Source organism: Triticum aestivum, chromosome 2A (assembly GCF_018294505.1).
Source record: "Triticum aestivum cultivar Chinese Spring chromosome 2A, IWGSC CS RefSeq v2.1, whole genome shotgun sequence".
NCBI lineage: Eukaryota > Viridiplantae > Streptophyta > Magnoliopsida > Poales > Poaceae > Triticum > Triticum aestivum.
In genome coordinates, this window is record NC_057797.1 from 389,468,134 (window position 1) to 389,540,222 (window position 72,089).

Genomic DNA, 72,089 nt, shown 5'->3' on the forward strand with positions numbered 1-72,089 from the left:
ACCAATTGGTATCATCGCCTGTGCTTACGCACAGCAAACTCATCAGCATTGGTCGTCCTCTGACGCCAACTGCTTAGGATGCATCGTGGGCTGATCACCCACAGAGACAAGACACTCCAAGCTCTCCCCAACCGCAAGCAACCCCATCAGTGCAAGAAGAGGATGACTTTGAGGCCCAGCCAACTCCATCTTTACAGGTCACCAGCGTTACGCAGGCTTCGCAAAGGACCAAGGCCCCAAGTCCCTCTTTCGAGCGTTCCAGAAGGAGAAGTGCACCACCAATATGTTGCACGTCAAGTGTTTCCATATGCCACTCCTACTGTGACTGTCTCTGAATCCGAAGCCAAAATGGTTGAAGATGTTCCGGCTGCATCAGCCGATGAAGAAGAAGCCCCAAGAGTTGCTACAACCCCGTCTCACCAAGATGTTGTTCTCGAGGAGAACATGACCGACCCTCCAGCTTCTGAAGTGGAGGTTGAGAATCCTGAGGCTGCCACCACTAACACCACTGAAGCCAATGACGTGGTCATGGCTGAAGACACTGTGGAGCCTGCACCTAACACTGTGCCAGAGGCCAATGAAGCCAATGCAATGATGCACCTGCAACAGATGTGCAGGCTGACGCCTCTGTTGATGCCACTGCTCCGGTTCCACCACCAAGGCCACACACTATCGAGCAAGCATTCAACTATGGCCAACTTATCACTGTCAAATGGCCTTTTCTGACTCCTCCGCCTGCTGCTGGTCCTCAGTTTGACTATCACGTTGAGCACAGGCCTCAGGTTCAGAAGCCAATGCCAAGGTTGCCCAGGTTTCCAGGTACTGCATCTGCACCCGGATCTTTTAATATCAATGGCTTCAAGGCACACAACACCTTCTTTGATAGCGCCAAGAACCCCTACACCAAGGCAAGAATATCTTCTGATCGATTCTGGAGCTCTCAGCAGCGTAGTTATTACTCATGCATTCTATACAATCAAGGTCGCATTTTCCTACATATGCGTCTTGACACTGAAGCCATAACTGGTTTGCCTTGTTTGGAAGAAGCTCTGAATTGCTTCAGAGAGTCTGGATTGTTGCTATTCGTCACTGACAAGGAGCACTGGAACGAAGAATTGCTGCTCCAATTCTATGCCACTCTTCATATTCGTGGCTACAACAAAGATCCGAAGACTTGGGTCCTTGAGTGGATGACAAGCAATGTTCATCATGAAGCCAAAGTCTTTTATATCATTGAGCTTACTGGCCTGCCCACTCCAGGAGATCTGTATGAACCTGGTTGTCAGCTTCACAGTGCTGCTATGGAAAGCATCTTCCACAAGGCTGAGCCCAATATGAGTCAGATGCTTAGCATGATGAAGCCTTTGCCTCCAGATGCTGAATATCCTAAGGAGTTCTTTGTTGAAGACCTTGAGTATCTGCCACGTACTATCTATCACATCATAAGGCGAACTCTTTGGCCCATCAAAGGACATTCTCCACATGCAAAGCTGGAAGGTGCAATGAAGACTTTGGTCTTCCATATTCTTCACGGCAAATGCTTCAATGCACAAGACTTCTTCATCCGCCAACTTGCTGCATCAGGATCTGATCTCTTTAGCTTGAAGTTTTACGCTCCATGGATTATGCGGCTGATCAAACTACACTCAGCTGTCACCTATCAGCCCTCTGCTCGCAATCATCGGATCTTTATGCCTGACGTCGATCTGTCTGTTGAAGCCATATATCCAGAGCCTATCAAGGAGCCCTTAGTCTTCAGAGTGCTGACCATCAAAGCTTCATGCAAAACATTGAAGGAGTTCAAGCTGTCGCTCGCGTCTATCCATTGGCTGGAATCACTCGCTTGCCTCACCGTGCGCAGACCGAAGCTACTGATAGCACCATTGCCCAAAGGCCTCGCAAGCGCTCTCGTGTTTTGAATGACCGAGAACTTCTTGTGGCACTGCATTAGAAACAAGATAGGCATCATGACTTGCTCAAACGACAGATGCAAAGTCTATTGATGGACGTCAATCGCATTCGCAATCTTGCCACCAAAAATGTTTTTGTCACTCATGAGACATGTCGTCGATCATGGAAGAGTTTGACCCTACTTAGTGCTGAAGCAGATCTTCAAGACGATGGCTTCACTAAAAAAAATTCAAGTTTGACTCCACTCCTCCACGGAATGTTGTCCTACATCGAACTCCATCCCTTGAAGACTCTGACTATTCTTCCTCCGCGGCAACTATGAATGCCAGAGTGATCGATGATGAAGACGATGCTACTTCACCGCCTCCTACTTCTGCACGCATCGACACTGCCCCGAGTTCGTCTGCACCGCCTAACAACATCGACGACCCTGCTGCTTCACCTACTCCTCATGGGAACGAGTAGATGCTCTATGTCCCTTTTTGGTCCTTACTGACAAAAGTCGAACTGAACGTGTGCTAAAACTCGGAGGTGTCGTAGTTTCGGTGCTTGATCGGTCGGGCCGTGAAGACGTACAACTACATCAACCGCGTTGTGCTAACGCTTCCGCTGTCGGTCTACAAGGGTACGTAGATCACACTCTCCCCTCTCGTTGCTATGCATCACCATGATCTTGCGTGTGCGTAGGATTTTTTTTGAAATTACTACGTTCCCCAACAGCATCTTGCTTTGGATGTCAGGGTTTGGTGCGATGTGCGTTTGGTATTAGGTCCGGATATTCGACACACCTTCATCAATGGGATAAGAGTAGAAATAGGTGTTGCCTAGATGGTGGCTTCAGGCTGACTGATGTATTACTTTGTATGGTGTCTGTGAATAATTAATAAAATGGTCGCATGCATCTCCAGATGCAGAGGCCGGGGGTCTATCCTCCTTTTCAAAAAATGGGTACAAACCTCCTTGGCCACCTGCTCCAACTGTGTACACACCGTCTTGAACAACGGTTGGTGCTTCATACGATGTAGCGTAGACCACGTACGAAGTGAATGCGTACAATGAAAAATAACCTGCAAAGGAGGAGAATTTATGCCATTAAAAACCAAATCATTTCTATATAGGCAAAGTGACCATAATAAGGCATACGCTTCCACCCTTAGTAGCGTTTTGAATCTATTTGGGATACCATCCAACCAATGATCAAAAGTATTGGCCACGGTTGTGGGCAGATATAAATTGGACGCTATTTGGATGACTGACCATGTAGAGTGTGCAAACTTGTACTGGAAAAATAGGTGTCAATTGTCTCATCATGAGCATAAAAGCTATACTTCTTACTTCCTAGCCGATTACACGCAAGGTTGTCTTTGGTTAGCACAACACCCCTCTAAAGATACCACATGAAAAATTGAACTTTTGTTAGGATCTTTGACTTCCAATTTTTCTTGTTATTCTCCATAGAGACCTCGGAATGTGTGAGAGCATGGTACATAGAGTCTATGGTGAAGTACTCAGATGTAGTGAGGTTCCAGCGAAACACATCTCGTCCTTGTGTCATGTTAATCAATTCTAATCGGGGTAGGAGATTTTGCATTGCATGAGACGAGGGCCAATCAAATCCCGCCGGAAGGTAATATTCGGCGGGGATGAACTAAGCACATGTGCCAGCGTATCATTCTCAGTAGGGTACAAGGCTGAATATTGTTCTGGGAGACTAGCGTTGCCTAGCCAGTTATCCTCCTAGAAACGAATCTCTGACCCGTCCTTTATCACGAAGGTTTCACAGCGGATGCACTGTAAATCCTTTTTCTTAATGTTTTAGTGTTGGTAAGGCTATAACTTTTAGTTGCACAAATAATGCCATAAATATTGCATGGATCTCTTTTTTTTCTATTGAGGTGCGGAGGGCATGTATTTTCCTGATGTGCACAATGCTTTATGACCATATATAGTTTAAAATAGCAGGCTATGTCAAATAGTGAAACCCTGCTCAAACAGCTACAGTGTAGCTATAGTCAGCTATTTAAAACTTTGTTTATGATACTTGTTGAGTGCTTTGTAATATCCATCAAGTATATGCAATATATGGTACGAGGGGTTCTTTATCTTCATCTTTACTTGCAGCATTAAAGTCTGTTCAAGTCTATGATGATTCAAGTGCCATTGTAGAACTTGATATCATTTGTGTGAGAGCTTGGCACTCAAAACTTAATCACGCTTGCACCATGCTGCTTAGACTAGCCATAATGGATAGTAATATAGAGTAGTAACATGCTCATGTTACTACTCTATGTTACTACCTCTATAGTGAGGAGTAACATATGTGTAGTGACATGCAATACTTCATTTATTAGGCTATAGACTCATTTTGGCTTAATATGTGTGATATTACTCATACTAGTAGTAGTAACTAGCTATGTTACTACATGTCTCTCTTTCTTCATTTATTGCTTGCCACATCATCTATTTTATCTAGATACATGTGATGTTACTACCTATATTACTCCCACTATGGATAGTCTTAGAACACTAATAATTAATTATGGGTATTTACTGATTTGCGGGTAGTGATATTTGTGTCCATTACACTATATATACACACATTGTTTGGTGCACGGCTTGGTTTGCTGCACGTAGGCTTCGGGAAGCCAAGGCACTAATATTGTACTCCCTCCGTAAACTAATATAAAAGTGTTTAGATCACTACTTTAGTGATGTAAATGTTTTTATATTAGTTTACAGAGGGAGTAGACAAGAAGAGCACCGCCAGCAGAATTCCAGCAAGAGTCGCTGCCCAGAGAAACAGCCCTGTCTTTCCTGTATGTATAAAATCAAGAAAGTAAGCAAAAGGTCAAATATAATGAATTTGGGATACAGTAGACATTTTACGATGCGCTTAAAAGAAACGCCACACAATGTAAACTTATTTGTTTGGAGGTGCCAGTCTACGCGTACCTCCGACATAAACGTCACCGCTTGGAGACCATTCTTCTGGTGTATATATAGGGCTGCAACGCAGTAAGAACCACATAAGATGTTTTTATTTTTTGAAAGAGATGTCTGAATTATGTTTTTACTGATAAAAACTGTAGGTTTGGGTTTGCGTGTACTTCGGCACACCCTTCTGAATACATCGACGGCTGAGATTACTCCATACCCCTTCATAATAAAGGACGTGATGGTTTTTTCTTTGAAGTTTCTTTTAGAAGTCTTTTCTTCAAAATGCGTCATCCGCTGAAAGAAGAGCGGCGGGAATCGAACCTGCATCTATGAGTCTATGTGGACGCTAAGCTAACCGCTGTGACAACCAATCTGCTACGTTATAGTTTCAGCGCGAATCATTAAGAAGCTAAAGATCGCGGCAAAATTTTAAACAAGAGTTCACAAAATTAAGATAAACCAAATTGTGCAATAGGGATCAAACCAGGGGCATCGCACCAGTCAACCATGACAGTAGCCACTATACCAACTGAGATTTCGTGTCCAAAATGGTAACCCAGTCTATATAAACCAAAAGCCACGACAATTTTTTTTAAAAAAATCAGACCTCATTTTCTAATTGGGAAAGGTAAATATTTTTAGAAACACGGCCATTTAAAAATTTGTGATATTTTAAAAAGAACTAGAACATTTTGCGAAAAGGTGAACACCTTTTGGGAATCATAAAAGGAACAAAACTAAAAATGATAACATTTTTTAGAATTGCAAACATTTTTTTGGGTGATTCGAACACAAATTTGTGTTTTAAAAAAACCTAAAACATTTTGTGAAAACGCGAGTTTTGGGACTCTCAAACATTTGATTTACAAAGGAAAAAAGCAATGAAAAGGAGAACATTTTTTGAAACACAGGAACTAAACTGAAAACACGAACATTTTTCAAAATTACAAACAATTGTTTCAAAGTGTGAACAATTTTATTGAAATTCCAAACATTTATTGAATTTGCTAACAACTGTGGAAATCAAGAATTTTTTTGGAATTTGGGAACAAATTTTGTAACCTCATCGTCCTGAACTCCTGATTACCGAAAAAGGCTTTCACCCCGCTTTATATATAAAGCACCGACCATAAGACAACTGGACCAAGTGATACAAACGCACGCCAACACCACACTTCATGCACACACACCTAAGGCAAGATGCAAAGGTGCCGAGCACCGCAACACCACCCCAACGACCCCAAGCAAACTACAGATACACAAGATGAACCGCTTGGAGTTGACGGAGACCAACACCAGGAGCTAGCCACCGTGTAGAGGTGTGTCGGCCACGAACGAAACATGAGTTCCAAGACGGTGCCTCTAAGAAGGGGACGACGCCGGAGTGTGCCACCATCCGATCATGAAAATCAAGTTTTCACCTGGAGTCCGAGAGAAATGGGAGCACTGCGACGGAGCCTTCAAGAAGAGGAACGGCATCCGTAGATGCCGCCACCGATGGTCGGTAAAACCAGACAAGTTATGTACCTCGGCGCTCACATCCTTCCGGCATACCCATGGTACATCGAACGCCAACATCCATGCCACCCACATGGCCATGGCTGCCCGCTCGCACCTGAGACGCACGTTCCGCGCACGAACACCGCGACTCCCGCCGCCCTTCATCTAGACAGCCCCAAGACTGAAAAGGCATCGTCCTGATTACACTACTTGCCATCCGACTACGCTGCCGGTCGTGATATTTAAAAGCAGAAAAGATATAAGGGTCAACTACTGTATCGATGGAAGAAAACCTGCACTCGTTTACCATGCCTACATGTATATGCATGCACACACGCCTGTTATCAAGAAACATGGTTTCTCAAACATGATAAAAATAAACTAATTTTCTAAATCTTTTTCAACGAGAACTTTATTCACTTTGTGAACAAATTTTGTGAAAAAAAAATAAAAATTGTGAAAAGGAGAAAAAGGAGAAATAATAAATAAAAATATAAATGACAACAAATTTTGCTAGCAGTTGGGCATGCCCAATGTTGTCCCCCATGCAAGCTTTGAACGAATTTGGTCTTGTGTTTTCGGGTTTTTTCACTAATTTAAAAAAAACATAAAATGTCAGAAACCAACATGCATGCTGGCCATGGTGATGCCAGGGTGTGGAAAAAATTGAGTGAGTCGGAGGTGAAAAAAGTGGTTCGAAACAATTGTACACCGTGTGTCTGCTTGCAAGCATAAAACCACCGAAAAAAGTTCCATGTGCTCATGATATTTTTAAAAATCTCACAAATTTGAAATAAAACTGCAGACTCAAAAAGTTCATGAATTTGAAATAAAATCTCAGACTAAAAAAACCATGAATTTGAAAAAAGGTCATGAGTTCGTAAATAGTTCATTTTTTAATAATCATAAATTTGAAAAAGTTAACGAATTTTAAAAGTTCTACGAATTAAGTATAGAAAGAAAAATGTTAAGAAATAAGGAAAAAAACAAAGAAAAACGGCCAAACTGAAAAAATAATCAGATGGGAAATGCGTGTTTTTTTATTAGCATTATACTTCAATAAGTAGGAGGAAAGAAGTTTTATGGCACAACAATTGAAGTATCGTAGTGGTTAGCTGCTTCACTATTAGAAGTGGTTGGTTTGGGTTCGAATCCCACATAGCTCAGCATGCACTGTTTGAAGTTTAATAAAATGGAGTGAAGTTTAATAAAATGAAGGAAAGAAATGACACTGTATTGACGCCTAGGCAGACATGTTGTTTGTGCAACACTCGCTCACTCACTCTCTTTGAGTTTAACTTGGTTTCTCCCACGGCTAATGCATGGTTTAAATACAGGAGAGCTGAGATTGGCGGACAGTGAGTGACAGGGATTCGACGGCCTATTTTCAGATTGGACGGTGGCTATAATGGTGTGTCATGGGTCCATAATCACGTGAACAACCCTTTTTTGTTGCTTGGCTGATTAGAAAGGGCGCACTTAATGCACAACTTCATCAACCGCGCTCGCCATGTTCCCCCAGGCTCTCGCATCGCTAGGGTGATTGGCGGTTTCCTAGGGTTGATCGTAGTCTGGATCCGCGATTCTGATTGCTGATCCAATCCTCTCCACCCCCAATCCTGCTAATCCCCCGCCTCATCGGGGCACCCGTGGTCTTCTCCTTCTCGCCGCTGTTCGGGGTGACTCAGGGGCGTTCCTGGCAACGCTACCCACCCTTGGCAACGGCGCGATTGGGGACTGCCGCCGCTCGCATGGAGGGGGTAAGTGCGGGGCTGGAGCATGATGCCCTTGGGGCTGATTTCTCTGCGTCGGGCGGAGGCTGCAACTCCCCTATCCGGGCGCTACCGAGCGATGGGAAGGCGGCGGCGGTTGCTGTTCCAACACCATCGACGGGTGGTTCGTGCTCTGCGGATCGCGTGGAAACTATGATGGAGCGTCTGCGTCTCACTGCGGTGGAGGCGCTCCCGGTGGTTCTGGATGACGAGGATGACGCCGATTTGGTGCACCCAGATTGCGCGCTGGTGGGGAAGGTGCTTTCCGCCAACACTCTCCATACTCAGACGATCTCGTCAGCGATGAGGCCGGCGTGGGGCAACCCAAAAGGTTTGTTGTTCCACCCTTCCGGGGACAATGTGTTTGTTGCTGAATTTGGCACCCAGGCAGATAGAGCTCGGGTGATCGAGGGCCCGCCGTGGATGGTGGGCAAACATGCTGTTCTTCTCAAAGTGTTTGATCAGAACACCCCACCCCTTCAGGTTCAGTTTGACAGCCTTGCCATCTGGGCTCGGATCATGAATTTGCCGCCAAGGTTGATGAAATCAAAGCTGGGAATGGAGTTTGCCAAGACAATTGGCCATGTCTCCAAAGTGGAGGCTGATTCTGATGGCCGGTGCTGGGGAGGCTATATGAGGGTCAGAGTGGAGATTGCGGTACAAGAACCGATTGTTCGGTATGTGACTGTGACCTCGGCAAGGCTCAAATCCACAGATACCTACTCGGTGATGTACGAGCGTCTTCCTTTTTACTGCTTCTCATGTGGGCGCCTGGGGCACTCTTCAATCTTATGTACAAGTCCTGGCATCAGAGATGACAATGGGAGCTCCCTTATGCTGCTAAGAAACTGTGTGTGGCCGATGTCACCTCCAGGAAATCGGGTGGATCATGATCTAGTAGTTCATCAACGTCAGCTGGGGGTGATGGCAGGGCAGGTGGTGCAAGGTTGTCTTCATCGATCCGTGCCAATCCTAAAGGCCAAGCTAACGTTGCAGAAGTGGATGGTGAGGTTTCCTCCCCTCCTAAGCGAGGGTCCAGGGGCCGCGGCCGTGGTCCTTCCTCCCGTGGTCGCGGGAGGGGAAGAGGTTCTGTTGATAAGGAGCTGTTTCCGGAATCAAATGAGAAAATGACAACTACGGGTCAGAAGAGGAAATCTGCCAAAGCACTTCCTTCATCCTCGACATCTGAGCCGAAGCAGGCGGATGCTAATGTGTTGGCCCTGGTAGTGGCTCCGGTGTCCAACGTGGCTTGTACTTCCGAAGTTCAGGTCACCGATGTGGAATCTAACAAGAAACAGCGTGTCTCAATCTCTCGATCGGCGGATCCAGCGGAGGCTGCAGGGAAGCCCCGCCAGACGCAATGAGTATTATTTGCTGGAACTGTCGAGGCTTGGGGTCGGACTCGACAGTTGGCGAGCTTCGGTGGCTTGTGAAGCTTTACCGCCCCTCCCTCATCTTTCTTTCGGAGACGAAGATGAGGGACTCTCGTGTGAGGAATTTTATGTGGTCTTTGGGGTTTACGGGCTGCTTTGCCGTGGGCAGTGAGGGTCTCAGCGGGGGCCTTATGCTTTTTTGGTCGTCAACTACTACTGTTGATGTGAAAGCGGCCAACAAACGGTGTATTGATGTTTGTGTGAGATTGGAGGATGGTGTACCCTGACGGGCGTCTTTCATCTATGGGGAACCAAGACGGCAGGACAAACACCAGTTCTGGGAGCTCCTAAGACGCTTGAAACCGGCCTGGGAGGGCCCATGGATTTGTTGCGGAGATTTCAACGAGGTCCTCTCTCAGGATGAACACTGTGGTCCTAGGGACCGTTCTGATTCTCAGATCGCTGCTTTTAGAGATTGCTTGATGGATTGTGGGCTTGCGGATCTGGGCTTCTTGGGACCCAAGTTTACATGGTCGAACAAGCTGGATCCCGACAGCCATGTCAAGTGCCATCTCGATAGGGCAATGGCGAATGGCGCCTTCTCCGGATTATTTGAAGACTGCAGTGTGGAAAATGTAATCGCTACAACTTCGGATCATTACCCCATCCTGATTAGGCTGGACCGTCCTTCTCTACAGCGGCAGGCCTCTCCAGTTCAGCATGGTTTCAGGTTTGAGGAGATGTGGCTTCGTGTGGCTGATTACAAGGAAACTCTAGAGAATGCCTGGTTTGCTGGTAGAAATGGCAACTTGTCGTTGCAATCAACATGGGATACTCTGAAGCACGTTGCGGGCTCTCTTCGTTCTTGGAGCAAGGAGGCTTTTGGCTGTATCCGCAAAAATATTGGGAGGTTGGAACGTCGGCTGGCCACCATTAGGGCTGCGCCTCCTTCTCCTTCCTCTCTCTCTCTTCGAGGAACGTTCTATTGAGGAACGGCTGTGTGAGCTGTTCGAAAGGGAGGAGATCATGGAGCGCCAACGCTCTAGGGTTGACTGGCTTAAGGCGGGTGATAGGAACACTGAGTTCTTCCACGCTCGGGCGATGGCAAGAAGGAGGACAAACAGAATTCACTCACTGACCCGCGAAGATGGTTCTGTGTGCAACACCCAAGGGGAGATCAAGGGAATGGTCCAGGTGTTTTATGACAAGCTCTTCACATTAGAACAGTGCCCTGCTGAGGACGAGGTTATTCAGGCTATCACTAACAAAGTCACTAACGAGATGAATGAGGAGCTGTGCAGGCCATATTCAAATGATGAAATCCGTGCTGCTTTGTTCCAAATGGGGCCCACTAAGGCCCCGGGCCCTGATGGTTTTCCTGCTCTCTTTTACCAAACCCATTGGAATTTCCTTGGCGAGGATATTTGTCAGGCTATTCGTGGCTTTTTGGAAGGGTGGCCCATTCCTGAAGGCTTCTGTGATTCGGTTATTGTGCTGATTCCGAAGACGACACGTCCGAAGCACCTGAAGAATTTCCGTCCTATTAGCCTGTGCAACGTGCTCTATAAGATCGCCTCCAAGGTTTTGGCAAATCGTCTGAAAGGGATCCTGCCCGTGGTGGTTTCAGATTGTCAGAGTGCTTTCGTTCCTGGGAGATTGATTACTGACAACACCTTGATTGCATATGAGTGCTTGCATACCATCCGACAACAGAGGGTGAAGAAGCCGTTCTTGTTGGGGAACGTAGCAGAAATTCAAAATTTTCCTACGTGTCACCAAGATCTATCTATGGAGAAACCAGCAACGAGGGGAAGGAGAGTGCATCTACATACCCTTGTAGATCGCTAAGCGGAAGCGTTCAAGAGAACGGGGTTGAAGGAGTCGTACTCGTCGTGATCCAAATCACCGGAGATCCTAGTGCCGAACGGACGGCACCTCCGCGTTCAACACACGTACAGCCCGGCGACGTCTCCCATGCCTTGATCCAGCAAGGAGAGAGGGAGAGGTTGAGGAAGACTCCATCCAGCAGCAGCACAACGGCGTGGTGGTGGTGGAGGAGCGTGGCAATCCTGCAGGGCTTCGCCAAGCACCTGCGGGAGAGGAGGAGGTGTCACGGGAGGGAGGGAGGCGCCAGGGCTTCTGGTATGGATGCCCTCCCTCCCCTCCACTATATATAGGGGCAAGGGAGAGGGGGGAGGCGCAGCCTTGCCCCTTCCTCCAAGGAAGGGGTGCGGCCAAGAGGGGGGAGGAGTCCATCCTCCCCAAGGCACCTCGGAGGTGCCTTCCCCTTTGAGGACTCTTCCCTCCCCAAGTTTCCTTGGCGCATGGGCCTCTTGGGGCTGGTGCCCTTGGCCCATATAGGCCAAGGCGCACCCCCTACAGCCCATGTGCCCCCCCGGGGCAGGTGGACCCCCCCGGTGGACCCCCGGACCCCTTTCGACACTCCCGGTACAATACCGATAAAGTGCAAAACTTTTCCGGCGACCAAAACAGGACTTCCCATATATAAATCTTTACTTCCGAACCATTCCGAAACTCCTCGTGACGTCCGGGATCTCATCCGGGACTCCAAACAACATTCGGTAACCACATACAAACTTCCTTTATAACCCTAGCGTCATTGAACCTTAAGTGTGTAGACCCTACGGGTTCGGGAGACATGTAGTCATAACCGAGACGTTCTCCGGTCAATAACCAACAGCGGGATCTGGATACCCATGTTGGCTCCCACATGTTCCACGATGATCTCATCGGATGAACCACGATGTCAAGGACTCAATCGATCCCGTATACAATTCCCTTTGTCTAACGGTATTGTACTTGCCCGAGTTTCGATCGTCGGTATACCGATACCTTGTTCAATCTCGTTACCGGCAAGTCTCTTTACTCGTTCCGTAACACATCATCCCGTGATCAACCCCTTGGTCACATTGTGCACATTTTGATGATGTCCTACCGAGTGGGCCCAGAGATACCTCTCCCTTTACATGGAGTGACAAATCCCAGTCTCGATTCATGCCAACCCAACAGACACTTTCGGAGATACCTGTAATGCACCTTTATAGCCACCCAGTTACGTTGTGACGTTTGGTACACCCAAAGCATTCCTACGGTATCCGGGAGTTGCACAATCTCATGGTCTAAGGAAAAGATACTTGACATTAGAAAAGCTTTAGCATACGAACTACACGATCTTTGTGCTAGGCTTAGGATTGGGTCTTGTCCATCACATCATTCTCCTAATGATGTGATCCCGTTATCAACGACATCCAATGTCCATAGCCAGGAAACCATGACTATCTGTTGATCACAACGAGCTAGTCAACTAGAGGCTCACTAGGGACATATTGTGGTCTATGTATTCACACGTGTATTACGATTTTCGGATAATACAGTTATAGCATGAATAAAAGACTATTATCATGAACAAAGAAATATAATAATAACACTTTTATTATTGCCTCTAGAGCATATTTCCAATAGTCTCCCACTTACACTAGAGTCAATAATCTAGTTCACATCACCATGTGATTAACACTGACAGGTCACATCACCATGTGACCAACATCCAAAGAGTTTACTAGTGTCATTAAACTAGTTCACATCATCATGTGATTAAGACTCAATGAGTTCTGGGGTTTGATCATGTTCTGCTTGTGAGAGAGGTTTTAGTCAACGGATCTGTAACATTCAGATCCGTATGTACTTTGCAAATTTCTAGGTCATATTGTAAATGCTACTTCCACGCTCCACTTGGAGCTATTCCAAATGGTTGCTCCACTATACGTATCCGGTTTGCTACTCAGAGTCATTCGGATAGGTGTTAAAGCTTGCATCAACGTAACCCTTTACGCCGAACTCTTTATCACCTCCATAATCGAGAAACATATCCTTATTCCTCTAAGGATAACTTTGACCGCTATCTGATGATCCACTCCTTGATCACATTTGTACTCTCTTGCCAGACATGTGGCAAGGCACACATCAGGTGCGGTACTTAGCATAGCATACTGTAGAGCCTACGTCTAAAGCATAGGGGACGACCTTCGTCCTTTCTCTTTTTTCTGCCGAGGTCGAGCTTTAAGTCTTAACTTCATACCTTACAACTCAGGCAAGAACTTCTTCTTTGACTGATCCATCTTGAACACCTTCAAGATCATGTCAAGGTATGTGCTCATTTGAAAGTATTATTAAGCATTTTGATCTATCCTTATAGATCTTGATGCTCAATGTTCAAGTAGCTTAATCCAGGTTTTCTATTTAAAAACACCTTTCAAATAACCCTATATGCTTTCTAGAAAATCATTTCTAATCATCAACATGTCAACAACATATACTCATCAGAAATTCCATAGTGCTCCCACTCACTTCTTTGGAAATACAAGTTTCTCTTGAACTTTGTATAAACCCAAAATCTTTGATCATCTCATCAAAGTGCACATTCCAACTCCGAGATGCTTACTCCAGTCCTTAGAAGGATTGCTGGAGCTAGCATACCTTTTAGCATCCTTAGGATCGACAAAACCTTTCTGATTGTATCACATACAACCTTTCCTTACGAAAGTTGGTAAGGAAACTCGTTTTGACATCCATCTGCCAGATTTCATAAATGCAGCTTATGCTAACATGATTCCGACGGACTTAAGCATTACTACGGATGAGAAAATCTCATCGTAGTCAACTCCTTGAACTTGTGAAAAACTCTTCGCCACAAGTCGAGCTTCATAGATGGTGACATTACCATCCACGTCCGTCTTCTTCTTAAAAGATCCATTTATCTCAATGGCTTGCCGATCATTGGGCAAGTCCACCAAAGTCCATGCTTTGTTCTGATACATGGATCCTATCTCGGATTTCATGTCTTCTAAACATTTGTCGGAATATGGGCCCACCATTGCTTCTACATAGCTCGTAGGTTCATTGTTGTCTAGCAACATGACCTTCAAGACAGGATTACCGTACCACTCTGAAGTGGTACGCATCCTTGTCACCCTACGAGGTACGGTAGTGACTTGATCCAAAACTTCATGATCACTATCATAAGCTTCTACTTCAATTGGTGTAGGTGCCACAGGAACAACTTCCTATGCCCTGCTACACACTAGTTGAAGTGACAGTTCAATAACCTCATCAAGTCTCCACCATCCTCCCACTCAACTCTTTCGAGAGAAACCTTTCCTCGAGAAAGGACCCGATTCAAGAAACAATCCATATTGCTTTCGGATCTGAATTAGGAGGTATACCCAACTGTTTTGGGTGTCCTATGAAGATGCATTTTATCCGCTTTGGGTTCGAGCTTATCAACCTGAAACTTTTTCACATAAGCGTCGCAGCCCCAAACCTTTAAGAAATGACAGCATAGGTTTCTCTAAACCGGTGTCATCTCAACGGAATTACGTGGTACCCTATTAAAGTGAGTGCGGGTGTCTCTAATGCCTAACCCATGAACGATAGTGGTAATTCGATAAGAGACATCATGGTACCCACCATATCCAATAGGGTGCAACTATGATGTTCGGACACACCATCACACTATGGTGTTCCAGGCGGTATTAATTGTAAAACAATTTCCACAATGTCTTAATTGCGTGCCAAAACTCGTAACTCAGATATTCATCTCTATGATCATATCATAGACATTTTATCCTCTTGTCACAATGATCTTCTACTTCACTCTGAAATTACTTGAACCATTCAATAATTCAGACTTGTGTTTCATCAAGAAAATATTCTCAACATCTACCCGAATCATCTGTGAAGTAAGAACATAACGATATTCACTGCATGCCTCAACACTCATTGGACTGCACACATCAAAATGTATTACTTCCAACAAGTTGCTTTCTGGTTCCATTTTACTGAAACCTAGGCTTTCAGTCATCTTGCCCATGTGGTATGATTTGCATGTCTCAAGTGATTCAAAATCAAGTGAGTCCAAACAGTCCATTTGCATGGAGTTTCTTCATGCATATACACCAATAGACATGGTTCGCATGTCTCAAACTTTTCAAAAATGAGTGAGTCCAAAGATCCATCAACATGGAGCTTCTTCATGCGTTTTACACCAATATGACTTACATGGCAGTGCCACAACTACGTGGTACTATCATTACTATCTTATATCTTTTGGCATGAAAATGTGTATCACTACGATCGAGATTCAATAAACCATTCCTTTAGTTGCAAGACCATTGAAGGTATTATTCAAATAAATAGAGTAACCATTATTCTCCTTAAATGAATAACCGTATTGCGATAGACATAATCCAATCATGTCTATGCTCAACGCAAACACCAAATGACAATTATTCAGGTTTAATACTAATCTTGATGGTAGAGGGAGCGTGCGATGTTTGATCACATCAAACTTGGAAACACTTCCAACACATACCGTCAGCTCACCTTTAGCTAGTCTCCGTTTATTCCGTAGCTCTTTTATTTCGAGTTACTAACACTTAGCAACCGAACTGGTATCTTATACCCTGGTGCTACTAGGAGTACTAGTAAAGTACACATTAACATAATGTATATCCAATATACTTCTATCGACCTTGCCAGCCTTCTCATCTACCAAGTATCTAGGGTAATTCCGCTCTAGTGACTATTCCCCTTATCACAGAAGCACTTAGTCTCGGGTTTGGGTTCAACCTTGGGTTTCTTCACTGGAGCAGCAGCTGATTTGTTGTTTCATGAAGTATCCCTTCTTGCCCTCGCCCTTCTTGAAACTAGTGGTTTCACCAACCATCAACAATTGATGCTCCTTCTTGATTTCTACTTTCGCGATGTCAAACAACGCGAATACCTCAATGATCATCATCTCTATCCTTGATATGTTATAGTTCATCACGAAGCTCTAGCAGCTTGGTGGCAATGACTTTGGAGAAACATCACTATCTCATCTGGAAGATCAACTCCCACTCGATTCAAGTGATTGTTGTACTCAGACAATCTGAGTACAAGCTCAACGATTGAGCTTTTCTCCCTTAGTTTGCAGGCTAAGAGACTCGTCGGAGGTCTTACACCTCTTGACGTGGGCACGAGCCTGAAATCCCAATTTCAGCCCTCGAAACAACTCATATGTTTCGCGACGTTCCAAAATCATCTTCGGTGCCTCAACTCTAAACCGTTTATCATTACTGAACTATCACGTAGTTATCAAAAACGTGTATGTACGATGTTCGCAACATCCACAAACGACGTTTGGGGTTCAGCACACTGAGCAGTGCATTAAGGACATAAGCTTTCTACTGTCCGCATAATTGCTACTATCAACTTTCAACTATATTTTCTCTAGGAACATATCTAAACAGTGGAACTAAAGCGCGAGCTTACGACATAATTTGCAAAGGTCTTTTGACTATGTTCAGGATAATTAAGTTCATCTTATGAACTCCCACTCAGATAGACATCCCTCTGGTCATCTAAGTGATTACATGATCCGAGTCAACTAGGCCGTGTCCGATCATCACGTGAGACAGACTAGTCATCATCGGTGAACATCTTCATGTTGATCGTATCTACTATACGACTCATGCTCGACCTTTCGGTCTCCGTGTTCCAAGGCCATGTCTGTACATGCTAGGCTCGTCAAGTTAACCCTAAGTGTATTGCATGTGTAAATCTGTCTTACACCCATTGTATGTGAACGTAAGGATCTATCACACCCGATCATCACGTGGTGCTTCGAAACGACGAACTGTAGCAACGGTGCACAGTTAGGGGAGAACACTTCTTGAAATTGGTGTAAGGGATCATCTTATTTACTACTGTCGTTCTAAGTAAACAAGATGCATAAACATAATAAACATCACATGCAATCAAATAGTGACATGATATGGCCAATATCATTTTGCTCCTTTTGATCTCCATCTTCGGGGCTCCATGATCATCATCGTCACCGGCATGACACCATGATCTCCATCATCATGATCTCCATCATCGTGTCTTCATGAAGTTGTCTCGCCAACTATTACTTCTACTACTATGGCTACCGGTTAGCAATAAAGTAAAGTAATTACATGGCGTTGTTCAATGACACGCAGGTCATACAATAAATTTAAGACAACTCCTATGGCTCCTGCCGGTTGTCATACTCATCGACATGCAAGTCGTGAATCCTATTACAAGAACATGATCAATCTCATACATCACATATATTCATCACATTCTTCTTGGCCATATCACATCACATAGCATACCCTTCAAAAACAAGTTAGACGTCCTCTAATTGTTGTTTGCATGTTTTACGTGGCTGCTATGGGTTTCTAGCAAGAACGTTTCTTACCTACGCAAAACCACAACGTGATATGCCAATTGCTATTTACCCTTCATAAGGACCCTTTTCATCGAATCTGTTCCGACTAAAGTGGGAGAGACTGGCACCCGCTAGCCACCTTATGCACCGAGTGCATGTCAGTCGGTGGAACATGTCTCACGTAAGAGTACGTGTAAGGTCGGTCCGGGCCGCTTCATCCCACAATACTGTCGAAATAAGATTGGACTAGTAACGGTAAACATATTGTACAAAATCAACGCCCACAACTACTTTGTGTTCTACTCGTGCAAAGAATCTACGCAATAGACCTAGCTCATGATGCCACTATTGGGGAACGTAGCAGAAATTCAAAATTTTCCTACGTGTCACCAAGATCTATCTATGGAGAAACCAGCAACGAGGGGAAGGAGAGTGCATCTACATACCCTTGTAGATCGCTAAGCGGAAGCGTTCAAGAGAATGGGGTTGAAGGAGTCGTACTCGTCGTGATCCAAATCACCGGAGATCCTAGTGCCGAACGGATGGCACCTCCGCGTTCAACACACGTACAGCCCGGTGACGTCTCCCATGCCTTGATCCAGCAAGGAAAGAGGGAGAGGTTGAGGAAGACTCCATCCAGCAGCAGCACAACGGCGTGGTGGTGGTGGAGGAGCGTGGCAATCCTGCAGGGCTTCGCCAAGCACCTGCGGGAGAGGAGGAGGTGTCACGGGAGGGAGGGAGGCGCCAGGGCTTCTGGTATGGATGCCCTCCCTCCCTCCACTATATATAGGGGCAAGGGAGAGGGGGGAGGCGCAGCCTTTCCCCTTCCTCCAAGGAAGGGGTGCGGCCAAGAGGGGGGAGGAGTCCATCCTCCCCAAGGCACCTCGGAGGTGCCTTCCCCTTTGAGGACTCTTCCCTCCCCAAGTTTCCTTGGCGCATGGGCCTCTTGGGGCTGGTGCCCTTGGCCCATATAGGCCAAGGCGCACCCCCTACAGCCCATGTGCCCCCCCGGGGCAGGTGGACCCCCCCGGTGTACCCCCGGACCCCTTTCGGCACTCCCGGTACAATACCGATAAAGTGCGAAACTTTTCCGGCGACCAAAACAGGACTTCCCATATATAAATCTTTACCTCCGGACCATTCCGAAACTCCTCGTGACGTCCGGGATCTCATCCGGGACTCCGAACAACATTCGGTAACCACATACAAACTTCCTTTATAACCCTAGCGTCATCGAACCTTAAGTGTGTAGACCCTACGGGTTCGGGAGACATGTAGTCATGACCGAGACGTTCTCCGGTCAATAACCAACAGCGGGATCTGGATACCCATGTTGGCTCCCACATGTTCCACGATGATCTCATCGGATGAACCACGATGTCAAGGACTCAATCGATCCCGTATACAATTCCCTTTATCTAACGGTATTGTACTTGCCCGAGATTCGATCGTCGGTATACCGATACCTTGTTCAATCTCGTTACCGGCAAGTCTCTTTACTTGTTCCATAACACATCATCCCGTGATCAACCCCTTGGTCACATTGTGCACATTCTGATGATGTCCTACCGAGTGGGCCCAGAGATACCTCTCCCTTTACACGGAGTGACAAATCCCAGTCTCGATTCATGCCAACCCAACAGACACTTTCGGAGATACCTGTAATGCACCTTTATAGCCACCCAGTTACGTTGTGACGTTTGGTACACCCAAAGCATTCCTACGGTATCCGGGAGTTGCACAATCTCATGGTCTAAGGAAAAGATACTTGACATTAGAAAAGCTTTAGCATACGAACTACACGATCTTTGTGCTAGGCTTAGGATTGGGTCTTGTCCATCACATCATTCTCCTAATGATGTGATCCCGTTATCAACGACATCCAATGTCCATAGCCAGGAAACCATGACTATCTGTTGATCACAACGAGCTAGTCAACTAGAGGCTCACTAGGGACATATTGTGGTCTATGTATTCACACGTGTATTACGATTTCCGGATAATACAGTTATTGCATGAATAAAAGACTATTATCATGAACAAAGAAATATAATAATAACACTTTTATTATTGCCTCTAGGGCATATTTCCAACAGTTCTTTGCGTTGAAGGTTGACATGATGAAGGCTTACGATCGGGTTGAATGGAGCTAGCTCCACCGATGTTTAAGCAAGTTGGGTTTTGCTCCTGCTTGGATTGAGGCAGTGATGAGATGTGTGACCAATGTTCGATACGCGGTCAGGGTAAATGGGGAGCTCACTGATCCTGTGGTTCCATCCCGAGGTATTCGACAAGGGGATCCAAACGGTCCATACCTATTCCTCTTATGCACAGAAGGATTGTCCTGTCTGCTTTTTCAAAGGGAGAGTTGTGGTGCGCTACATGGGATTCGTAATGGTCGTCAAGGCCCACCTATCTCACACCTCCTATTTGCAGACGATAGCATCTTCTTTGCTAAGAGCGATTCTCAGAGTGTGGATTCATTGGAGGCAGTCCTCAGTTTATACTGCGCTGGGTCGGGCCAATTGATCAATAAGGAGAAATCATCGGTTTTCTTTGGGAGGCACTGCCCGGTTAATGTTAAGAGCAAAGTTAAATCGCAGTTGGGCATCAACAACGAGGCTTTTCAGGATTCCTACCTTGGTATGCCCACCGAGGTTGGGAGATCGCCGACGTGCACTTTCAAGTTCCTACCTGACAGAGCTTGGCAAAACATTCACGGCTGGTCTGATCGGCCTATGTCTAGAGCAGCAACTGAAACTTTGCTAAAGTCAAAAACACAAGCTATTCCGACCTTCATCGCCAGTTGTTTTCGGCTTCCAGTAGCTACGTGTGAAAAGTTCCACCAGATTGTGGCCGATCAATGGTGGGGACGAGAAGATGGGAAAAAGAAAATTCACTGGCGTTCATGGGATTGGCTCTCGACACCTAAGTCCCTTGGGGGCATGGGTTTCCGCGACATGGGGTTGTTCAATCAGGCGATGCTTGGGAAGCAAGGGTGGAGACTTCTTACTGCTCCTCTTTCGCTCTGTGCGCGGGTTTTGAAGGGGAGGTATTTTCCAAATGGTGATTTCTGGAACGCTTCGGCTCCTCGTACAACCTCAGCGACATGGCGTGCGATTCTGCATGGTCGTGATCTTCTGAAGATGGGGATTCAGTGGGGTATTGGGGATGGAAGGAGTACTCACATTTTGACTGGCTATTGGATCCCCTCCATCCCTCCTGCACTTCTCTGGCCTCTTTACCCCATACCTGCTTCAGCCAAAGTCCACTGTTTGCTTGATGAGGAAAGTGGGACTTGGAATGAGGAGTCAGTGAGGGCCTTCTTCTCGGATGATGTGGCCAACAAAATCCTCCAAGTTCCAATCTGCAGCATTGGCAGCTCTGATTTTGCTCGCTGGCCATTTACCAAACTGGGCGAGTACTCTGTTAAGTCTGCCTACAACATGGCGAGGACGTCTGGCTTCCTGACATCCCGCAGCTGCAATGGTAAGGGCCAACACTCCGAGTGGCATTCAGAGGAGAGATTGTGGAAGGAGTTGTGGAAAGTCAAGGCTCCAAACAAAATGAAGATCGTGCTGTGGCGATTTTCTCACAACTGCTTGCCTTCGGGTGAGCAAATGCTTCGACGCCAGGTTCCGACGCGGACCGACTGTTGTTTCTGCGGCCAGTAGGAGAGTGTTGAATATGCACTGCTGTTCTGTGCACACGCTCGAGCAATTTGGGATGTTCTCAAAGGGTCCATGGGGATCAAGCTGTCTCGATCTTCCTTTGCGTTGCCGAGCGTGATGCTACTATAATGACTGTCATCTTTTGGCATATATGGGAGGCACGCAACTCTGCTAGGAATGAACCTGAAGCTTCTCATCCCCAACGCACGGCTGCAAGGGCGCGTGCTTACTTGGAAATGATCTTCCAGCACCTGTACAAGCCTACCTCTGCAACTAGGCGTGAGACCCCTGCTTCCAGCTCCATGTGGTCTCCGCCGCCGCCAGGTACGCTGTTGGTTTCTTCGGACGTTGCTGTTTCACGGGAGCTGGGTAAATCTTGCGCTGGTGTGGTGGTTCTGGACCACTCCGGTCAATGCATAGCTGCTGCTTCTGAACTTCTGAATGGTGTTATTGATCCTGAAGTGGCGGAGGCTTGGGCTCTTCGACGGGCGGCGAGGTTGGTTCGAGATGAGAACTACACTGATGTGATCTTTCACTCGGACTGCCTTTCTGTAGTGCAAAGGCTGAATTCTTCATCCCGTGACCGCTCCTTTGTGGGATCAATTGTTGCTGATATTAAGATGACAACTGGAGCTCTTTCGTCTGTGACTTTCAAGCATGTTCATCGGCATCGCAATGTTTTAGCTCATGTATTAGCTAGATCTAGTTTGAACTCTTCGAGTCTATGTATTTTTCATTCTGCTCCGGATTGTATCCGGAAGACTCTTTGTAACTTGTTTGCTTAATCAATAAATGCCGACGTTCTCTCTCTCAAAAAAAGGGCGCACTTATGGAATCTGGAATGGATAAGTACCCGGGGTTTCACCTTCCTTTTATAGTTTCCCTGGTGGACAAATTTCAGGTCAGGTCAATTTTGAGAGCACCCACTTACAAAATCCTCTCAAACATGTAAGCATGTCACCTCATGGTGCAACATGCATGAAAAAGACTCACCTCAACATGCAAATATGGATGATAATTTGAACTCTATTACGCTGTTTATATTTGTTTAATATTTTATATCTATATATTAATCAAAGGGAATTGTAATTTCCGAACGTTCTCACCTTGTCGATAGATCCGAACGAGTCGATCGGCTCTAGCGCTCCACCTTCCGCCCGCTTTTCATTTTTCGCAAAAAAATGAGCAGCAGTGAGATCCGATCCTTGCACCTGCTGTGTGCATTCTCCTACCGGTAACCAACCCAGCTAACTCTTTTCTGTGCTAAATGGCATGTTACATATTCTTTTATCGTATAACTTCTCCTTTGCATCTACACCAAAAAAAATAGAAAATAAATTAGATGTGTGTGTGGGGTGCCTTTGGACTCGTACCTGAGTATCTCGTAACTAAGCTATGGCCCATTAACCAGCTCACTTAAATTACTTTTGTTGTCTTACCCCCCAATTTCATGCTTTTAAATAGCATGTTGGGTACAGTAGGCAGTTTTCATATATAGTATTAAAAACACTATTTTGTCTCTCCATTATAGTAGTAGGTCTCGTTGTCTTGTTTCCATCTACCATTCTTAAGAAGTTGCTCCCCACTACTTCCTATTCTCTCATCATGCACACCGTCCACATCATCGATGTGCCACATCGTTGCAAGCTGTCCATGTCATCAAATAGGTCCATATATTAAATCGATTTCAGTTCCTTAAAAAAAATTAAAACGATTTCTTCTTCTCTGTACCGACGCTTCATCCCACTCTTTTAACATGGAAGACGAAACCAGGGCCTCTCCATCTTCCATCCACTATCCCATAGGCCCTTCATCTCTCACATGAGCCCTTTGCTCCATGTCCATATAATGAGCGTGCTCTCGGGTCTCTCAAATTTCAATCCATCGAGCCCTCTCTCCATCCAGAAAAAATCCAGTCCTTTCCAGGTGGTTGTGGCGGCTATGTGGCAATCGCCTCTCTCCTGCTTCGGAACGATCGCCGGTCTGCCTCGGCTCCGGCCTCACACCACCGTCGTCCAGCAAAAGAAAAATACACTCAGCCATGAAACCAACGAGAACATGCGAGAGAAGGGGGGGAGGGGAGGAGAGGATCTGGGTCGGGATCCCAGGCGATGCCGATGGCGAGGAGATCTTCGGGGCGCGGCGGCGGCGGGCCGGGGGTGGAGGTCACGATGGTGATGGAGCTGGCGGCGGCGGAAGACAACGTAATCATCATCAACCGCCCCGACCAAGCTGGCCTCGGCTGCAACCTCTACATCAACATCTCGAGTTCGACCTTCGCATCTCCCACACCGGTGATCCCCTTCACATCCTGTCCGGAAGTTACATAAGTTACTGTATTACCTATGTTCCCGCTGCACCATTCTCGCGTCTCTGAAGTTACTGTATGCACGTTGTTAATCAGTAGCAGCGGTTCAATCATAAGCATAAACAAAAACTGGCAAGATGTTGTAACCTGTTCTACAGAAACCTTGTCCTGTTGCTGATGGACTCCGACTCTGGCTGCTGGTCCAGTTGCCTTCGACAGCTCTCCCGCACCTTGGTTCGCTCTCGCCCGGACAACCGACCCGGGTCTCCTTTCGGCCACAGAGGAACAACCTGGTAGCGAATATTATTAGGAGTCCTTTTGCTTCAAGACCTGAACAGACCAACAATTGCAAGGGCTTCAATCTGATGTGTTGTACCACACGGTATTCCTCTACCTGCGTATTCCCACGAATCCTATTTCTTCCATACATATGTGCCTTTCAGGATTCGCTTCTACTATTTTTGTTATGTTTAGCCTTCTGCCATCTAATGCATGGCGTGTTAATCCTTCTTTATATCTTGCAGCAATCAATAATGCATGTTACATCGGTTGGTTTTTTCAGTTACATTTATGCGGAAACTATCTGATTGAGTTTAGCTGATGGCTACAAAATGTGGGATTATTTCTGACAGTAGGGTGCTTCAATATCTGCATCTTACAATTTGTTGCAATGCTAATGGCTACATGACGTGCCATTATTTCTGTATCTCTTTGTTCCAACTGTTCCAGTGTAATGTGATGATGGATTAAATATAGTACGGTACAATAGCTTGGCATGGAAAAATGAACAGGTAGCTTTTTCAGTCCGAGACAACTACCCTCTTTGGTGATTTAGAGTTATAAATTTTATATATTTCTCTATTGTTCCTATGAAGAGTAGATGATGACGCTGTTCCAAACAACAAAATAAAAGAAGCAGGCATTAGCTTTTGTTCTGCCCAGGTTAAATTTTGAACCAGGATTGACTTTATCCTACATTAACAATTCCTCCCTGTTTTAGTTAGTGCAATTCCAAGTTAGTTATTCCAGGAATATCTGCATGGATTATACTCTATACCATCTCAGAATCTTTATTCATAAGAAATAGTGTGAAGCTAGCAACTTAGGCTAAGGTGTGAAAAGATTGTCTAATTTACCTACTCTACTGGTGCTGGATCACGCTTTTAAAAAATGGTACACCATTATTGCATTTGTACTTCAAACTCAAAATTTTACAGAGGCAAAGCACTGCGTTCTTGGCAAGAGATTACCCTTTTAACTCTTGCTCTATTACTCGATATATGTTCATGTATTTATCTGAGAGTTCTTTAGAAATATACTAGTAAGCTTGCACGTGCAACACACGTCTTAATTGCCACAAAATAATTATGAAAATAGTTGTCTAGTTTTACATAGTTTTTTTATCTACACATGTTTCTTCTTTTTGTGAATTTTTTTAATCTACACATGTTTCTTCTTTTTGCGAAAATTATCTACACATGTTTCACTAAATAATAGTGTTTTTAGTAGAAGAAAAAACTAATTCACAAGGACAAATGAAGAAGGTGCAAATAATATTAAAGATTAATAAATGTATGTAACAAGTGACCGTATGTCCAAGTCTACAGTTTGCGTGTCTGATTGAAGTCAATCAAAAGTATATAACACATGTATACTAAAGAGGAAATGGTATAAAAATATAAAATTATCTTGTAGTACGATAATATTTCATACACCACAATATGCTTCTTTTTTATCATTATTACCATAAAGAAAAATCAGTAAAAGGATACGACAATGACACTCAATGCCATTCATAATAGACTCATAGTAAATTCTCAAAAAAAAAATCATAGTAATCATATCGTTCAGTGCACGTATTGACTGATATAGCTAAAGCTAAGAGTATTTAAAGCAAGAAAAAATTAGGACATAGAATGGTTTCACTTTGTTGCTTTCCATTGGACGGCCAAAAGGGCATGGCCTTACTCCTTTGACGTGCATCTTTGATGGCCTTACAAAATGTTCTTAACAGAAAAATGTTCCCATTCAAATAAAAATAAAGAATGTCACATGTTCCCTATTTAAACAAGAATAACACATGTTCTTTGCTAGAAATCATGCGTGCAATGTTGGCCAAAAGTATAGTATGAGCAATACCATCAACAAGTACGAGGGGATAAAGAGTGAGCAAACCAAATACATAATAATGTGAATTGCAAGTGGTAACTGTCTCCAGTAAGTTTGAATTGTAATTGGTAATACTCTCTGCAACATGTCCTCTGGCACCTTGCAATAGAAAATATGGCATGTATATTCACATTCATATGAAAAGCTATGGAAACTGAAAACACACCAAAATAATGCACAATCTGGATGTATTGGTTTTTGTTTTCACATTTTGCTTCCCAGCACAAGTACCAGACAGGAAGATTCAGATACATGCAAAACGGCTTCTGTGTGCACATATGCCTTGAATGGTAAAAAAAAATATAGACCTGATTCCTAGAAAGGAAGAACGCAGTGAGGACACAAATAAAAATGAATGTTGAGAATAGAAACAAATATAAGAATAGGCTTTCAGCGAAAGTTGTATTCTTGTAGAAATTTTGCTGAGCCTTAGATAGTCCATCACTATAGTAAATGTGGACATAAAGTGCAAGCCATAGAAGATACATTGTGCTGGTCGGGTTGTGATCAATCAAATCACCGAATCAAAAAATATATCAGCCTGTGAACACTGCCTGTTACAGCTTGGCAGGCACAGATGCACAACTTTCTACCAGTATTTGCAAAGGTGCACTCGCAAAAGGTCAACAACTGTTTTTGATCAGGTGTACTAAAAAACACTTAATAATTTAGCTGCTCTAGTTGCATAGATATCAACAATATGGAATAAAAGGAGTCTAGAATTTCAACAAATGATACAAAGCATTTGGGAGAATGCAAGCCACTGACTCTTGTTATGAGTCAAGAAATTTAGCTGATCATTTTTTCTTGTCGTGGACTGGGATGTTGCATTCTCGGAACACTGGCATGTTTTCTATTTGTTTTCAGATATTATATATACCCTATCAACTCAAACTCGATTTTGCATTTTTTTAATTCAAATTGTTTTTATCTGAGTTGCAGAAGAGTGATTGACATGTTGTCAAGCAATATGACCAAAGTTCCTTTGAGCAATCGTCATAACACACTCCACTTGTGTTCCAACTTCCAAGTAATTCCAAATGTTACCTCCAGTTCAACTCCAATTAAGCTGCAGTTGCATTCTTCCAAGAATGGCTGCATCCACATAAAGAAAAGGCATTAGAAAGATTGGATCACTGACTTCTATAAAATAGATCTACACGCTTTGATGTATGCTGTTATGTGAGGAACATAAACCTGAATGGAAAATTGGAGAAACAATAGTAAAAAATAGTTCCAGTCAAAGGTCCACTTCTCATCCCATTGAGCAGATTTCAATAAAAAGTAATGGAAACATTAAAAAAAAGAGAATTAGAAACATAAAGTAGAAATTCACCTGCTCAACACTATGCATGAAATATTTGTTAAGAATACGGCGCATGAAATATTTGTTAGGAATATGCATAAGCTAAACCAATGCCAAATTCTACCATGTGGCATGGACTATGGTGTCGCGCAACACTTTCAACTTTGATGTGAGGATAATACTGACCTAGAAACTGTAGGATGAAGTTTAGCCATTGGATAGAGAATGGATCCAAATATCAATGGAAATGCTGCTCCAATCGGAATCTCGGCCAGCATCTTAGAAGAGAGATATGGTCCTAGTGCATAGGAACCCTTTGCACGTTCCTGTCAACTATAGCTCGTTCTTTCGGGAAAACCCCCACCGTCTTTGTCAGAGCAGCCATTGCTGTGTTTATGGCAGCCACCTAACTCATGAAATGAAAGAAAACAGACAGTTATAAGATATGAGGAGGTGCTCAGGCATTTTTTAGAGAAACTGTTCTTTAAGAAAAAATGGGAACAGTTATAAGATAAATCAAATATCAGAATGTGTTTGTTCCATAGATTCAAGACATTCTACCTGAAGAAGTCCCATCCTATCTTGTATGGAAGTTTGAGTTTTCCCCATTCGCCAGAACACTGATCCAAATATAATTGTTGAAGTAACATACATTCTTGCTCTCACTTTGTTTGTTGGTCCATCACAAAAAGCCTGAAATACTTCTCAGAATCAACTAATAGATAGTCAATCTTCAGGTAAACAACCATTTAGATTTCAGGCAGCTAAGCTCAGGTAAATTACTTGGTTTACTTACACATTTCATGCAGTAGTTACATGTTGCAGCTACATCAGCCACAGAGTTGGTGAAAGCACAACATGCCACCAAGTGTCAACTTACAGTAAATATTGAAAAGATAGATCCCCTGAATTTGCTACAGTATAGGTCCGGTTTATTTTAAGCTAAACACACACGCCAAAATAACCTATCAACGAATTTCAAGGCAGAAGTAGGAAAAAAGCTGGAAGACACTATCAGACAAGGCTCCGTGAAAAACATGCATCCATGCTCTCTTGAATATCAAACGAAATTGTCTCCACCAACCACGTCTTTGCTTGCTAGTGGACTTCTGAGCAGGTTTGGTAGAAAATTCAGAGCCCTCCGACTGTGTTACTGGACTGTTAAATTCAGTAATTAGAACCTTATTTGCAAAATCATCAATTAGGTTCTCAATCCTTTTATGTGATGACTGTACACTTTCAGCTGAGCTATAATCAGTGGAAATGAGATCAGCCAAGAACTCAGCGGGGTTCTCATGACCTGGGCATTGGTACCTAATGAAGTAAACAAACTCAAGTTAGTAATCAGTAATAGTACAAGTGCAGAATAAGATATGGGCTGAAAACAAAGCAGTTAAAATAGGCGTGAGTTATGTTCCACGGAGTAAACAGCTAAAAATAACTGTGCAAAAATTCCAGCATCGTGAATGTTCGATTTCAGGGCTCTCCTAACAAGGATACATATAGTCAAATGATAAATTACTTAAGCTTGAAGCAAGTGTGAAAAATCAGACGTACAATACAACCTGAACTGCTGAAAACATGAAGGACCAATGTATGTCTATGGATGGAGTACTTCCCTGTATGCCTACTTATGTAACAATTGCTTCAGTACCGTGTTGGCCACATGAATAATACTAAAATGTTGACACATCACCATATCCATCATCCATGTGTATAACAATCGATCGTGACATGCTACAGTGTCAAATACAAAATGACTGAGATGTGTTACCAAAATCCAATCTATGCCTGGTATTACTTAGCCCTGCTAACTATATTATAAATTAAATAAGTGCAGTACATACATTTGAGATATGTGGAAATCATGTAAAATATTATGTTTTAGAGAACACCAAATGACAGATAGGAATGTAAGTGATGACAGAATAACAACCCTAATGACGCAAAGTATTTTAGAGGTTCTTCTTTTGCCGGCCCCATATATACAACTTCTCCCTCTGAGAGTAGCACAATGTCATCACATTTGCTATAGACTGAGCCTCTCGGCTGGTGTATAGAGCATATGACCGTGTGCCCATCTTCTGCAAGCTGTCTAAGGGTCTCCATCACCTTCTCTGACTGGAATGCATCAAGGCCTAAAAGAGAGTAACAAACATACACAAAGTTCATGTGCTATCAGTTCATATTTTACAGCTGGCATACCAAGCTATTAAAAAGAACTCTAGCTAATATTCAGGAGAGGGTCTCAGGAGAAAAGGCTAATCCATGTGAAAGTTCAACAATTCAACAAGGGATCCCACCTAAAAACGGAAAGTTGCAAGAACAGTGTGTCTCATTTTTCTTCACGGGACTGTGGGTGATACTTTGGTGGATTGTCTTGCTTGAGAAACAAACTCGAGAATTAAATTGATAAAATGATGGTTAACATAAAACGTAGACAACTGCAGTTGTGAGGTAATCAGGAAAAGATGCAAGCAGGTCACATACCAGGCCAGTGACTGTAGACAACCTCCCAGGCTTATTGGCCTATCTGTTTTCCTCACAAGATCCACATAATCACTTCACTGAGCCAAGAAATGGGATCACTTAGTGATAGTTAAACATGATTTCCTGATCATCAGCTCACTTGTTAGGTTAAAAATATATATAAAGATGGTTATTAGATCAGCATGCCTTGTTTCTTGCAATATTGGTGGCAGATGGAGGCTGATACTTGTGATGTGCAGTTAAATGATTTAATCATTTAAGGGAGATTTGATTTGATGCCTCTGACTGACTATATCAGGCAATGGATACTGAATAATCGCATCATACTTTGAGATAGCAGTAAGGTTAATACTTTAGCTTATTTACCAAATTACATTACTTGCAAAATATTTACCTATTTACAACAGGAAATCGTATATGTATCAGTATTGATGGAGCTAACATTAAACAGTATAATCAACATGTCTAGCTCAGAGCCCTCTTCCTATCATTCCATGATATACATGCTTTTATCCTGAAGTTTGCATCTACTTCGCTATGTCTATTCAGATCAACTTAAGGTTCTGGGAGTAATCAATAGTAAAGTTGGCGGTGTAGAAAAACCAGGATCATATGTATACGTTCAATTTCAGACCACAACATGGCCTACAAGGAGGGAATTAGCTAGGCAACGGAAGAAGCCTGAAAGGTAATCTTGATTAATTCTAAAATAGCAAACCATGATGGATGCCGGTGAGCTGCCTAAATGAACATAAACATTGTTCATCACAAAAATTCAGAAATTTGTCATTCACTAATGGAGCACACACATGCCAGGGATGTTAAAGAAATGGGGAACATCGTACATCATTAGAAATATTCATGCAATATTGAGAAGCTCAATTATTAAATGGTGCAAACAAAGTAAGCAGAATCTCAAGTAAATATGAATATGTGACGAAAAGGACCTTAGATGTTGCAGATGTTGATGAGTGGCAATATTCTGTACCTGTAGAAATAAAGTATGCGTAGTTAGGGAGGAAGAGGAAACTGAATTTTTTTTCATTCTGTCAAAATTATATATTTTAAAATGTCATTCAGTTTTGCCGCATATGGTTTTTATGTAAACTTTTGAATGTTGAAACATATGTTTCATGAATCTTGAAACATATTAGCTTGCACAATTTTTTTTTAAAAAGTACTAAATTATTTTCCCGTATAAAATTTAAGAAAGTGATAGCAGCAGACTGGTTAAGAGTAGAGGCTTCAGAAGATGTTGCAGAGGTGTGGAAGAAGGTAATACTCAAAAATAGAATTTTTTAGGTCAAATCAAGTTGCATCTCTAACTGGAGATGAAAGGTTTAATGTCATGAGTGTACCAAGCAGAGAGCATCTATTTTGCAAGCAGAGAGGCTGCAGGGTGCCTTTTATGCATTCAACAGAAGGACTAAGTAGATGCATCCTTTTTCACCTCCTATATTCACCATCCGCCTCTCCCATTTCCTCTCTCCACTGCCTCCTCTCAACCCATCCCGGTAAGCCCCACCTTCGCCTCGTCGATGCATACGGCCTTTGCATCACGGTGCGCAAACCTTCATGATCTAAATAGATCTACCTTTCATGTCAATATATAATGCTTGCTCACAGCCCATGACTCAATCTCTTGAAACAACAAAACACGTGGGTTTTAAAAAAAATTAATTGAAACTACAATGTGGTATTTTTTAACTCAAACTACAATGTGCAGATTATATATTTAGATTATTTAGATTATATATTTGAGTAGTTGTGACAAAACAAAACATCGCTGCCGATACTATTGTGGATAACCCAATATAGCAAAACTTTGGCCTCCTTTCCTGTAGTTAGGCAACTTCAGGAGCATATCAACACAATGGGATGGGAAGGTAAGCAACAAAACTTCAAATGTCTGAGTTGCTTGGACTACAATTTATGAAATCCTCACTAATTCAATATGTCCTCATAAACTGTAACCCTTTTAGCGCTGAGTGTGGCATTGGCGTTGGATCATGATAATTCACATACGGCAATTGTTCCAGAATAATTGTTCCTGTTGTGTGGAAGAATCATGTATGTATGCACTAAAATAATCATAACCAGAAGGATCATGTATGTATCAGATTATCTTGTGTGGAAAGAACAGAACCACAAGCATGTTGTTCAAACAATGCACACTTGAATGTAAAGAAAACTTACTGGCTCAGATGAGATCGTTGGCGGCAGAGGAGGAGCAGAGGAAGGCGGGCGGCGGAGAATAGGATCGGTGGGCGGAGGGCGAGGATGTACAGACTGAAGCGAAAAACGATGCAGATGAAGGAAAGATTCACCAGGTTGAACAAGCCTTGGAGTGGTCAGTACAAAACTGGAGCCTGACGATTGCTATGTATGTATCTAGCCTCTACAATTTTCATGAATAGAGACAAAGTTCAGAAGATGTTGGTACAGAGCAAAAACACAGAGTTGAGATGAGCAAACAGTGTTGTGTGTCACGCATCCAAGCAAGCATGCATCTAAAAATTTCAGTTTTCTCACACCCACCAAGTACTAATAAATTAAATGAAGTTGTATGTAGATTCGCAGAAATCCCTCCCTGCTGTGACCTGACCTGCGTGCATCTGTTGTCTCAAGAGCAGAGCATCGGTGGTCTTCCGTTCCGTTGCAGGTGCTGCACCTGCGTGCATCTGCATCAGGGAGGGAGGGTGTGAGTGAGGGGAGCCGCCAAATCCAAAACAATCAAGTCCAGTTGGGAGAGGAGAAGAGGGACCTTGACGACATCCAGGCATTCCATGGCGGCTGCAAACGGCGGCGGAGGCTTGGCCGTGGAGCGGCGGCGGAGGCTTGACCGTGGATGGGCGGGCGGCGGCCGGCGGCGAAGGCCCGACCATGCTCTGGTCGTTGGGAGGAGGAGGTGCGGGGTGTGGGAAAGGTCGTCGTGTGGGGGTTCGTGCGTGCGTGCGGTGGGCAAAGGTCGTGGTGCGGTGGGTTTTTTGGGAACGGGTTAATACAATGACATTGGTGGGTAATTAAAGTATAAAACGTGTTTGATGTTTTAGAGGAATTAGTAAACGTGCACGTGCAACGTACATATTCATTAACACATAAATTGTACTCATTTATATGCAATAAGGGCATATACACATAAAAATATAGGAGTGGCCAAGTATAAATCGACTGGAAATTTAAACTGGGCAACCGATTCTTCCCGGCCATCCGATGCAAAATGAACAACACGATCCCTTGTTAAACCTCGGGACTTTCTTCTACCTCAGACAGTTTCTTCCCTCAGCCATCCCACGGACTACCGGCCAGACCGCCAACCACCACCGCCCGGCCCTCCCTGGAACCTCCTCCCACCGCCGTGTCGCCACCGCCCTTGGCCATCCCTCTTCCCCCGGGCCTCGTCTGTTTTTTCCCCGGGAATCTTCATCATTGTCGTGCTGCCGCCCCCACTACTGTCGTGCTGCCTCCCCCACCCCTACCCTAAGATAGATGATGAGGTAGCTTGCGGTGAGCTTCTTCCTCCCCTCCGATGAGCTTCCTCCTCCTCTTCGCCTGTTTCTCCCTTCAACCAAAATCGACTGGCCCGAATTCGAAAGTCAGGCGACTGACATGCATCTATTGTGTAAATATATATACCTCGTGCACATCAGACATCATTTTTACCGTTAAAAAAATATATGGAAGCGGAAATATCATTCAATTCATCTATTGGTAAAAAAAACTAAATTGGACAACACCAGATGCTATATCTGACTTGACCAAAAAAGGCTAAAAAAACAACTAAAAAAAGAGAAGGTAAAAGAAAAAGACACACCGGACGCCCCCTCTCAGTTCTCGCCTCGTCACCTACCTTCCCTTATCCCTTCACTGTCTCCCCACTGCTCCTTATTCCATGGTGGCCACAAGCCCACAACTCTCTCACTCTCTCCTCAAGCCGCCCCTCCTGTTCGTCCCCACCGCCGGCGCGAGGTCTCGCACTCTTCCCACTCTTCTCAGCCCCTCCTCTTCGAATCGGTCGCCGAAGTGCCCGAGGATCCGCTCGAGCTCGGTATGGTCGCTGGGCGCCGGACGAAGGCCGACGCGGAGGCGCGGGACTTGCCTCCACCAGATCGGCGGCTGTGGCAATCATGTGTCGCAACCTCCGCGGCTGATGCCTTCCTTTCCATCTCGCTCGTCGGCGGCTCCCACCACCCTGTGCGTGCGACTGCGCTGCGCCGTGCAATGCCCATGTGCGGCAGCAGTGCCGCGGTGACTGGTCCCCTGCAAGTGCAAGCCGGTGCCGGTAGACGATCTATTCCCCACTTCGGCTTTCATATATGCTTATTTCTGATTTGAGATACTCGCCATTACCCACTTCTGCTAATCCTTAATTTCTACCCATTCCTGAATATACATAGGTAGCTCAGTAGTCTAGTTTAAGCATGAGAGTCATTTTAGAATTAGGGAGAAAAATTAGAAGTTGTTCGATTAGACGTTCTTAACTTGGTTGCAGCAACTGTTATGAGTGGGGATTTTAGTTAGTTAATATTATTGAGGCAACCATGCTGCAATAAAGTTGATTGATAGGTAGATTTGAAATCTGGGTGGCTAGGGGCGCTAGGGACCAAGACGGATGAGGTTGATTTGGCTTCATCCTGCCAAAGAAAGTTACTTCTTTTTTGAAAAGTGAAAGCATGTTTTTAGAAGTTCCCAAATGCGAGCTTTATAGCAAATAAAAGAGGATCAAGAGAAGCATAGTAGGATAAGTATGTATGACTCTAGGATAATACAGGTTGAAGAGTGAATAATTGATAATGTAGGATAATGATGATGCTATGGCTGTCATATAGAGGGCGATGGTTGGCTAAAAGAGCTTATAACCTCAAAAATTCCTTTTCTTGGAATAACTTCCTTTATTAGAAGTCCATAAACATCTCTGGCATCTTCAGTACTACTTACGGCAGCTACACAAGTGATATTCATGATGTAGCACAACCTTTTAGATATATTTCTTGTTGTCCCCGACCCCTGGTTACATCAGAAGTGTGTTTGCAGGCTTACAAGAAATGGATATTGAAGACCATCTAAGAGTCAGGGAATTTGTTCGATCCTAAATTTTTGGAACTCTGAACACAAAGATGGGAATGGGGAGGCATACCTGCCTGCCATATACATCAACCCGAAGCTTTTGAGCGTTGTACAGAACAAGTAATTGACAGGTTTACTTCATGATAGTCTTGGATTTGGTTTGGCCAAAATGATCAAGTACTTACTACATAATTTCTGAATTTACCAGTTATTTGTTGAATGCATCAGTTAGACAAAGGTGATACATCATAGCGTCTCTTTAATAGAAACAACTTAATTTTGGAGGACTACCCTGTTCCCAAATCCTAGCTCTGCTGTTGATTCTACCTGAATTTACTTTAGTAGATTTTCTATTGTAAAATCCAAACTGTTTCCGAGCCTATATGTTTTGTTTCATATTGTTGTTTATCATGCAATACTTATCCTGCAGCCATCTGATATGCAGATTTGATAATAGAAGATGACCAAATTTGTGTACAGGAAAATGCATATTCTTGGACTGGGTTTTCTTCTCCACTCTATTGGACCAAGTTACAAATAGATCATACTGACTGGGTTTTATTCATCCAGTCATACCAATTCAAGCACTATACTGTTAAAACAATATGATGGAGGGCTCCAGTTTGATGCAATGTTAAAATTCATGTTGAAGTCATAGGAAATAGATCTATTATGGTTTGTACAAAATTGATGCATTCATCATCACACTGTTGTAAATATGCAAATTTGAGAGTGAAGAGCATTGTTATAAAGATGCAACTTTGATAGGGATTAGGGAAGTAATGAAGTATGCACATTATGTTAAATAGAATTTCCTATAAAATCAGGAACTGATCGGCCCCATCACATTAACCCAATTGAATATCCTGTAAAATCATACCATGTTCCTTTGGTGCAGGCAGGTGCGTTGCCTGAGGAGTTTGTCGGCGCTGATGTCGGCGACTGTGGAAGGCGACGATGGCCAACAGTGGCTGGGTGGCGAGGGCACAACAGTGGCTTGGCAGCACCGATGTCTGACTGTAGTGTGCGTCTAAACGGCGACATCAAAGAAGACATCGAGATTAACTGGGATGGAACTGGCCACGTATTGCGCGCAAGAGGATAGTCTGCACCTGCATTGGCTAGAAGCGCTTCGTCGCGGGCGTCGTCCGCTATGCATGGCGGCGATGGCGTAGGAGAGGCTGGGCGGCTGCGACGTACGTCCAGGTTGGCAAAGGCAGGCAGATCGAGCTGATTCCCATAAGTTTAGCCATTTATTGTGAGGCAGACGTGTTTATTCCCGTTAATTATGGCAAATTTTCTGTAGTTGATTGGAACTGTCTGTTGTTTTTTTGCGGGGTAGGTGGAACTGTTCGATCGATGGCAGAGTTTCGTCCGTTAATGTAAATCGCTAAACGTACACAGGGGAGGTCTGACTTTTATGTGGACGGTTAGATGCCTGATCCTGGGGTGGTAATTTGTCTTGTCTGGCCTGTGTACGTTTAACCGGGTGGGCATAGTGAAGAATATGTTTACTTGTTTAATAGTAGTAGAGATGTAGGCCTTTAGATTGCAGGTTTGGATGGATAGGATGACTTGGTTCTCCGCCCTCTTTTTTTTATAGGGGTAGTAGATACAAGTGTACCCGTAGCAACGCGCGGGGCATCATCTAGTTTCTACCATGTCCGAGGAAAGTAAATAATGGGCTGAAAAATTAAGAGGATTGAAATGAAAGCACGCAATCTTTGCTCCCATTATGGTAGCATGTTTCTCTCCATTTTAAGGCCAGGAGCATGCAACCAATGCATGTCATCGGGCTCCTGTATTTGATAACTTAGGTACAGAGACCATGATAATTTTTCCCTGTGGATAAAAGTTGTTGAAAACATACAACCGATAACTTCTTTCTAAATAGCATAATAATATACACTCCCGGACTTGATAACTTAGGAATAAACACCACTAATACTTTTACCCGTGGAAAAAAGTTGTTGAAAACATACTCCGGTAACATCTATGTAAATAACATGGTAATATAGGCTCCCGGACATGATAACTTAGGTACAAACACCATGATAATTTTGACCCGCGAAAAAAAGTTGTTGAGAACATACTCTGATAACTTTTTTTCGTGTAAATAGCATGATAATATAGGCTCCCGGTCCTGATAAGTTAGGTACAAACACCACGATAACTTTAGCCCATGAAAATTTTTGTTGAAAACATACAACCGATAACTTCTTTGTAAATAGCCTGATAATATACATTGTCGGACTTGATAACTTAGGTATAAACACCACAATAACTTTGACCCATAGAAAAAAGTTATTGAAAACATACTCCGGTAACATCTGTGTCAATAACATGGTAATATAGGCTTCCGTACCTGATAACTTAGGTACAAACACCACGATAACTTTGACCCATGAAAAAAGGTTATTGAAAACATACTTTGATAATTTTTTGTGTAAATAACATGATAATATAGGCTCTCGGTCCTGATAACTTAGATAAAACACCACGATAACTTTGACATGAAATTTTTTGTTGAAAACATACCAGTGTTAACTTCTCGTGTAAATAACATGAGCGAGTAACATGGGAAAATGTTGTTAAAAATGCATCCCAATAACTCATGTGTAAACAACATGATAATACACACACATAAGAGCTGATAACTCATATACAAATATCGCGGTAATTTTTTGACCGAGAGAATGAAAATTATTAAAAAAGATACTCCGATAACTTTTGTGCAACATGGTAATATACATACAAAGTTGATAACTCACTGCAAATATCATAATCACTTTCTGACCCCTGGGATAAAAGTTTGTTGAAAACATACCCCCGAAACTTTTGTGTAAATGACACGGTAACTTATGTATAACTGATATGATAACTCACGTAGCACGGATGTGGTAACTTTTGGTCCGAAAAAAAGTCTTCAGAACATATCAACATGGGATATAGTTTCGAAGATCTTGTCCAGACGATTTTTTTTGTGAAGACTGGAGTGTACGTGAAAGAAAAACTAGTCATTCTAATACATGCATGTATCTACTACCACTATAAAAGAAAGAGAATGGCAGATTCAAACAATTAGATCCATCCATTAACAAGATCTAATGGCCCATAATTTTTCTGTGTTTAACGCTACCAACCACGCACTTAGAAAACGCTAATCCCTCCATCTCTCTCCGCACGTCCTCTGTCGCCCTCACTAACCGCTCACACATATCGTGCGTCTTCTCTCTCCCGCACCATCCTTCGCTCCCCCGCACCCGCTGCTCATCCCCGCCGTCCCTTCTCGCCAGCAGCCCCGCCGCGCTCCTTCACTCCACCACCCGCTCGGCCCCGCCGCCCCTTCACTCCTGCGCATGGACGGGGGAAGCCACACGCACGCCCGCACCAGAGACCGGGCGGCGGAGGCCGCACCCGACGGGGAGGCCGGACGGCGGAGGTCGCACGCACCTGAGGCCGGACAGCGACGACGGAGGCTGCACGCACCCGACAGGGAGGCCGGATGGGGACGGCGGGAGGCCGCACGCGTCAGACGGGGAGGCCAGAAGGCGACGGCGCAAGGAGGCGGCACGCACCGGACGGGGAGGCTGGAAGGCGACGGCGCGCGGAGGTCGCACGCACCCGACGACGACGGCGGAGGTCGATTTGGATTATCCGCTGGTATTCCAATTATCCTTCCTTACAAATTTCGTTTGCAAATTTCTGACTTTTAGGTATGTGCGTGCAAACCAGGAGGTGTTTGCACATCCTGCAATTTGATGCAAATTTCTTCCCTTCTAATGTTCCGATGCAATCGATCTACAGTTCCTGGTTATGCATAGTTCTATTTGTTTTCTAGAATTTGCATTGGAACTTTTGCTCGGTGGGCTGACACCAGTGTAGAAATTTCTGCCCTCTTATGCATCAGATGTTTGTATTGTAGGATTGGATCAAACTGTGAATTCTCATGTTGAGACAATGATGTTGACTGATGCACCTCTTCTATATACTCCTGGACAGGTAGCTTAAGCTATAAATAATATGATTAATCTTTATGACCTTAATTTGTCGGAACTCTGTGTTTCATGATGCTAATATAGATAATTGCAAAGTGTTTTTTCAAGGCAACACTTTGTTTGTCTGGTCGAACATTTTTTTAAGATATTCAGCACAATCAATCACCTGGTAAGAATGTTTACCTAGCTTGGCACAGTACAGTTTATAACATAATCATGTAAAGTCCCACCAATAATTGTTCTTTAGCTATGTGTTTCATTTCACCGGTCTACATGAACACTCTGTGTTACAAAAAAAGATTAACCAAGGTGGTGCTTGGTTGAACATATGCCACTGGTTAGGAGGGTATTTAAGCATTTATGCCGTTATCAGTACCTTTGACATTGCTTCTATTATTTCAACATGTGTATATGCAGGTTAACCAACTTCATCTACCTGGTATGAAAGAAATGAGGCATGCTAATCGCAAGTTGAAGCATTGTTTGGATCCAAGCTCTCACGATGAGTAATCTCTGTCAACTCCACAAGACTGCATGCCCTCCATGATCGTTACCCTTTTGCACTCATGCTTGCTATCTGAAAACTCCTGCAGGCACAAGAAGTACCCCCTCTTTTGCAGTATTGATAAAAACCAATTTTACTACGGTGTCATCATCATCACTCGAAGAAAACCACCCAGTCTGATTATTTCCATGTTACTCTGTTAGAGCTCACTGTTGATGGATTGGTTGGAACTGCAACAGAGCGATCGAGGCCAGTGAATTGGATTCTATAGTCGAGGGGAGCTCTGTAGATTGTAACACGTCATTTTTTCCTGCGTGAAGGTGAGCTAATTCAACTCTCCAAAAGCAAGATCATTCTGTTTATAAACAATTTGTTAAATTCTTAGATTAAGCCCAGGTCCTACCAATTCATCCAAAAGAACCAACGACCCAGATCCTATGTACCATTATTTCCAAACATGATTGAGTACACTGGTTAATAGATTGACATTTTTTTGTTACCCTGAACAGTAAGGCATGGCCCTACTATAAATTTTTGTTGCGCCAAGAAAACAAAAGGGTTACAAAGAAATAGAAATGCATATATTGTGGATTGATGACTAAACAAGTTTGCACGCAAATCCCTGAAAATATGGTAAAGCCTTTGGTTGAGAGTTAAGAACTATTCCTATGTTGCTCTGGAAACGAATGTAATATCTGAATGCTTGCTTAATTTAGGTATATATATGTAAGAGCTAAAACTGATCCATACTCTTTCTAAGATCAGATTTGGGCATATAAATGGCTCTCGGTTATACATAAAATTAGAAATGGATGTTCTGTAGGAGCCTATGTTTAGGATGAGGGTACAATTTTACCAAATTATATATACCGAGGCAAGCAGACCGATGCCGTCGCCCCGTCTCGCAGCCGCCACCGCTCCCTGGGCCTACTCCATGCGGGTTCCATATCATGGACTAATGCCGCTGCGACGCCTGGCCCGATTAGGCAATATATGTTATTTTTTGTTTAAATCCTATAGGAATTGCAAGTTTGCAGCCACATGTTGACATCTTGATTCAACCCATGATACTTTCTTCGATGTCTATTTCTTTTTGTAATGCAACTTTTCGCCCTGCATAAATGGCTATTAGGAGAGCACGATGTCAGCTGCACCGACGCTCATGCCGATGTAACTGAATGTGCAAATTGTTTCTTCAACAAAAAGCTGCAATGTGATTTGAAAGTACCAGTTTATACACCGGAGGATCTTGAATTGATGCATATATTGGCTCATAAAGTAACTAGGCTCTGAATTGCGGAATGAGGATACGTGTGCTTATGGTTGTGTGTTAGTCTCTCTACTCACTCACCTAAATATGAAAAGGTACTGAAGTACATCCGAATTTTTTATCCCAGTGCATCAGAATTATTCCTTTGCTGCAGGGTTTCTGCTGCTATTGTTAAATCTTAAAGAAACATTTGTTCCTGGTTTAGATGTTTACAAGTTCCCTTTTTCAAACATGGAAATGATTTATTTGCAAACTTCAATGCAAAATGGTTAGTCTTGAAACTGCATCTATATATACTTTCCAGCCGTGCTATTGATGCCGCATCCAGATTATTGGTATCTTCTCTTTTTCTTTTCTTGGGAGAGGTAACAACCAAGGTTTCACTCAAGCATCGAGCAAATGCAGTTCTAATGTTTGTTTCTTCTAATTCTAAGCCTGAGTGAGGACTTTAACTATCCATGGAATATTTCTCCTCTTATATCTAAAAAACTAATATATGGAACGAGAAAAATTAGATTTACTGGATTTTATCGAATTCTATTTGGTGCATAATTTATTGCATATTAGACGTAATGATGCCGATCTATTATATTTATTAGGTGGGTGGACCATGTACCCTATACAGTATTTTTCAACTAGGTTAGAATTTGACATTTCTGTCTTGCGAGCTTTAGAGAAGGATTGATCTGATTATCCATTGATGTTCTAGAGTTTAGTTTGTTGGTTGCTTCAGTTACGGTGCTTTTATTTGGAATAAGAATGACTTCAGGTGCTTAATGGTGTATGCTAGGGCCAAACATTAGTTTCAGCTTCTGCATAAGAGATACGATCAGACTATTATTAGTGAGCTTGTATTCTTTTACGGAGTGCATATCAATCAAAAACATAAATTGTACATGCAAGATTAATAAAATTGTGAATTTTATATGAAAGACATGCATTGCACTTCTTTTTCTTGGGCACACCAACATATCAATATTATGCTTAAACTGTGGTTTAGTATGACATAGAACTACCCTTATGTGCAAACAGTCTTTCCTGTGTCGAACAGTGCTGCCACTTCAGTTAAGCCAGATGACGGTTTGGTCGGCATGTGAAATGCAAGTACATAAATAATTTCTTTCTTGGAAGATGTCATATGTACGTATTTCAAGAAGACAAATTTTTCATCGCTATCACACCGGCAAAACCTATGAAGACACCTCTATATAATTTTTGACTCCTTTTGATCTTTGGAAACATGTGTTTTGTGTTACCATGTCCCCTTTAAAAAATGGTTACATCAGAAATCAATCAGTTTCATTAGTCTACACGTCTATTGTTTTACAAGGTTTCTTCTATGCTGTTCCGACCATTGGAATTTTCAAAGACCAGCGCCGCAAGAACATGTCACTGGTGGCTCAAGATACAAGGCCCAGCTGGAAGAGACATCTTCCCAAGGTGTGCTCGCAAGTATGCTATGTTTCTTTTTCTCCATGTTTACACCTCCCTTGCTCGAGGGCTGGTTATCCAATTCTAAAAGAGGAGCTTGCTATGGCCATCCAAGGTCCAGGGCGATTACATACGCGGCGAATGCAGATGCATATGGTAAAGCTCCGTGTCGACGTGACGAACAAGCACCAGTTGGGAGCCCAGATGAAGAAGGCTGCCGATGGGAGAAAGAGGAGAAGCGATGAGATGTTTATGGCAGCTTATGGATGATGTTATCTTAGTTTGTGGATTCTGTTTTGGTCGACTCAGACATCTTGTTTCGTGTCTGAAGATCCCTTTTTGCCCACTGTTCAAACCATCATAAATTGTCAAACAATGCACTTCAAATAACTAAGTTAGGAATCGCACGAATATTTTACAAAAGGATGTACTTATCGTCTGAATTTAGACGTGTGTTGCACGTGCGAGCTTACTAGTATAATTAGAGTGAAGTAAAGATCGTTCTTGCCTATTGCTAAAATCCGAACTTTTGGTAGTTATAAAAGTCCATTAATCAAACACAACCAATCATTTGTATAATTGTATTGCCAGTTTGCATTGAAACATATCACAAAACATTCCTGCAACAAGGTGCAGAGTATTATCTAGATAGTGACGTATGTTTGTGCATGCAAAAGAAAAATGTGTTCATATTGCTTAACCAAGGAATTTATTATTGTTCTTGTCTTCTTCTTGATCCTTGGGGCATAGTTGAATCAGAAAAGGACGCAAACTAATTAGTACTATTGCCTTATAGAGAAGGTTGTATATATTGGTATGTCTTTAAAATTGAGGGCTTCATAAAATAATTGGGTACTCCCTCCGTAAACTAATATAAGAGCGTTTAGAATACTAAAATAGTGATCTAAACGCTCTTATATTAGTTTATAGAGGGAGTACAATTGAAGGCATCTTCAACACGAATCCCTATTCCCGCATCAGATGTCTAGGCTAAATGGTCCGGACACATTTAGATCTCCAATAAGGATCTTTATTCTGCCCTGAGGCGGCTAGGAGGCCTGCATGACTGAGAGAGCGTGGAAGGGACTAGCACTGCCCATTTTCTTGGTTAGTTCTCCTACCTCCTACTGACGGCCGGCGAGCTTGAGGTCGGCTTGGTGTATCAGGTAGTGGTGTTGCGACTAGCTTGGGGTCAACGGTGATGTGTTCTTCTTCCGCATGTGTTACTCTTCGGCTGCCCATCACGTGGTGTGATGTCATGTCGTTGTGCATGCTCAAGGCCCTCCCATGATTGCTCTTGTGTTGCAGCGAGCTTCGGGCTCTTAGTGTTGTCTCGGTTCACCTTTGCACATGCCGGGCGCAATGTCTCCCCAACTTGCTAAACATTTTGACTTCTTGTGACGGAGCTACCAGTCAAGGTTCATGTTCAGGTTCGGCACTCGTTGATTGTGGATGCTCCTGTGTTATGTTGTGGGGTTTTGGTACGCACATCGGTGTGGTGCGATAGGCTGTTTGCAAAGTCTTGGTATTGTGATCCCTCAACAGCACCCTGCAGCTACTTCAGTCTTTCGTGATGATGGTCATTTTGTCTGCTAACTAGGTTGTGCGTCCTCCTAGGCATCAATTTCTTCTCATCTTCTTTTACTTTGTTACTATATGGTTTTTGGCCCGGTTTTCCTCGTAAACACGATCAACTTGTTCAGGTTTTTGGTCTGGTTTCGCTTATATGCTGGATCAGCTAAATACCAAGAGGATAACTACTCCTGACTTTGGCATTACTGGACAATATATTCAGGTGGGAGAACTATTCCCCCGGTGATTCTTTAAAAAAATAAGACGTGAAGGGGCTAAAAGTTGGCACCTCCATGATCGATGATGCTTTTCTGTGAAGGAAATACTAAAACGTGTAATCTACTAAAATAAGAATATGAATCAAACAGCATGAACGCATTCTAGTGGAAAAGGGGTGATATCTCGGAGATATTGGAGCTTTTCATCATTATCTGCTTGATATTGTCTCATGCTCTCGCATCAGGGTGTAGCTTGTGTTGGGAGGGCTGAGCATGAGTGAAGGGGTTTGCAGTTCACACACACCACACAAAAAATAAAAAGTGGAGGACGTGGAGAAGAAACGAGGCTTTCTTTTAACCTGCCGTGTTATCCTTAGTGAGCTTTTCTCTTGAGTTAGTACCATGCTTTGGTTCTTTGGTTGCTTAGGTCCAACGTCGATATGCAAACCTCCTGCAACCGTCTGGACCGATGAAGCCATCCAATGCAGTCATATATCGGTCTGGACGCGATTTTTCTCGTAAACCGGAGACAAAAGTGAGGGTGGTTTGCGGGAGTCCAGACCGATCCCAAGCCAGTTGTTGACCATCCTAGCCCATCAAAAAACCCTCCCTCTCCCGCGTGTTTTCGGTCAGCGTCACTCCAGAGCGTCAACGCCCGCATTCATGCCTGGCAGAGCGGACGCGACCGCTCACTCGCGTCGGCATTGAAGCGACGTGCCGGCCAAGAGAGCGTCACCTGCGCCGCTTCCCGATGCATGCAATTGTCGCGCGTTCAAATGACACGACGATCGTATGTCCGTCCATCCGTCGCACGCATTGATGGCACGCGGTTGACGAGGCGTCTCCTCCGGCGCCACCCGTCCGTCCCTCTCCCACCCACCGGTGCTATATAAACCGTTGCCTCGGTGCCCCAGCCATAGACATAGTCATCCCTCTCCGCACCGCTCCCCGCCATGGATCCCTCTGCCGCCAAAGCTCTCTGGGACGGGCTGACATCGGAGCAGAAGAAGGCCATGGCGGCCATTGCTACCGATTGGCAGGCCGGCAGGCAGCCGGAGGACGTGCAAATGGAGGACGCCTCCGACCACAAGCTAGCGCCCTCCCCCCTTCCTCCGCGACACCCTCCTCCTCAGCTGCACCCTCGCCGGTGCATTGCACCGTGACCATCGGCGAGGCCCGTGCCCAGTATATGGACATGGTGCGGGTGGAGCAGTTCTGGGAGGCCTAGGCCGATGCCAACTACAACCACAACCTCCTCCAGGAGCATCTGCAAGCGGAGGAGCAGGTCACCGCCGGTAGGGCGGTCACGCCGGACACAGACCTGGCGAAGCAGGAGGCGTTGCTCGAGTCCTACTGCTCCGCCCGCGAGATCCGCCTCACCCGTTGGCGATACCGGCAGCGGGTGGCCACCGCCAACAAGGAGTGCGATTACGACGCGGGCGAGGTGGTGTTCGGCGAGACCGAGGAGAAGGAGGTGGACAACACCGAGGTTGTGCCCCGTCGCCACCATGAAGAAGGAGACACGTCCGCGGGCGTCGCCGACAGCGAGGAAGAGTAGTGCACGGTGGGTCGCCACCATTCTGGTCCCAGGAAGGCCACTGCTCCTCCCCTCCCGTCAACGCCAAGCTTGGTGGGCTGAGCATCTTCGGCCAATTAGTCGCTTGGCGATGATATGGAGGCGGACAGCTTCACTTCCCGGTCCTTCGAAGAAGGAGGTTACGGAGGCGGAGCTGGAGAGCGCTGAGGTGGAGTTGCAGACGGTGAAGTTTCAGTTCTCTTGGTTCATGGCCGGACACGAGGAACGGGCGCCGACGACCATTAGGCCTAACCGGACGAGCTCCTATTAGTTGATGTAAACGTAATGAAATCTATCATGTTTAGATGAAATCCATCTTGTTTATATTGAATCCGGCCCTGTTTGATCGAATTACATCCGGCTAGTTTGAGTTGTTGTGAAAATGTATGCAACTGTCGTTGGATAGCGTTCTCGCGCATCCGTGTCCATGGACTGATGACCCCCCCCCCCTAGATGGATGCGGGAGGTAATTTGTGGGTTGCCGTTGGAGATGCCCTTACACATGGCGAAATTTGTTGACCATGACCTTTTCCCCTTTGTGTAGGCCTGTTTGTCTTCTATTTTAGTCAACTCCTACAGTTGGTTTATTGTGTGATTGTGCATTGGCCAATAAGGATATGACATCGTAGTGGCACCTTACAGTAAAGGATGCACTAGCAAAAATAAAGCTCAAAAGGCCCAAAGGAAGGGAGAGGTAAGTTCGTAGGAAGTGCATGCAAACTGTCCAAGTGTTGATGCCAAAGAAAAAGTGTTGGTGCACTAATGCTTAGAGATCTCGCATGCTATCTTCGGTAGATCAATCAAGTCGGAGGCACATGACATAATTAGGCTAGGGCTGGCTGTGGCTTTGCGGTTGCAGGAGCTCTTGCCAGCGTGGCCACTTGCCTTGTACATTCTTCACTTCTTTTTTTTCTTTCTATGAAAATACATTGTGAAGAGAATAAGAGAAAGGACTGACGCATCATGAATGCACGGCTGTGAAGCAATTGCTCCACCGTCACCTATTTGGTTAGAATTCTCCTCGACCATGATACACAAGATACAATCACTTGGAAGCTAACAGAAAGCGGCACCTACTCCACGGCTTGGGCCTACATTATGCAGTTCGAGGGGCATACCATCACCTCTGCTAAAGACCGTCTGGAAGGTCTGGGCCACTCCAAAATACAAGTTCTTTGCTTGGCTGATTATTCACAATAAAGTCTGAATGGCTCACAGACTACACCGGAGAGGATGACCAAATTGTGGTATATGCCCACTGTGCAACCAAGTTTAGGAATGCAGTTAAGGCAAGGATTGGTTTGGCCGATATCGTGACCGGAGATTGGGCGGCAAGGAACAATGTCAGGGATTGGTGGACCGAGCTTACCCTCATGCACTCGCCGAATAGAAAAGGAGTGGCCTCCCTACTTATGCTGATTTCTTGGGAACTTTGGAAGGAGAGGAATGCTAGTATCTTTCAAAACGTCTCTACGCCTTCGATAATAATCGTGGACAAGATTTTGGATGAAGCCAGATTATGGGTGTTGGCAGGTGCCAAAGGACTTGGTGTAATTTTACCACACGAGTAGTTGCTTTATCTTTGCTAGTTTATGGCTGTTGTCTTCGGACACTGTTACACTCCTTAATCAATGAAATGGTAAATCTTTTGCCTCGTTTCAGAAAAAAAATCTCCTTGACTTGCATCAGTGATGCACTGGCGAATTTATTTATAATATACACATGTATGTTTGACAGCGATATATTTGGATGGGTCGGGGGTTGATCCTCCCTTTCGATAGTAGAAAAAAATATGCATGTGTGTTGCATGTGGACGGACTACGAATTTGTTGAATTCGGGGTTTTTTCCACACTGGAAACACATGATATTCATCGTTTTCTAATAACAACGGTGGGTTTTGTGCGACTTGCGGTAAACGTCTTGTCTTTCCTGGCCGACGTGTTCCATGTTATATAGATGGGTTGCAAGCTCTGACATGCGTACAAGTTGTTGTGGAGATACATCTTGGAGAAGAAGAAATACAAGAGATAAAAGAAAATAAAGATTACATGAGTATCTTGTCTAACTACTCCTTATACGGTTAGAAAAGATCTCCTCTCCTCGTACACAAGAATATATCACATTTAACACCCTCCCTTAATCACAACTTCATCAAGTTGAGATTATGCTTGAAGTCCTCAAAACTTCTTGTGGGTAGAGCTTTGGTGAAGCCATATGCAACTTGGTCTTGAGAATGAATAAACCGAATATCCAAAAGTTTGTTTGCAACTCTTTCTTGAACAAAGTAAAAATCTATCTCAATGTGTTTAGTTCTTGCATGAAAAACTAGATTTGCTGACAAGTAGGTAGCACCTAGATTATCACACCATAAATATGGAGCTTTAGTGCTTTTCATACCTAGTTCCTTTAGAATTGACTGCACCCATATGATATCTGTTGTTGCATTTGCCAATGCTTTGTATTCTGCCTCTGTACTGGATCTTGAAATTGTGGCTTGCTTCCTTGCACTCCAAGATATCAAATTAGGTCCAAAGAAAACTGCAAAGCCACCAGTTGAACGTCTGTCATCTAGACATCCAGCCCAATCAAAGTCGGAGAAGACACTGATAAGTGTAGAGGATGACTTGCTGAAATTTAGGCCAACATTCAACATATTTTTCACATATCTTACTATACGTTTTGCAGCAGTCATATGAACAGTGGTAGGTGCATGGAGAAACTGACATACTTTGTTAACAACAAAGGAGATGTCTGGTCTAGTCAGTGTTAGGTATTGAAGTGCACCTACCAGGCTTCTGTATTTTATACCATTTTCTGAACTCAGAGACTCTCCTTCAACAAGGGATAATATTTCTGTGCTGGATAAAGGAGTGGGTGCAGGCTTGCAACTTTGCAAACCAGTCTTTTTTACCAAGTCTTGTGTTGCTTTACCTCAATACCAAGAAAATAATGTAGATCTCCTAGATCCTTGAGGGCAAATTCTGCACTCAAACCCTTCAACAGTGCAGTTATTGCTTCATCAGATGAGCTTGTCACAATTATATCATCAACGTACATGAGAACAAATATGGATATACTTGACTTTTTATAAATAAACAATGAAGTGTCAGACTTTGAAGAAACAAAACCAAGTGCTTGCATCTTCTTACTAAGGCGAGAATACCATGCTCTTGGGGCCTGCTTTAGTCCATACAATGCCTTGTCAAGCTTGCACACATGAAGTGGTGCACGTGTGTTTACAAACCCAGGTGGTTGTTTCATGTAAACCTCTTCTTCCAGAACACCATGGAGGAACGCGTTCTGAACATCTAGCTGATGTAAACTCCATCCCCTGGACATGGCAATGGACAAAACAAGACGAATAGTAGCAGCTTTTACAATTGGACTAAACGTGTCCTCATATGCCATACCATTGTTTAAAACCTTTTGCAACGAGTCTAGCTTTATAACGGTCAATGGTTCCATCAGCTTTCCTTTTTATCCTAAAGACCCACTTGCAGTCAATAAGATTTTTACCTCATTGTGGAGGAACCAAATACCATGTTCTATTTTTCTTAAGTGCTATGATTTCATCATGCATTGCTTTTCTCTAATTTGCATCACCCAAAGCTTCTTCAAGAGTATTGGGTTCTCCTGGTTCACCTGTAGAACATACCAACCCATATTTTGTAACATGTTTATAATCAATAGGTTTAATTACCCCTTGTTGCAGTCGTGTTTGACGTGGAGGAGTAGCAGCAGGGACTTCTCTAGAGAGATCCGACGCAGAGAATCCCGGGTCTGGATCGAGCTGATCCTCGTCTGATCCCGAGGAGGATCCGCGCGGGCCTCCAGAGCCAGCAGCGTCACCAGGCGATGTCGGGGTTGGATCTTCTGTGGTCGTGGGTCATGGTGCAGGGAACGATCTCAACGCAGAAGATCTGGGCCTAGAAGCATCATCACGGCCCAATGATTGCATGGGCCCGAGCTGAGCGAATCTGCCCCCACGTCCGCCTAACGAGCAGCAGCGCGCCGCGTGTACACACGCAGTTGGGCTTCTCGCTGGACACGGCTCGAGCCAGCGCCGGCCTGCCGCTTGTCAAGCGCGGAGTCGTGCACACGAGGGGAAGCGCTGCAGCCCGCCAGGCTCTGCCGCGTGGCTGATGCGGACTCGGCCTCGCGCCCGCCTGCACCTGTCGTGGCTGGCACGACAGGATCGCTACCAGACGGGGATCCCAAAGAAGATCTGCTGCATGGCTGCAGCACCTGAGCCGATCCCGAGGCAGATATGTCCCCCGAGCCAGGACACATAAAATAAGGGCCTGCTGCTCCATTTTCTTCATTATTTTCTGCGATTTTTGCACTGTTTCCTGCATCATCACGAGGCTCATGGAGACTATTAGTAGGGTTAGTCATCATATGATCATCACAATTTATAATACCCCCTTGATCATAGCCGGAGAGATGAGAGGGTAGAAGCAAGATTTCCTTGCGGAGTAGTGCGCCGGCATTAGGATGAAGATCCGCAAAGGGGAATTTTGTCTCATTAAAAACAACATCACGTGAGATGTATACCCTACCAGTAGAGATGTCAAGGCACTTGACGCCTTTGTGTTGGGCACTATATCCAAGAAAAGCACACCATTTTGATCGAAACATGAGCTTGCGGTTATTGTAAGGCCGAAGATTTGGCCAACACGCACAGCCAAATACACAGAGAGAGGTGTAGTCAGGTTTTGTGTGTAGGAGACGTTCCATAGGTGTTTCATTGTTAATGACACGGCTAGGTAGCATGTTGATGATGTGAATGGCTGTAAGAAAGGCCTCATCCCAAAATTTGAGAGGCATGGAGGCTCCTGCTAGGAGGGCCAAGCCAACCTCGACAATGTGCCTATGCTTGCGTTCGGCTGACCCGTTTTGTTGGTGAGCGTGTGGGCATGATACATGATGAGATATGCCTATGTTTTGGAAGAAGGAATTGAGTTTCTCGTATTCCCCTCCCCAATCGGATTGGACAACAATGATCTTACTGTCAAACTTTCTTTCAACGAGTGCTTGAAAGTTGTGAAAAACTTGAAACACATCGGATCTTTTTTTAAGAAGATAGATCCATGAAAATTTGCTATAGTCATCGATGAAACTTACATAGTACGTGCGTCTACCAACAGAGGAGGGGGCAGGCCCCCACACATCAGAAAAGATCAATTGCAAAGGTTTGGTGGAGACACTAGTAGATATGGGATACGATAATTGATGACTTTTAGCACACTGACATGAATCACAAATAGTTTCAACATTGCGCTCACCCACAAATGGGAGCTTATTTTTCCCAAGTAATTTTTCAACCAAAGAAAAAGAGGCATGTCCTAAATGATCATGCCATCGTGTGGACGAAAGCTTGATAGCACCACAAGCTTGTTTATTGAATCTTCTAAACTCCGGAATCAACAGGTAGAGCCCTCGAACACATCTACCTCGATAGAGAACTTTCTTCGTGGCCTGATCCTTGATCAAAAAGAAGAAAGGATGAAACTCGAGAAAAACATGATTGTCAATAGCAATTCTATGAACGGAGAGAAGATTCTTATGAGCACTAGGAACATGCAAGATTCTTTTGAGATGAATTTTACGACTAGGGGTATTAAAAATTGAGTGGCCAATGTGACGTATACCCATACCTTCACCACTGGCCGTATGAATTTGATCTTTACCACGATATTTCTCCTTCATGGTGACCTTCTCGAGTTCATTGGTGATGTGGTTCGTAGCTCCACTGTCCACATACCAATTTGTGTCAACTCCATAGGAGCCATCGGCCGCCGCGACAACTTTTTCTTCATCTTGTGAGGAGTCATCATCATCTTCCTCGTAGCGATACCAACAATCCTTTGCGGTATGCCCAGGCTTGCCACAAATTTGACAGCGAGGCAGGTCCGGACGAGATCTGTTGGAGCCGCCATCGCGACGTCCTTTGGAGTTGCCGGAGCGTCCGCCGCCGCGAGAGTTGTTGGAGTAGCCGCCGCCGCCGGATCCAAACCTCCCCTTGCCACGGGAAGGGCCACGTGAACAAGGACCGCCGCCGCGGCCTCGGGAGGTAGAGTTGGTCGACGACTTGAAACCACCACTGGAGCCGTGGTACTGTGCCATGTGTTGATCAAAGTTACTGAGCATGGAAAAGAGTTCATCAAGGGTTACCGGGGTGACACGGGCATCCAGAGCATAAACGAGGGGCTGGTAATCTTGGTCCAGCCCATGGATGATGTAGGATATCAGCTCGTCGTCTTGGATAGGTTTTCCCGCCGCAGCGAGTTCATCGGCGAGACCCCTCATGGCGGCGAAGAAGGAGGCTACCGATTGATTTCCCTTCTGCATGTTAATCATCATTGTGCAGATGTTGGTTGACGCGACTGAGTGACTGCGACGAGAACATGCTCGCTAGCGCCACCCAGAGTTCGCGCGTCGTGGTGATCACGGCCACCGTGACGAGCACCTCTTTGGAGAGGTTTTGGAGAAGATATCTGAGGACCTGCTGGTCCTCCCTCACCCAGATCGGATGGAGAGGATTCGACTCAGAAGTCTCCTTCCCGGCGGTGTCCATGGTGGTGACGCTTTTGGCCGGTTCAGTCGCCGTGTCGTCAACGTAGTGGAAGACGCCGGCGCCCCACAGCTGTGGCGTGATCTGCGTCCGCCACAGGACGTAGTTGGTGCGGGAAATCTTCTTCGTGACTCCTCCGTTGAGAGTTGACTAGGAGGAGGTGGAGGAAGACATGGTTGCGCACTTTGGTGGAGATGGACTAGCTAGGGTTTAATGGAAGAAGATAGCTCTGTATACCATGTGCGACTTGCGGTAAACGTCTTGCCTTTCCTGGCCGATGTGTTTCATGTTATATAGATGGGTTGCAAGCCCTGACATGCGTACAAGTTGTTGTGGAGATACATCTTGGAGGAGAAGAAATACAAGAGATAAAAGAAGATAAAGATTACACGAGTATCTTGTCTAACTACTCCTTATACGGTTAGAAAAGATCTCCTCTCCTCGTACACAAGAATATGTCACGTTTAACAGGTTTTACTGATATATTTTACACTATAGTTGCAGGGTCCCTCTGGCTGTCCCTATTATGGAAAGCCTTCGTACCTTTAAAGATTAGGATTTTTGTTTGGCAACTACTATGGGATCGCCTCCCTTCGGGGACGGAGGTACTTAAGCGGCACGGACCTGATGATGGTCTATGCCCTCTCTGTGCAGTACCAGAGATCGGGACCCATATCCTCTTGTCTTGTACGACGGTAAGGGTACTATGGACTTACGTCCGCGAGGCGTTGGGGCCCGACTGGGAGGCTTAAATCTCGTGAAGTTTGTCGGGGATATACCCCGCGGTGTAAACCGGCCGGAAGTTAACCCGGCCAGGACTTGGCGGTTTATCTGAAGACCCCACTGACACTTGGCGAGTCACCGGCGACCCGCCCAGACCTGGCGGTTTACAAGCAACCCACCTGGTCATTATGACTCACTGGTAATCCGGCATGCGGGACAGACAGATGACAAGGCCCAAGACCCAGAAGGCCGGTTCACGTATAATGGTGGGCCGGTTTAAGAGGAAGGCAAGAGGAATATTATCTTACAAGGATTTAAGACCTGGACTTGTATCATGTTTGTATTAAAGATAGACTAGTCCTAATCTTAATAGGACTCTACATGTAACCCGCCCCTCCAACATATATAAGGAGGGGCAGGGCTCCCCAAAAGGGAGAAGATTGACAAGTTCCACAAGTTGGACAAGTTAGGTTTAGACAATAGCTCTCGAGATAGAGCACTCTTGTAACGGTGATCATAATCATCAATATCAATGAAGCATGATGTAGGCTTTTACCTCCACCGTGAGGGGCCGAACTTGGGTAAAACATCACGTCTCTCGTCCCGCTCAACCCCTCTCAAGCTACCACATAGATGCGTTGGCCTCGCGACTAAGTCCTGACACTAAGGACATCTGTCGTGACAGTTCCACGACAGTTGGCACCCACCATGGGGCCTGCGCACGGTGGTGTTGAGTTCTTGGAGGGATCTTCCTAGGGATCGAGAAACTTGCGATTGATCGGATGAAGAAGAGCCGACGTGGAAGAATTTATATCAACCACAAAGTCAACAGTCAAGATCGAAGAAGTTTTCAGCAGCGGTATATACAAGATTGAGCATGAAAGTTTAGGGTTCTGTCTGTGTAGCGCCACGCCCCAAGTCACCGAGTCAGGCAAGAAGTCGGGCTCGCCGAAGATAAACCGCCGCGCTCACGTGGTCTATTAAAGCTGGTAGGTTCTCTCAATGGAAGGAGATACGTCAAATCAATCCTTGTCCAGTCCAATTTAAACCAGTGCAATCTTAGAAAACGGTGAGCCAGACAGCTGCTTGTGGTCACGTGAGAGCTCCAGATCGATCTAACGAACCATCAACTAGTACTACCGATTCCAAATATGAAGGCAAAAAGTGATCTATCCAATGATCCATCAGCATGAGAAGAAAGGTCAAACCAACAACAAATCGGAGGAGGATTTGGTCATGGGCGCGTGTCGACTCCGAGTCGTTTCCAACCTCGCTCTGGCCGTACCGGCTCCGCCTCCGCCTCGCTCCAACAGCCGCTGCTGTCCGAAGGCCGCTACTGCTACCCCGACTCGTCTCCACTTTGCACCACCTACGCCGCCAGCCCGGATCGCCCGGATGGTCTTCGCCGCTGCAAACTGCCCGCGGGCCGGCCCTGCGCGTTTTCGTGTTACCGTGCTATCGCCCTGCTTCTGCCTGAGCCTTTTCTTCCGCCGTGCAACGAGTCGGTTGCGGCCTCATTCAGCTGCCCCCGCTGCTGTTCTCAGACCGCCCTTCGCGCGGCTTCGCAAAACCGCTGACGTTCTTCACCAGCCAAACACCGGCCTACTCCTGGCGGAGAACCACCCGCACTTGGACTCCTTCTCGCATCGACCGTGGCCCATCGCCGTGGCTCTGTGTTACTGGCCTCAAGCCGCATGATCACCTTCGAGCCGTGATCCCTGTCCGCACTGGCTCATGCCGTGGCCGACTCATTTACTGTCCGGACGAGTCAGGTGGTATCCATCTAAAGTTTATTTTATTAAACATATTGTTTTTATCAAAGAACAATTACTTGGTTTTGTAATATTTTTGCAGGTGTCGCCTAAGAGGGCGCATCAACATCATTTTTTGCATTGGTGTTGTCCGTGCATCAACACCGGTTAAACAACGTCATATTTGAATCGCCACCCTACAAAACGCCATGGACGACTCGTCCATTTGCCCTCACGGCGGTTCACGCGTCCGCACCGGCTTACAATGCCACGGCCGACTCATCCGTTGTTCGGGCGAATCAAGTGATATCCTTCTAAGTATAATTTAGCACATATTGTTTTTGTCAGAGAGCAATTACTTTGGTCTTTGCATTTTATATGCAGAACAATTGGTCATTGCAAAGCCGATGGCCAGATCATGGATATATAAATTACGTAATTACTGTCATGTGCTAGCATATGACCATGCCACAATGATCAAAGAATATGTGTGCAAGACGCCGCCCTTGTGGCCCGGACTACTTCGACTCACCGAGACCGCGCCCGCGATTAACTCGCCCGTCCGAGCCGGTTTACAACACCGGTGAAGATTTTCCCCGTCCGCACCGGTTTACAATGCCACGGCCGATTCATCTATCCGAGCTGCCTCTGATGTCGCGGTTGCTTTTGTCGTCCGTCTCTCACGGCCTGGTCTACATCAACATACCGGGCCGCACCTGTCTGCATGAGCTGTTTATTGGGTATGAGTAAGTCACAACTTGGGTAGCCCGGTTTTCTTTCAAATTGGAGACAAATTATCATCAAACTGCCGTTTGCACTGGATGGTTCAATGGGCAGGCACACAAGTCGCCGTCACTACAGTTTTAACTTCAAATCGTCAGTTGGAGGAAACCATTGGCCGAGTTGCTGACACGACTCATATGGGATCATTTACAACCCGCCACAGTCACCTCAACCTTCTATGGATTCACATCGTGCTATCAACGCCAATGATATAAAATTTATGCCGATTTATATCACAGTCAAATATGGGGAGTCTCAAGCCAGCTCCTCGAGTCACCTTTGAGATTTGGAGGCTACAATGATATGACTCAGCGAATCTTGCCAGTTTCAGCAAATTTAAGAACCCCAGGACGATGGAGGGAAAGATAACCTGGTCTCGGAGGCTACTGTTATATTGATGAAAGTTTAAAGGCCGTCAGAAAATTTCCGGCTTAGAAAGTATATGACAGTTATAAAATCCCGGCTCGATGAAGTTCCAGGTCATCAGAAATGACTCCGGTTTGCAATCCGGTTCAAGAAAAATATTCTCCTACAAAGCTCTGAAGCGCTCAAATCTGGTTTAACAATGTCCGGTTCAAAAGGGAATTAACCTTTCGCAAGTTCGAGTTTGAAGGCCGTCAGAAAATTTCCGGCTAAAAATGAAGATTCTGGTTTAAAATCCGGTTCAAGGAAAAGATGTCTCCCATAAAGCTTTGAAGCTCTCAATATCCGGTTTAACATCCGGTTCAAAGAAGAATTTATCTCTTGCAAAAAGTTAAAAATTGCCGAAGAGGACCTGCTGCCACGATGCGCGGTTCAAACATGGATATTCCGCCTTACTGGCCTGACATATTATTGCTCACATGGGGGCTTCTGTTTCATAAAGCGGGGTCTCTGGTCTTTTACATCATGTGAGGTTACATGGAGTTGCTCTAAAGTGGCCTCCGGTTTACCCCTTGAGTTTGCTTTGCTAAAAGCATCGTGTTATATCACCTGGAGGATTGGTCATGTCCGAACCAATACCATGCCCCTTGATAGGCGAGAGCCACCAGATCACTTGGGGACTTGGTCATGTCTGAACCAGTCATGCCTCTTGGTCGGACTAAGGCCACAGAAACACTTGGGGGCTTGGTCGAACCCGAACCATGATCACGCCATTTGGTCGGCATAAATGCCACAGAATCACTTGGGGACCTGGCTGACTAGAACCATAGTTACACCTAACGGGAGCTTGGTCGTGTTTGGCCATGGTAACGCCATTTGATCAGCTTAAATAAACCTTTTTTGGTAAATGTTTTTGTCGTTGCTTTTGCTTCACACTTTTCTTTGAAGGGTTTTTTTTGCTTTTCATTGTGTTTTTTAAACCGACAAAGTTTTTTAACCAATCAATTGACAGAACACAGTTCACGTCAATCCGGAGACTATTTGCCCGGTTTGATCCTTGTTGTTAACACCCTCTTATGGAGTAACACGGTGTTTATCACAATCCGACACGGTTTTATTATAAACCGGCACAATATGGAAGGAGTTATCAGTACTCAAGATTTGGGTTATCACCCTTACTACAAAAAGTTGGTAAAACCAACGATGTGATTCAATGTCATAGGTATGATATATTTCATATTTGATTATTCTTAAGTACAGCCTTGGATATAAACCCGGGTTATATGTTGGGTATTATGACCCGTCCGGCGGTAAACCGCCAGGACACTTTAAACTTGTTGTATGCAGAAACAGGTTTGTTAAACCGGCCTGGCTTTGGACAACAAGTCGCCAGTATATATTTGGATTGCGCCATTGGAATCACGCGCTTATAAATCATTGAGTTATATTATTCAAATAGCCAAACTTGGCTGAAATTTCATTATGATGTTGAATGAATAAGGTTTTCATACCGGATTATATTATCTTGAATAGCCAACATGGCTGGATTTTTATTATTAAGGTTTTCAAAAGTCGCTATAGCGCAATGTCTACTCTTTTATCAAAGGATATGATTTATTCTACAATGGAATGAATAGTCCCGAGTCGCTGCAGGCTTACAACCCGGCACTTGGGGGCTACATTATTCAAATCGAGATTACATGCAAGTCTCATGTCGCTGCAAGCATGCATCATGACACTTGGGGGCTAATGCCAAGTCATTTTTAGTCTTACTGAAGAACCCGACTCATCATATTATCATGATCCGGCCCTTGGGGGCTATCAATTGCTCCTGTCAACAATTCAAGGTACACAAGTTTTCGTCCATAATACTGAAGGATCCATTGCTCAGTTGGTAAAGCATAAAGCTCTTAACCTTGTGGACGTGGGTTCAAGCCCCATGATGGAAGTTACATAATATAATATTATTCTCAATGAAGTATATATAAAGTCCCAGCTCAATATTATCTTACTGAGCCGGCCCTTGGAGGCTACACGTTGCTATTAAAGTCTACATGATCATATTTTCAAAGTCCCTGCTCATTCTTTATATAATGACCCGGCCCTTGGGAGCTACACTGGTTGAAGTTTTTTTATGAGCATCGGGAAATTACAAGTCCCAGGTTGCTGCAAGCATGACAACCCGGCACTTGGGGGCTACATATATGGAGTATTCAGTTTTGAGATGAACAAACCGGATTTCTTCAAGGTTGAAACACTTATTGGAGCAAGTCTTAAGTTATCATTATGTTCTCCTCTTAAGACTTGGGGGCTACAGGTATTATGCATATAAAGGAGGAATATCTTCATTTTATCAGTTTTGAGCAAATCAGGAAGATCAATTACATAACCCGGTGTTGACAACAATTATGACCCGGTGCCATCAATATTTATAAACCGGCCATTTTGGTAATATTAAACCGGCAAGTTTTACATCTTCAAACCGGCTGAATATCAGATAAGTATTTTCAGACCCATATTTCTTAAACCGGCGGAGCTGAATCAAAGGAGTTATTCTTCACAATATTTCTCGGTGACAAGCCAATGTCGGCAAATTGATTATGAAGCTGGTCTGTTGACCCGGATTTCCCAGAAGGAGGAAATAACAAGGACTTAAGGATGATCAGGTACTGGTTTACAAAAATTCTTAACCCGGAGCATAACCTGTCAAATTTGTTCTTGTGTTTATTTTGCAGCATAAGTTTACCATGAATAAATCCAAGCTAAACTTGGGGGCTAATGTTGGGGATATACCCCGCGGTGTAAACCGGCCGGAAGTTAACCCGACCAGGACTTGGCGGTTTATCTGAAGACCCCGCTGACACTTGGCGAGTCACCGGCGACCCGCCCTGACCTGGCGGTTTACAAGCAACCTACCTAGTCATTATGACTCACTGGTAATCCGGCATGCGGGACAGACAGATGACAAGGCCCAAGACCCAGAAGGCCGGTTCACGTCTAATGGTGGGCCGGTTTAAGAGGAAGGCAGGAGGAATATTATCTTACAAGGATTTAAGACATGGACTTGTATCCGGTTTGTATTAGAGATAGACTAGTCCAAATCCTAATAGGACTCTACATGTAACCCGCCCCTCCAACATATATAAGGAGTGGCAGGGCTCCCCAAAAGGGAGAAGATTGACAAGTTCCACAAGTTGGACAAGTTAAGTTTAGACAATAGCTCTCGAGATAGAACACTCTTGTAACGGTGATCATAATCATCAATATCAATGAAGCAGGATGTAGGCTTTTACCTCCACCGTGAGGGGCCGAACCTGGGTAAAACATAGCGTCTCTCGTCCCGCTCAACCCCTCTCAAGCTACCACATAGATGCGTTGGCCTCGCGACTAAGTCCTGACACTAAGGACATCTGTCGTGACAGTTCCACGACAGAGTTTCTCCAACATAGAGCTTTACAGCAGTCGCGACATTACCCTCTATTTTGGCTTGTTTTTGCGGCGATGTCGTGGACTCTTTGGACGACTCGGAATAAGATGGTGATCGAGAAGGTTTTTTCGAGGAAGGCATCCGACTCCTTCAAATTCCTTGCCTTTCTACAGCACCGGCACCCGCTCTCGAGGCAGCGTGATCGCGATCGACTTGGTCTTATGATGGATGCGCTTTTGGCTTCGGCGTGTCGATTATCGTCCTCGTAGTGCCGCTTTGCGGCTGCCATTAGGTGGCTTTTTTCTTATTTCTTTTATGTTTTTCTTGAGCTTGACTGTGCTGTGATCCTAGCCGTTGTTTATCGGATGTTGTTCGAACTTGGATTATATGAACCGCTGCTTTACTTATAAAGCAGAATGAAAGCCTATTTCGAGATAGTTGCATGGTCGAATCTCACAGATATGAGTACGGTTGGGTTTCTTTTGGCCAGCTAAAACCTCGACGTGCTCTCTGTTTGGTCATCTTTTTTATTTTTATTTTTTTAGAAAATGAGGATGACTCCCGGCCTCTGCATCTGGGAGATGCATACGGCCACTTTATTGATTATTCTCGAGGACCTTACAAAGTATAACAACAATGTGCCTGAATCCATCATCTTGGCAACATATGCCGCTACTCCTATCCAAAATGATGAAGGAGTGCTAGCTGGACCACTACCCAGACCACCCACCTAAGCTTAACATCAAAAGCCGGAAGCCGAAACACATACGAAAGCCCCAGCCGAGCCACATACCGGGTCTGGGGCACAATCCGGTCAGACGCACTCGTGTCGTCGCCGCCATCTTCCACAGGTTCGTCTTCAGATCAAATTGAGGCTTCTACCTTGTCTGGCCACTCAGCCATCGACGTCACCACGACACTAGACAACTTCTTCCTCCTGCGCGAGTCCATCGCCACACATCAGACGTCGAATCTCCACTGCGTCGTGCCGCCGAGATACGCCGCATCAATGAGTAGGATCAAGCACCGCTCCGCTGAGACCGACAGGGCTGCTGAAGACCAATCCACCGTCAAGCAACCAAAGCATCACATCCACTGATCCACCCCAAGCTCACCACGGACGACACCCCCAAGAGGGTGACGACGCCCGGAGCACCGCTGTCGCTCGATCCGGCAAGGATTTGGGCTTTCGCCCGGCATACGAGCTGGGTGGAAAGAAGAGGGGAAGGAGGCAACCTGGACGACGCCTACAAGAAGGGCACGACGCCCTCGGGCGTCGCCGCTGTCGTGACCAGCACTGCTGGCCTAGGATTTCTCCGGAGCCACCTCCCACCTCCAGCCGCCATACAGGTACAACTCCGGCGACAAAGGCCGCCCAAAGCAGGACCATCGGTGGCAGCCCTGGTTGAAGTAGACGGAGGCCTTTAGATCTGGATCGGGCGTCGCCGAGACGCCCGCACCACAGGCGCCACCTGCCGCCGCCTCGCTGCCCCCGCGACCGAAGAAGAACGACCAGCACCAACGAGCACCGGTCAAGCCAATGGAGTCTCGCCGGAAGGGCCGCCGCCCCAGATCCAAAGAGCCACGCTCACCCATCTCCGAAGAGACGAGCAGCTCGTGCAAAGCCGGCCGCTCCAGCCACCGCAACGAGCACCACTCCGAGGCCCCATCCCAGACCGACCCCCTCCAAGCACTCCAGCACCATGATTCAGATCTGACCGATCCAAGAGGAAGCAGCCCACCGGACGAGGAGAGGCGGGCGAGCAGGGAGGGGGACCAACGCGAGGATGGACGGAGGAGGAGGTGGAAGGGGTCCCGCCGCCGCCGCGGGCCGGCCGAAGGCCGCCGGCGCCGACGGCGAGGGGAGGCAGACGAGGGTGGCGGCGCTCAGGGGAGAACCTAATCGCCCCGAGTCGCCTGCGTGAGACGACCACTGTTTTGGTCATCTATTCGAGTTTTCCTTCAGGTGTTTCCACCCCACCCATTTTGTGACGAGACAAGAGGATTGGCATGGAAATGCCAATTGATAATGTGCACTCCGCATGATTGCCTTACCAACTAACACTAGCTAGTAGGTTAGCGTTCTATAAGTGAAACCTCCGAGCTAAGAAGTAAGAAAGATAACAATTATTGCAGCTTTATTAACTACTTTCTCTGTTCAAAAATACTTGTCGCATAAATGAATAAAAATAAATGTATCGAGAACTAAAATGCGTCTAAATACATCAATTTCGTTGACAAGTATTACCGGACAGAGGATACGTAAATCCTAACTGAATCCACTGTCTCATTGAGGCCCCTTGGGTATTTGCGATTTCTTTTCGTACTAGGTAGTATGTATATCTCTACAGAGATCAGGTCTTCCGTTCGAAATTCGTACGAGATTGCTGCGATTCGAGCGGGCACGTGATCTTTGGAGCCGAGGAAACAATGGCGTCAATACAGAACTGAATGCTACTGTACGTGTTGGGTGATGTCCCCACTTGTAATCCATTCAACCCTCGACTGTTTGGCCTTAGCTGCCTGTACTGGCCTGTAGCTGCTTTCGCAAGTCTTGGCCGCGACTTAGAGCCTGTACTGGCCTGTAGCTGCTTTCGCAAGTCTTGGCCGCGACTTAGAGCTTGATTAGGATCTTGTAATTGGCCACGCTGGTGCTTGGGCACAAGCTTTGTCTTGTCTCGCCTACGTTGTTACTGCATCCGCGGGTAAAAGTAGCACTCACTTGTTAATTAAGTAGTCACAGGATCCTGATCAAGTTGATTAAGCGAATGATGTTGGCGTTGAATTAACCAAGAAAGTTGGCAAAGTGGCGGGCATTTCCTCTAAAGCATCAACCCAACTACTTTCCTGACCTGCGCTGCGCTGCACTGCACTGCCAGCGGTGAACAATCATGGTGCATGTTTCAGCTCGCACATGCACATGGCGGGACACACACACACACACATAGGAACTTTTTCCATTGGATGCTGTTGAGCCTTTGACCCTTTACTGATGCATAACCACCATCCATGCCTAGCGGTTGGTGTAGGCTGTAGCTGCTGGTTGCACCTGCAAAGGTTAACTAAGATCTGCGCTAGGGGAGAGAACCCATTATTCCATTGCCAAAGGGAAAGGTCGTAACGTTTGACAGGTTAAACTTTGTTTAAATCCCACTTCATGTGATCTCAAGAGTGGTAGTAGAATCTTTCCCACAGCAGGACTGTCAAATACTACGTGTGCCACTGGCGCTTCAGAATATGGGTGAGTAAACTATGGCAAATTACAGGTGCTTCAGAATGGGCCAACTTTACTTAATGACACAAATATGGCTTCCCGTTTGCTTAAAATATGCAAATGACATGGGAAGAAAAGTGTGCAGCAAAAGCGAGTATGCATCCTTTTCCTCAAAAGAACAATCATCATAAGGTTAAAATGTTATTCGTTATCCAGGACGTCAACAAAAAGAGGTTATTCGCTCTCTGGTCAGTAAAAAAAATTATAGCAAAACAGGATCAAAAAGTTTCCTTTTGGAAGCATGGCCAAAATGTACTTCCTTCGATTCGATCCAAAATAAGTGTTTTAGTTCAAATCTGTGAACTAAAATCACGACGCTTATTTTGGATCGAAGGAAGTAATAAAACCAGCTAGTAAAAGAATTGCATTTATGTTTCTCTGTTACCGTAGATTGAACATTCAGGTGATATCATTGACATGTGTCATCAAGTTAGTATCATGTTTTCTGCAACTAATTTGTTTACCATGCTTACTTGGATAATACTTCTTGTAAACAAATATAAGACGTAACGACCTAAAACATCTTATATTTGTTTACAGAGAAAGTATTTATTAAAGAGTAGCCTGAATACACTACTTGAATGAAAGGGAAAAAGTTGAAAACTTATCCACAAATTTATAATGATAAATCTGGAAGGAAAAATAAAGAAAAGTAATAGGTGTGTCATGGTCCAAAGGCTAAATAGCACTTCCTTTGTCTGATTTATTGGGTCCCCTCGTATTTTATGTCAAATTTTAAACATATATTTATAGTAAAATATACTCCCTCATTTTTAAAATAAGTGACTCAACTTTGTACTAACTTTGTTTTTCCTCGAATACACACGACTGTGCGTATCATTCATTAAAGAAGAAAGAGGGAAGACTCCCAAATCCACGGTTACAACATATAATTACATGCCGGGATTCTCCGACACCACCAAACGATCTAGTCACTACTCACGATCCGGCCCATCATCCTCTACTTCAAAACCTACTGTGTTGCCTTTCAAGAGACCGGCCCTAACCCACAGAGCACCCTCCTCTCTAATCCTAAGTAATGTCGCAGTGAGAGACGGGACATCACCATTAAACACGATGTCGTTTCGATGCTTCCAAATAATCCAGATCCCAGGTAGGCATTTAGCACGAGTGGACTTCCGATGGGCTGAGCAACGATCCTGACGAAGGCACCAATCGCCAAGGCCTTCTCCATCTTGGGGCTCGAAGTCAGGCATGCCCGTGATGTTCCCCATCCAATGCCAAACCTGTTTAGCAAAGACACAGCCAACCAGGAGGTGCTGGATGGTCTCCTCATGTTGGTTGCAAAGTGGGCAGGAGTCCTGGTGAGGTAGTCCGCGGCGAGCCAACCGGTCCGATGTCCAACATCTGTTCTTGAGGGCTAGCCAAGCGAAAAAGTGGCATTGCAAGGGTGCCTTGGACTTCCAGCTGAACGCCGCCGATGGGGAGACCACACGCCCCATGAATCCTGCGGCATAAGCTGATCTAGCCAAGAATTGCCCATCCTTCTCCCATGACCATGTCACCACGTCCTCAACGTCGTTCGTAAGCTGGCGTCCCAAGATCAGGGGCCATAGCCGCAGGAATTCGTGCAGTGCTTGGGGCCAATGTTGCCAACCCAGCTATCATTGAGTAGAGCACCGACGACCAACTTTGATCTTCTTATCCGATCCGGAATCAAACTATGGACTGTGGGTGCAATCTCCTTAATTCTCCATCCGTTGATCCATCTAGCATCCCAGAATAGGGTAGATTTTCCATCTCCAACTTTAGTGTATGCCGCCACGTGAACCAACTCCAGTGCTTCCGCCGGAACAGGGATGTTAAACTCAGCCCATGGCCGGGATCTGTCCGCCCGTTGCAGCCAAGCCCATCTGGCTCACAGTGCCTTGTTAAGCCATTGCAGATTCGGGATCCCCAAACCACCCGCCCATTTGGGCGTGCATACTGAAGGAAATATGCCCTAGAGGCAATAATAAAGTTATTATTTATTTCCTTATATCATGATAAATGTTTATTATTCATGCTAGAATTGTATTAACCGGAAACATAATACATGTGTTAATACATAGACAAACAGAGTGTCACTAGTATGCCTCTACTTGACTAGCTCGTTAATCAAAGATGGTTATGTTTCCTAACCATGAACAAAGAGTTGCTATTTGATTAACGGGATCACATCATTAGGTGAATGATCTGATTGACATGACCCATTCCATTAGCTTAGCACCCGATCGTTTAGTATGTTGCTATTGCTTTCTTCATGACTTATACATGTTCCTATGACTATGAGATTATGCAACTCCCGTTTGCCGGAGGAACACTTTGTGTGCTACCAAACGTCACAACGTAAATGGGTGATTATAAAGGTGCTCTACAGGTGTCTCCAAAGGTACATGTTGGGTTGGCGTATTTCGAGATTAGGATTTGTCACTCTGATTGTCGGAGAGGTATCTCTGGGCCTTCTCGGTAATGCACATCACATAAGCCTTGCAAGCATTGCAACTAATGAGTTATTTGCGAGATGATGTATTACGGAACGAGTAAAGAGACTTGCCAGTAACGAGATTGAACTAGGTATTGAGATACCGATGATCGAATCTCGGGCAAGTAACATACCGATGACAAAGGGAACAACGTATGTTGTTATGCGGTCTGACCGATAAAGATCTTCGTAGAATATGTAGGAGCCAATATGAGCATCCAGGTTCCGCTATTGGTTATTGACCGGAGACGTGTCTCGGTCATGTCTACATTGTTCTCGAACCCGTAGGGTCCGCACGCTTAAGGTTTCGATGACAGTTATATTATGAGTTTATGAGTTTTGATGTACCGAAGTTAGTTCGGAGTCCCGGATGTGATCACGGACATGACGAGGAGTCTCGAAATGGTCGAGACATAAAGATTGATATATTGGACGGCTATATTCGGACACCGGAAGTGTTCCGGGAAAGTTTCGGATAAAGCCGGAGCACCGGGGGGGTTACCGGAACCCCCCGGGGGGTTAATGGGCCTCATGGGCCTAAAGTGGAGAAGAGGAGGGGCTGCCAGGGCAGGCCGCGCGCCCCCTCTCCCCCTAGTCCGAATTGGACAAGGAGGGAGGGGCGGCCCCCCTCTCCTTTCTCCCTTCCTTCCCCCTCTCCTACTTGGACAAGGAAAGGGAGGGGAGTCCTACTCCCGGTAGGAGTAGGACTCCTCCTGCGCGCCTCCTACTAGGGCCGGCCTCACCCCCCCCCCCTTGGATCCTTTATATACGGAGGCAAGAGGCACCCCAGAGACACAAGTTGATCCACGTGATCATATTCTTAGCCGTGTGCGGTGCACCCTTCCACCATAGTCCTCGATAATATTGTAGCGGTGCTTAGGCGAAGCCCTGCGACAGTAGAACATCAAGATCGTCACCACGCCGTCGTGCTGACGGAACTCTTCCCCGACACTTTGCTGGATCGGAGTCCAGGGATCGTCATCGAGCTGAACGTGTGCTAGAACTCGGAGGTGCCGTAGTTTCGGTGCTTGATCGGTCGGGCTGTGGAGACGTACGACTACATCAACCAAGTTAATGCTTCCGTTGTCGATCTACAAGGGTACGTAGATCACACTCTCCCCCTCTCGTTGCTATGCATCACCATGATCTTGTGTGTGCGCAGGATTTTTTTTGAAATTACTACGAAACCCAACAGTGGCATCCGAGCCTAGGTATTATGTGTTGATGTTATATGCACGAGTAGAACACAAGTGAGTTGTGGGCGATATAAGTCATACTGCTTACCAGCATGTCATACTTTGGTTCGGCGGTATTGTTGGACGAAGCGGTCCGGACCGACATTACGCGTACGCTTACGCGAGACCGATTCTCCCAACGTGCTTTGCACAAAGGTGGCTAGCGGGTGACAGTTTCTCCAACTTTAGTTGAACCGAGAGTGGCTACGCTCGGTCCTTGCGAAGGTTAAAACAGCACCAACTTGACAAACTATCGTTGTGGTTTTGATGCGTAGGTAAGATTGGTTCTTGCTTAAGCCCGTAGCAGCCACGTAAAACTTGCAACAACAAAGTAGATGACGTCTAACTTGTTTTTGCAGGGCATGTTGTGATGTGATATGGTCAAGACATGATGCTAAATTTTATTGTATGAGATGATCATGTTTTGTAACCGAGTTATCGGCAACTGGCAGGAGCCATATGGTTGTCGCTTTATTATATGCAATGCAATCGTGCTGTTATGCTTTACTTTATCACTAAGCGGTAGCGATAGTCGTGGAAGCATAAGATTGGCGAGACGACAACGATGCTACGATGGAGATCAAGGTGTCGCGCCGGTGACGATGGTGATCATGACGGTGCTTCGAAGATGGAGATCACAAGCACAAGATGATGGTGGCCATATCATATTACTTATATTGATTGCATGTGATGTTTATCTTTTATGCGTCTTATCTTGCTTTGATTGATGGTAGCATTAGATGATCTCTCACTAATTATCAAGAAGTGTTCTCCCTGAGTATGCACCGTTGCGAAAGTTCTTCGTGCTGAGACACCACGTGATGATTGGGTGTGATAGGCTCTACGTTCAAATACAACGGGTGCAAAACAGTTGCACACGCAGAATACTCAGGTTATACTTGACGAGCCAAGCATATATAGATATGGCCTCGGAGCACGGAGACCGAAAGGTCGAGCGTGAATCATATAGCAGATATGATCAACATAGCGATGTTCACGAATGAAACTACTCCATCTCACGTGATGATCGGACATGGTTTAGTTGATTTGGATCACGTAATCACTTAGAGGATTAGAGGGATGTCTATCTAAGTGGGAGTTCTTAAGTAATATGATTAATTGAACTTAAATTTATCATGAACTTAGTCCTGGTAGTATTTTGCAAATTATGTAGATCAATAGCTCGCGTTGTTGCTTCCCTGTGTTTATTTTGATATGTTCCTAGAAAAAATTGTGTTGAAAGATGTTAGTAGCAATGATGCGGATTGGATCCGTGATCTGAGGTTTATCCTCATTGCTGCATAGAAGAATTGTGTCCTTGATGCACCGCTAAGTGACGGACCTATTGCAGGAGCAGATGCAGACGTTATGAACGTTTGGCTAGCTCAATATGATGACTACTTGATAGTTTAGTGCACCATGCTTAATGGCTTAGAATCGGGACTTCAAAGACGTTTTGAACGTCATGGAGCATATGAGATGTTCCAGGAGTTGAAGTTAATATTTCAAGCAAATACCCGAGTCGAGATATATGAAGTCTCCAACAAGTTCTATAGCTAAAAGATGGAGGAGAATCGCTCAACTAGTGAGCATGTGCTCAGATTGTCTGAGTACTACAATCGCTTGAATCAAGTGGGAGTTAATCTTCCAGATAAGATAGTGATTGACAGAATTCTCTAGTCACCATCACCAAGTTAGTAGAACTTCGTGATGAACTATGATATGCAAGGGATAACGGAAACGATTCCCAAGCTCTTCGTAATGCGGAAATTGACGAAGGTAGAAATCGAGAAAAACATCAAGTGTTGATGGTAGACAAGACCACTAGTTTCAAGAAAAGGGCAGAGGGAAGAAAGGAAACTTCAAGAAGAACGGCAAGCAAGTTGCTGCTCAAGTGAAGAAGCCCAAGTCTGGTCCTAAGCCTGAGACTAAGTGCTTCTACTGCAAAGGGACTGGTAACTGGAAGCGGAATTACCCCAAATGGTTGGCGGATAAGAAGGATGGCAACGTGAACATAAGTATATTTGATATACATGTTATTGATGTGTACTTTACAAGTGTTTATAGCAACCCCTCAGTATTTGATACTAGTTCAGTTGCTAAACTCGAAACGGGAGTTGCAGAATAAACAGAGACTAGTTAAGGGTGAAGTGACAATGTGTGTTGGAAGTGGTTCCAAGATTGATATGATCATCATCGCACACTCCCTATACTTTCGGGATTAGTGTTGAACCTGAATAAGTGTTATTTGGTGTTTTGCGTTGAGCGTGAATATGATTTGATCATGTTTATTGTAATACGGTTATTCATTTAAGTAAGAGAATAAATTGTTGTTCTGTTTACATGAATAAGACCTTATATGGTTACACACCCAATGAAAATAGTTCGTTGGATCTCGATCGTAGTAATACACATAATCATAATATTGAAACCAAAAGATGCAAAGTTAATAATGATAGTGCAACTGATTTGTGGCACTGTCGTTTAGGTCATATTGGTGTAAAGCGCATGAAGAAACTCCATGCTAATGGGTTTTTGGAATCACTTGATTATGAATCAGTTGATGCTTGCGAACCATGCCTCATGGGCAAGATGACTAAAACACCGTTCTCCGAAACTATGGAGCAAGCAACTAACTTATTGGAAATAATACATACTGATGTATGAGATCCGATGAGTGTTAAGGCTCGTGGCGGGTATCATTATTTTCTAGCCTTCACAGATGATTTGAGCAGATATGGGTATATCTACTTAATGAAACACAAGTCTGAAATATTTGAAAAGTTCAAAGAATTTCAGAGTGAAGTGGAGAATCATCGTAACAAGAAAATAAAAGTTTCTATGATATGATCGCAGAGGTAAAATATTTGACTTACGAGTCTGGCCTTCAGTTAAAACAATGTGAAATAGTTTCACTACTCACGCCACCTGGAACACCACATCATAATGGTGTGTCCGAACATCATAACCGTACTTTATTAGATATGGTGCGATCTATGATGTCTCTTACCGATCTAACACTATCGTTTTGGGGTTATGCATTAAAGACAGCTGCATTCACGTTTAAAAGGGCACCATCTAAGTCCGTTGAGACAACACAATCTGAACTGTGGTTTGGCAAGAAACCAAAGTTGTCGTTTCTTAAAGTTTGGGATTGTGATGCTTATATGAAAAAGTTTCATCCTGATAAGCTCAAACCTAAATCGGACAAATATGTCTTCATAGGATACCCAAAGGAGACTATTGGGTACACCTTCTATCACAGATCCGAAGGCAAGACATTCGTTGCTAAGAATGGATCCTTTCTAGAGAAGGAGTTTCTCTTGAAAGAAGTGAGTGGGAGGAAAGTAGAACTTGATAAGGTAATTGTACCTTCTCCCTTATTGAAAAGTAGTTCATCACAAGAAATCTGTTCCTGTGACTACTACACCAATTAGTGAGGAAGACTAATGATGATGATCATGTAACTTCAGATCAAGTTAATACCGAATCTCGTAGGTAAACCAGAGTGAGATCCGCACCAAAGTGGTACGGTAATCCTGTTCTGGAAGTCATGTTACTAGACCATGACGAACTTGCGAACTATGAGGAAGCGATGATGAGCCTAGATTCCACGAAATGGCTTGAGGCCATGAAATCTGAGATGAGATCCATGTATGAGAACAAAGTATGGACTTTGATTGACTTGCCCAATGATCGGCGAGCCATTGAGATTAAATGGATCTTCAAGAAGAAGACTGACACTAACGGTAATATTACTGTCTACAAAGCTCGACTTGTCGCAAAAGGTTTTCGGCAAGTTCAAGGGATTGACTACGATGAGACCTTCTCACCCGTAGCGATGCTTAAGTCTGTCTGAATCATGTTAGCAATTTCCGCATTTTATGATTATGAAATTTGGCAGATGGATGTCAAAACTGCATTCCTGAATGGATTTCTGGAAGAAGAGTTGTATATGATGCAACCAGAAGGTTTTGTCGATCCAAAGGGAGCTAACAAAGTGTGCAAGCTCCAATGATCCATTTATGGACTGGTGCAAGCCTCTCGGAGTTGGAATAAACGCTTTGATAGTGTGATCAAAGCATTTGGTTTTATACAGACTTTTGGAGAAGTCTGTATTTACAAGAAAGTGAGTGGGAGCTCTGTAGCATTTCTGATATTATATGTGGATGACATATTACTAATTGGAAATGATATAGAATTTCTGGATAGCATAAAGGGATACTTGAATAAGAGTTTTTCAATGAAAGACCTCGATGAAGCTGCTTACATATTAGGCATTAAGATCTATAGAGATAGATCAAGACGCTTAATTGGACTTTCACAAAGCACATACCTTGACAAAGTTTTGAAGAAGTTCAAAAATGGAACAGTCAAAGAAAGAGTTCTTGGCTGTGTTACAAGGTATGAAATTGAGTAAGACTCAAAGCCCGACCACGACAGAAGATAGAAAGAGAATGAAAGTCATTCCCTATGCCTCAGCCATAGGTTCTATAAAGTATGCCATGATGTGTACCAAATATATTGTATACCCTACACTGTGTTAAGCAAGGGAGTACAATAGTGATCTAAGAGTAGATCACTGGACATTGGTCAAAATTATCCTTAGTGGAATAAGGAAATATTTCTCGATTATGGAGGTGACAAAAGGTTCGTCGTAAAAAGTTACGTCGATGCAAGTTTTGACACAGATCTGGATGACTCTAAGTCTCGATCTAGATACATATTGAAAGTGGGAGCAATTAGCTAGAGTAGCTCCGTGCAGAGCATTGTAGACATAGAATTCGCAAAATACTTACGGATCTGTATGTGACAGACCCGTTGACTAAAATTATCTCACAAGCAAAACATGATCACACCTTAGTACTCTTTGGGTGTTAATCACATAAATGATGTGAACTAGATTATTGACTCTAGTAAACCCTTTGGGTATAGGTCACATGACGATGTGCACTATGGGTGTTAATCACATGGTGATGTGAACTCTTAGTGTTGAATCACATAGCGATGTGAACTAGATTATTGACTCTAGTGCAAGTGGGAGACTGAAGGAAATATGCCCTAGAGGCAATAATAAAGTTATTATTTATTTCCTTATATCATGATAAATGTTTATTATTCATGCTAGAATTGTATTAACCGGAAACATAATACATGTGTGAATACATAGACAAACAGAGTGTCACTAGTATGCCTCTACTTGACTAGCTCGTTAATCAAAGATGGTTATGTTTCCTAACCATGAACAAAGAGTTGTTATTTGATTAACAGGATCACATCATTAGGTGAATGATCTGATTTACATGACCCATTCCATTAGCTTAGCACCCGATCGTTTAGTATGTTGCTATTGCTTTCTTCATGACTTATACATGTTCCTATGACTATGAGATTATGCAACTCCTGTTTGCCGGAGGAACACTTTGTGTGCTACCAAACATCACAACGTAAATGGGTGATTATAAAGATGCTCTACAGGTGTCTCCAAAGGTACATGTTGGGTTGGCGTATTTCGAGATTAGGATTTGTCACTCCGATTGCCGGAGAGGTATCTCTGGGCCCTCTCGGTAATGCACATCACATAAGCCTTGCAAGCATTGCAACTAATGAGTTATTTGCGAGATGATGTATTACGGAACGAGTAAAGAGACTTGCCGGTAACGAGATTGAACTAGGTATTTAGATACCGACGATCGAATCTCGGGCAAGTAACATACCGATGACAAAGGGAACAACGTATGTTGTTATGCGGTCTGACCGATAAAGATCTTCGTAGAATATGTAGGAGCCAATATGAGCATCCAGGTTCCGCTATTGGTTATTGACCGGAGACATGTCTCGGTCATGTCTACATTGTTCTCGAACCCGTAGGGTCCGCACGCTTAAGGTTTCGATGACAATTATATTATGAGTTTATGAGTTTTGATGTACCGAAGTTAGTTCGGAGTCCCGGATGTGATCACAGACATGATGAGGAGTCTCGAAATGGTCGAGACATAAAGATTGATATATTGGACGGCTATATTTGGACACCGGAAGTGTTCCTGGGAAGTTTCGAATAAAACCGGAGCACCGGGGGGGTTACCGGAACCCCCCGGGGGGTTAATGGGCCTCATGGGCCTAAAGTGGAGAAGAGGAGGGGCTG

General features: G+C 44.6%; 1 protein-coding gene and 2 long non-coding RNA genes across 36 annotated transcripts; 2 read left to right on the plus strand and 1 right to left on the minus strand.

Moving 5' to 3' along the window:
- Positions 1-23,575: 23,575 nt before the first annotated feature.
- Positions 23,576-32,691, minus strand: LOC123188760 (uncharacterized). Of its 24 annotated transcripts, none has more exons than XR_006495164.1 (10): positions 32,456-32,691; positions 32,297-32,372; positions 31,888-32,089; positions 30,639-30,679; positions 29,692-29,768; positions 29,138-29,339; positions 27,763-28,515; positions 27,388-27,607; positions 23,874-26,990; positions 23,576-23,800 (listed from the first exon to the last, which is right to left on the minus strand). It is a non-coding gene; the product is annotated as an uncharacterized lncRNA (long non-coding RNA). The 24 variants fall into 24 exon arrangements; XR_006495185.1 differs by lacking the exon at positions 23,576-23,800 and adding an exon at positions 29,505-29,584 and having other exon boundaries at positions 25,734-26,990; positions 31,142-32,089; positions 32,456-32,684; XR_006495175.1 differs by lacking the exon at positions 23,576-23,800 and having other exon boundaries at positions 25,734-25,994; positions 26,943-26,990; positions 27,093-27,607; positions 32,456-32,675.
- Positions 32,692-33,381: 690 nt separating this feature from the next.
- Positions 33,382-36,214, plus strand: LOC123188762 (uncharacterized). Its single transcript, XR_006495186.1, has 2 exons — positions 33,382-33,973; positions 34,726-36,214. It is a non-coding gene; the product is annotated as an uncharacterized lncRNA (long non-coding RNA).
- Positions 36,215-37,960: 1,746 nt separating this feature from the next.
- Positions 37,961-42,385, plus strand: LOC123188763 (uncharacterized). 11 transcript variants are annotated; one of them, XR_006495190.1, is made up of 6 exons: positions 37,961-38,421; positions 38,684-38,760; positions 39,174-39,262; positions 39,350-40,799; positions 41,862-41,971; positions 42,078-42,385. XR_006495190.1 is itself a non-coding variant. In XM_044601004.1 (6 exons), the coding sequence occupies exons 1-4, from the start codon at positions 38,118-38,120 to the stop codon at positions 39,462-39,464; spliced, it is 585 nt and encodes a 194-aa protein (XP_044456939.1). In that variant the 5' UTR covers positions 37,961-38,117; the 3' UTR covers positions 39,465-39,581; positions 41,862-41,983; positions 42,078-42,385. The 11 variants fall into 11 exon arrangements, 7 of the variants coding, with proteins under 7 accessions (XP_044456939.1, XP_044456935.1, XP_044456938.1 ...); XR_006495188.1 differs by having other exon boundaries at positions 39,350-40,626; positions 40,737-41,971; XR_006495187.1 differs by having other exon boundaries at positions 39,350-39,581; positions 40,394-41,971.
- Positions 42,386-72,089: the final 29,704 nt, after the last annotated feature.

Bases quoted from the DNA above. Each gene is read 5' to 3' on its own strand.
- LOC123188763 (XM_044601001.1), top strand. From the start codon at position 38,118: ATGGACGGGGGAAGCCACACGCACGCCCGCACCAGAGACCGGGCGGCG. The intron at 38,422-38,683 runs GTATTCCAATTA...TTTGTATTGTAG, and splicing joins TCGATTTGGATTATCCGCTG to GATTGGATCAAACTGTGAAT. The intron at 39,263-39,349 runs GTAATCTCTGTC...AAACTCCTGCAG, and splicing joins GATCCAAGCTCTCACGATGA to GCACAAGAAGTACCCCCTCT.